The following is a 72,089-nucleotide window of genomic DNA, read 5'->3' as shown; positions in this document are numbered from 1 at the left end:
TTAAAAACAATTTGACAAGGTGCAACCTTCGATGCTTTGTAATAAATCTATGGTTAAACCATCGAGTGTAACAAAAAAGCCGAAGAAGCTCCAAAGTCATCCCTAAGGAGATGAAGAGCTATTATACCATCTAGTAAAGGTGAAGAAGCTCCAAAGTCGTTCCTAAGGGGATGCAGAGCTAAAATGCCACCTAGTAAAGGTGAAGATACTACAAAGTCGTTCCTAAGGGAATGCAGAGTCCTATTATAATATGTTTTACATCATCATTTTTACCCAAGCAATTTTTGCATCATATCATTGCATCATACCATCATACATCATTTTGCATCATCTATAAAATGCAAAGAAGGGGAATGGTTCCCTCGTATGCAGATGTGACTCAGCTACGAAGCTAAATTTGGGATTTTTTGAGAAATTATGGATTAAAAGTAGGCGGAGAAATAAAAGGAAAATATGCTATAATTATCGTCATCAACAACATGTAGAAAGGTAAAATGCCTTGGCTTCGACGAAATACATTTTACAACATTTCAAGACCTTCGAATAAGAAGGGGATTTTCTTTACGAAGAGTGAAAACAAGGGAAGGTGTTTTTTCGCCTTCGGCTCAAAAATGGTACGTACTATTATTTCATGCTACATAAAGAAATATTGTACACAATGCAACTAAACACAACATACAATTGTCTTTACATAAAACAAGATGCTTTAGAATGTATTTACATATTTTCCACATACAAAATTCGATGTCTTTACAATAGTTCAATTTCTTTCAAAACTTTTTCAGCAGCTTCGTTTAACAAAGTATTAACAACTTCGTCTATTGCTACGTTGACCACCTTGAATTCATCAAGGATTCCTCCTAGTGTTGGATTAGCGCCAGGATCGTATGGTTTCGGGGGAGGGGGGAGAGAGTTCCGCTACATAAAAACGTAGTTTTGTTAAATACGAAGCTAAAACATTTATGAAGCCAGAATGTAACAGAAACGTATACCTATACGCCTTTCTCGCTCTACAACTTTTTCAGCTCTCCTCGCCTCTTCTGAAGCACGATGGATCTCTTCTTCATTTTGTCTGATAGCTTCATCTGTTATCTCCCTTCCACCATTCATCCAGATTTCAGAGTAAAATTTCCCACCGAGGGCGATAGCTTCAACTGAAGGTTCCTCGATGTCATTCACAGAAACTGAAAATTCTGGCGAAATCACTCCCTTCGCGTGTTCACAGCCAGATTTTTTAAGCAACGACACGGCCCCTCGGGCACCCACACAGGCATAGAAATCCCCTATGCCAGTGAGGACTTCGTTAAAGGCTTCCACTTCACCTTCAATCCATTTAAGCACACCTTTAGGATCACTGTGAATAAAATTTTGTTCAGCTGAGAACGTGCCAACTTTAGTAAAAGTGCTTTTCAACTTATTGCAACATTGCATGCAAACATTAAAACATTCTTCCTTCGACTGACGAAGCTCATCAATATTTCTCTGAACTCTGATCCGCTCAGTATCAGATATTTCACGTTTCTCTTTTTCAACTTCAAAATTCTACTTAACTTCATCAAGCTTCTTTTCTAGTCCTAACACTTCAGACTTGTGGAGCTCCACTTGACAAGATAAGCCATATTCCAAGTCTGCTATACGTTTTGAGTCAATTAATTCCTCTCTTTCAAGTTTTGAATTTTTTGGTCCGCCTCAGAGAATGCAGCCAAATCAACCTGACTTTTCTTCAGCTTTTCAATTAAAGAAAGAAGAATTTTGTATTTCTCGACGGCTTGGTGCCGAAGGTCAATGACTTCGCATCGCAGATTACCGAAGGCTACCCGGGAGCTTTCATCTTCGGCATCTTTTTGTGCTTTTAAAGCCTTGCTAAGAATAAGACCCTAAAAATAATCACCATAAAATAAAAAATAATAATAAGTACTACAGTAAAGCATTCTACAAAATTTATAAGTCGAAAAGAAATAATAAAATTAAATATAAAAAATAAAATATGCAAACCTTCAAGCTGTTGTAATCGTGGCAATATGTGAGTTGATCATTCGGCATTGCAGATAAACCAAGTTCAAGCTTCGGATAACCCATCTTATCCATCATTTCCTCACAAACGTCTATCTCTTTGTTGTCCGGCAGGCAGTATAGGTAATCATCTTTGTCATTTCCTCCATAAACCAGAGATCCTCGAGGATACTTCAAATCCTTTACATAATATTGCATTTCAGCAATTTGTTGTTCGGATAATTGTTTCCCCGAAGCATGGCAAACAATGTAACCAAGATCGCCAAGAGACGCCGCTTCGGGTATTGGCAGTGCTATCCTCTCTGGTAGGCTCTGAAATTCTTGTTCTAATTGTTTAGATTCCGAAGGTCTAGGTTTAGCAAAAATAGCAGGAGCAGCTTCGTCAATAGTCATCTTCAACTCCTCAGCCTTGTCTTTGGGAATCTTTGAAGCAGCAGGCTTCGCAGAATATGTTTTTGGCCGATGAGTCAGAACCTTTACTTTCTTGTTCTTCAGCGTAGCAGAAGAAGTTTTTAATGCACTCTTTCTTTAGCCCCCTCTTCCAAGCAGGGAAGCAGTAATCAGGGTAAATAAACCCAATAGCATCAAAAACTCTATTTAATCTTCTCTTTCCTCGGGCACCAAAGGCAGAATTTATAGCTTCGTCTTCAGCTTTGTTGTAGGCCCCTAATAGTTAATCACTTGTTGCATCAAGGGCATCAAGCCAGTCATAGTCTGGCTCACCAAATTGATTTCTGGACCGATAAGAATACTTCAAATGAATTAAACTGCTTTTTCCAACATTCTGACTTGTATCAGCCCTAGCATCCTTCGGCATTTCCCATTCGGCAATCAGGGGCCACACCTTAAAAGTTATGTGCTCCTACACTAAGTCTCTAGTGTCGATGTAGCTGCACACAGTGTTGAACGCTGCTAGGCAGACTTAAGATTTTTTTGTATTCACGATATTTGGTCTCTTTAACACAAAGCCAGATCAAATGGGCCACTGGATCACATCCTTCACATCGTTCCTCTTCCAGAAAGTTGGCATAGGATATCAGACATCTCATCGGTACACGAAGGTGTAGCATCCAAAGTTGTTGTGATATTGTTCTTTTCTAGTGGCCTTCGTCTGATAGGACAATTCATGAATATTACAAAAGCAATCAGCATCTGGTTCTAGCCCTTGGCTCCTTATGGCCCAGATGAAAATTTCAATTCTTATCAAAGCTTCAGGCGTAAGCTAATGAAGAAAGATTTCAAACTTTTTCAAGACTTCAACCAACATCTTATGCAAAGGGAACCACAGCCCAGCTTTCATGAAGCTTTGAAATACCACCACCTCATCTTTCTCAGGGAGAGGTATAGTGTTTTCACCTCCGATCCTCACTATAGATACATCATGAAAATACTTGCCCTTCAAGGCCTTAACATGGCCTTTCTTCATAGTTGATTTCCCGAAGACCACGTGACTTGGCCACCACGATCGATCTTCGGCATCACCAACGCCGCTATCAACATTAAAATCCTCGTTGTCTTCCGAATCCTCAGACAGTCCAGCCAAGATCTCATTGGTTATTTTTTTCAACATTGGTCTTCTCCATGGCTTCGTAGAATCCAACCAGTATAGCGTCTTCACTCCTCTTATTTTTGGCCATCTCAAATTTGATTAAGCAATGAGCCGAAGCTTGACAGCAAATGCAATTGCAATAGCTCAGAAAAACAACTGTAAGTTGGTGGCGCGAACATTTTTTTGTCACAACCCTCATATATATACACAAAACACCACTGCAAAGTGGCCCCCATGGTTCAAAAGTTTTCGCTATTCTAGCGAAGGGAAAGTGTTTTTTCGGACCTTCGGCAAAAGACCTTCGTTCATTTTGCAGTATGTGTTTGCTACAAAGAAACAAACTAATACTACGAGGGGCTACTGTTGGGGGCCTTCATCTTCTGAAGGTCCTCAAAAACACGAACTAACCATTGGTCATCAGTATATTTGTCAATCATTGCAGGAGCTTCAGAATCAGACTACCTTCTGCAGTAGAACGATGGAAGAGTAACGAAGGTAGCTTTGTCATAATAACAATGGGTAGGTGGTGCAAGGAAAAGGTGTCATCACGAATACTGGAGGCAGAAGACAATGTTTACCCTGTACCATTTGTAAATCTTTTGTGTAATTCTTAATGGCATAAGTGTAATTTTGTATGAAGCTGTATGGTTCTCTATAAATAGATGAACAGTGCCCCACATAAAGTACCTTTTGGGCGAATCGGGCAATCATTGTGTAATTCTCTCTCTACAATACCTTCATTGTAATCCTCCCTGAAGAACCGAAGGTACAATTGTAAAGTTAATCTACAAAAGGGGGAATATGTTATTGATATATCTCAATTGAGCTATCATGTTTAAACTCTTATATACACCTTGCTTATTCATTTATTCATATTGGTAAATCATGATTTATTCACCTAACAATTAACCTTCATCTCTGAAGGAATGATTTCTTCGTGACGAAGGTCGTCTATCTTTTTAATATTGTGTTGCCTTGTTTTTTATTGTATATAGCAATCTAGAACAAGTGATCAACAACCACCACCGCCAGATCAGATGCATAGCTCTTGATCTTGCGAAAATAATCAGTAGTAGAAAGGTCCCGCTTCTTGATTGTAGCGAGATCCATCCGGATCTAGACAACACCACGCTGCGAGGTAGAAGAAAACATGTTGCTGAGAATATCCCAGGCTTCCTTAGAAGATGTCGCAGGCATTACTTCACCGAGAACATCTTCAGTCATTGAAGAAAGAAGTGCACTAAGGATCTGTTGATCCTAATTGAACCACCGATGATATGCGGGGTTTGGGATAGCGCTGGCATTTGGATCGATAGAAGATTCATTCTCCTGTGGCGGTGCTAGATTAGAACCATCCAAGAAACCACTGAGCATGGCAAAGAAGAAAGATTGTTTTGGTGAGACGAATGGTGACTGCTTGATGGACTGGGATATAAACAACAGCAGAGGATGAATTCGCCATAGTTGAGGAGGAGGTGGTGGAGAATAATTTGTGGGAGAAGGAGGTATGGTGGACACTAGAACCTTGGCTCTGTTACCATGTTGATTAGGCGTAATGTGCTACCTCTCAGGGTGCTATCATTCTCTTATATATACCGATTACGTGCATGCAGAATCGGCAAGCCAAATTACAAGGACACAACCCAACTGACTAAGGAAAGAATGCATGCAAGAATTCTATGTATAGGTGATTTACTTCTATATTTAACACTTCCTTGTCTTCCTCTTTGCAACTTCATCAACAGAAGCACTCGCATCTTCTTGTCATTGCCCTACCTTGGCCCAACCACCTCCCTAGCCCCTAATCCGCCATGATCGTCACTGCCCTTCCTCTTTCTGATGGCTAGTGTAGTTTGTTTCTCGAGCTATCTTCCACCACCAACACTTCGAGATACATCATCACTTACTACCATCAAGATTGGAAGATCAGTGTAGATGTTTGGGTGTGTAATTGTGGCTCTGATATCATATGATGGCCTATGAGATGCAAACATAGTGGGGAGTGGTGAACGTGAAAGCGATGATGGCTAGTTGTTCACTCAAGCTAAGGTGTTGTTTGGTTCACATATTTGTAACATGATGGGTAACTGTTAATATTAAACCATGTTTGTTTAAGTCCAACCGTAATCGGATACCATACTAGGATTTGATATCGACCTATTCAAACTTGTTACTTGTGTTGCTCGAGTGTGAATCATTACTATTGCTATTTACATTACATTTTCTGAACCAAACAACACTCAAGTGTGAGTGTGATATAACAAGTTTGATGTGGAGTCTTCTAGGAGAGAGAAGACGCATGGCATAGGTGGTCATGGCAAATGGAGAGGTTGCAAATTTCTTATTATGGAAATTTTTATTATTTTGCTGCATTACATGGGTAGTATAATTTTTTCAACAATTTTCTTGCCATTGGTATCCTTCACTCTCGCCTTCTCTTGGATATCCATGGAGCCAATAAGATTAGCAATGTTGAACTCATGTCTCTTACTGTTGGTCACTCGTTTTCAATTGCTATACACAATAAAAAAAGGCAACACAATATTAAAAAAGATAGTCAACCTTCGTCTTTAAGTAGTAATCCCTTAAGGATAACTCCTTCAAAGACGAAGACTAAAACTTAATTGAGTGAATTGCGTTTTATTATTATCAGTAAGTAAATAAACATACAAAAGATATTACATTAAAACATGACAACTTGTCTTACATATCAATAATATGTTTCTTCTCCTTCATACATAAAGTTTACAAACATACCTTCAGCTCTAGAAAATGTTTCAGAGCGAAAGTGAGAAGAAGGTTACACGCAGGTTGTTCAGCCCACCAAAAAGGTACTTTATGCAGGGCACTGTTCATCTATTTATAAAGAGTCGTACAACTTTGTATGATATTGCATATATGCCCTAAGAGATTACACATAGAGTAACACCCCCACTGATCCCACACAATGGATGTTACCAAATACCCTTCCCACTAAACTTATGCAACACAAGAAATGAAATAAAGAGAGAAAATATTGCAAAATCCGGCAGCACCTCCCTTGAAAGAAGCATAACAAGGGGGGAACATAGAGTTCATACAGGATATAAAAGACATATAACTCACGTAGTATAATCAAAATGCAAAAGTAGTAAAGCACATTCATGACCAATTAAAAAAATGGGTAACTCAGCCCACCCCAAAAAAATCAGCTCAACTACCATGAAAGGCTAGAACATAATAATTCCCTAGACTAAACCCTCCCTGATTAAAAACATTATTAAGCAGTGGTTCCTTTATTAAAGGTGTAGTGGTCGTGCTGCTACATCCCTTCTTTCCTAAAGCAGAAATCAGGTGCTTGCATCAGACAATGCAAGAGTGAGATGACACATCTCAGCAAGTAAACAGAGCAAACAACAATTGGATAATGTAAACCAACCGTGCTTAAACAACCACGTAGTTCAAAACTTCCTTCTTGAATAATAATTTGCAGCAAGTAAGCAAGTAACTGATTACTTAATGCCAAGATGAATCACAATGTAAAGATCCACACTATCCACATCCACATAACAGATTCCACACCTCTCCCATGAATGCACATGGCTACAGATGCAGTAATGACTTCTGCCTCCATATCTCTAAGGATATGAAGCTGCATCGTACCCCTTGTCGGGCAACATATGATGCTCATTGTACTGGTACGGTCGGACCATAAGATCGCGACAAAACTTCAATGCAATGGATGATGAATGCATTATGCAAGTCAACAACATGAGTTCTTCCCAAACAAAATGTGCTAGACATATACTTCCACCCATTCCACATAATAAACCACATGGGTAACATGATCAAACCACAAACTCAACATATGTAATCAATAAAACATGAATATCTTCCAACGATGGTACTCAATTAGAAACATGAATACGAACACAAATAGCACAAACATAATCAAGTATAAGACTCTTCATTCGACAGACGAAATAACCATCACTGTTTTACTTGCCTTCACCGGAAGTTTGGGCAAATCCCTAAGTACGATCCGGAAGTCCACCACCTGTTTTTGACACACAACTTAGTGCACCAATTTCACATAATAAGCCTCATAAACGATGCCGCACCGACGCACAATCTCAAACCCCGCCACGGGTAACAATTCTCCCCGCACCCACTAAACTGCAGTGGCGCTGCTTAATAATTTCATAACTTTAAAATTATGACAGCAGTGGTAACAACCAAAAACTCCAGATGCATCTACATCAAATTCCCCACAAGTTTTGTATACAATTTATAATAAAATTCCAACATCTAATTAGCCCAAAACAGTCCTCAAGATAAACCCTGTAATCTGTTTTTTTCTCTTTTGGACAGCGACATACCCGGATTCAAACAGCGATATCTTTTAAGATATAATTCCAAATCAAGCGCATAAGTACTCATTGGAAAGATAAGACAAAGCCCTACATGATTATCATACTGGTTATCACTAACTACCCACGACAAATTCTCAGAAACTGCTAATACTACTGTTGTTCACCCACTTGAAAAATCTGTTTTTTTGGACAGGAACATATCCGGATTCAAACAATGATATCTCCTAAATTATAACTCCGAATCGAGCGCATAAGTACTCATTGGAAAGGTATGACAAAGATCTACATGATTATCCCACTGATTCCCACTAATTAACCCACGAAAATTCTTAGAAATCCCTAGAACTACTGCTGTCCACCCACTCACAAAATTCCTGGACATCACCTCTACCGATTCGCAAAGATAAACGCATAATCCAATTGATTGCAGCACAAAAACAACAAAAGTTAAACATGAATTCACCTTGGGTTCTTCCCTTCCTCCTTCCTTCTTCCTCCCTCCAAACTCCAATTGAGATCGCAGCCACACGACGGAGAACACGCGGGAGGGCTGCACCTTGGAGGGGGGAAAGAGAAATGGGGGGTTGGCTAGGGTTTTGGGTGGTGAGGGCTGCAAAGGTTTGAGGAGAAAGAAGATGGAAGAGGGGGGAGGGGTGACGTCCAAGAGGAAGGGGAGGGGAAGGGGGCGGCTGCAAAAATCCCAAGGGGAAAGGGGGGGCGGCTAGGGTTAGGGGTGACTAATGGGCCGGATCAAGGTTCAAGGCCCAACTCGCCCATGTGATAGCTCCCGACCCCGTCGCAAACAACTAACCAAAGAAATTCTACTGTCTTACAGGTAAATATTTTCCACAAATTCCAAATTCCCAAAGCGCATCACCCGAATAAGGAAAAAGAACAAAAAGAATAACCTCCACTTCTCCTCTTTGCAAACCGGGTATCACACTCTACCTCCCTTAAAAGAATTCGACCTCGAATTCTGACGCTTCTATCGGAACAACAAAAGGGAAAAAAATTAATGAATCAACAACACTTACCCACAACAAATAGTTTCGGATATTTCTGCCGCATCAGCTCCTCAAGTTCCCACGTAGCCTCGCGCTCAGACTGATTAGTCCATAAGACCTTGACATACTTAATTGATCTCTTCCTCAAAACACGCTCCGAGGATTCCAAGATACGCTCCGGATGACACTCCAAGGTCAGATCCTGCTGCACCGCAATTGGTTCCATCTCAATCTGATGGTCTGGATCCCACAAGAACTTCCTCAGCATAGAGACATGAAAAACTGGGTGTACCCCTGCCATGGAATCCGGTAATTGCAAGCGATAAGCCAAGCTGCCCACCCGGGCCAAGATAGTGAATGGTCCAATATATCTCGGGCTAAGCTTTATGGAGACACCGAACCGAACAACTCCTTTAGTGGGCGATACCCTGAGAAGGACTTGGTCACCCACTGCAAATTCCAAATCCCGCCTCCTCACATCAGCATAACTCTTCTGATGGCTCTGAGCGGCCAAAACTTTCTGATGAATTTCCCGAACCTTTTCAGAAGTCTACTGTACCCAATCAGGACCAACCAGGGATCTCTCTCCCAAGGTCTCCTAGCACAGAGGGGAGACACACCGCCTGCCATACAAAGCCTCAAATGGTGCCATCTTGATGCTAGCCTGGTAGCTGTTGTTATAAGCAAACTCTGCCAATGCAAGATGATCTTCCCAGCTACCCTTCCAAGACATAACACAAGCGCGCAACATATCTTCCAAGGTTTGGATTGTTCGCTCCGACTGACCATCAGTCTGAGGATGAAAAGCGACACTAAGAGAGAGCTTGGTGCCCAATGCACTGTGAAGACTCTCACAGAATTTGGATACAAATTTGGGGTCTCGATCAGAAACAATGGACTTAGGTACCCCGTGAAGCCTGATTACTTCCTTCGTATACAAGGGGACCAAATCTGAAGCTGAATTTGTGGTCTTCATGGGAATAAAATGCGCAGACTTAGTCAAGCGATCCACTACCACCCATATAGCATCTCTGCCCCGAGGAGAACGAGGTAAACCCACCAAAAAATCCATGGTGATATGCTCCCATTTCCACTCCAGAATTTCCAATGGATTCAGTAAACCTGCAGGCCACTTATGCTCGGCGTTCACGCGCTGACATACTTCACAGGCGGCCACATACTTAGAAACGTCAACCTTCATCCGCTTCCACCAGAAGTTTTGCTTCAGTTCTCAGTACATCTTGGTTTCGCCAGGGTGAACGGTGTATGGTGTTTTATGAGTTTCTCTCAATATATCCATCTTCACCTCTGATTTCTGAGGCACACAAAGGAAACCCCTGAAACGAACCAAATCATTCTCATCGAGGGAGAACTCCCGGGGTTTGCCATCGCCAACCCTCTTTCGAGCTTCCTGCAATAAACGATCCTGCTGCTGAGCCTCACGCACTCTCTCCATGAGGGAAGATTGAATAAGCATACGAGTCTCCTCACTAGCGGTGCCGACATAGCACAAGGCGATCCCCAAACGATCCAGATTAGCAATCAACTGCAAGGCCACTGTTGGAACCCCGGACCTGCTAATGGCATCAGCCACCACATTTGCCTTCCCCGAGTGATAATGAATAGACAAATCATAATCTTTAATCAATTCGAGCCACCGACGCTGCCTCAAATTTAGCTCCTTCTGAGTAAAAATATACTTGAGACTTTTATGATCGGTGTAAATGTCACAAGCCTCGCCATAAAGATAATGCCTCCACGACTTTAGAGCAAAAATCACCGCGGCCAATTCAAGATCATGAGTTGGGTAATTCCCCTCATGCTTCCTCAACTGCCTTGAGCCATAAGCAATAACTCTGCCTTCCTGCATCAACACACAGCCAAGACCAATACGCAAAGCATCTGTATAAACTGTGAAACGCTTACCGCTCTCAGGCAAAGCTAGGATAGGGGCGTCCACCAACTTGCTCTTTAATGTCTGATAACTGACCTCGCAATCGCTGGACCAGATGAAGAGAACACCCTTCTCCAAGAGTCTAGTCAAGGGCTTAGCAATGCTGGAAAAATTTGGTATGAAACGCCGATAATATCCAGCGAGCCCCAAGAAACTTCGAATTTCAGAGACACTAGAGGGTCTCTTCCACTCCACCACAGCCGCAACATTCTTGGGATCAACCGCAATGCCCTGCTGATTAATCACATGCCCTAGGAAAGCCATTTCGGACAGCCAAAATGCACACTTCTTCAACTTGCCATAGAATTGATTCTCCCTTAGGGCACCCAGAATGAGACGGAAATGTTGCTCATGCTCAGCCTCGGTCTTAGAATAAATCAGAATGTCATCCAGGAACACGACCACAAAGTCGTCCAAGAACTCATGCAACATCCTATTCATTGCTTCCATAAAAGCAGCAGGGGCATTAGTTAAGCCAAAAGACATGACTATGAACTCATAATGCTCATACCTGGTGCAAAAAGCGGTCTTCTCAATATCCTCCTCATGAATCCTCAGTTGATGATAACCAGAGTTCAAATCAATTTTGGAGAACACCTGGGCACCCCTCAACTGTTCAAAGAGAACCTCAATACGAGGGAGTGGATATTTATTCTTGATAGTCACTTGATTCAAAGCACGATAATCCACACATAGCCGCTTGTTTTTATCCTTCTTCTCAACAAACAATACTGGGGAGGCCCATGGAGACCTGCTAGGCCTAATGAAACCCTTAGCTAGCAAATCATCCAATTGCCGCTTCAATTCAACCTGCTCCTTTGGGGCCATTCGATACGGAGCCTTATGAATGGGCTGCGTACCCGGAATCAGCTTAATCTCAAAAGCTGCATCGCGCTCCGGAGGAATGCCTGGAAGCTCTGCCGGAAACACGTCAGCAAAGTCACACACCACCCGGATGTCCTGCACCCGCAAGGCAGCCTCACCCTCCACCACCATGGAGAAAAAGATTCCCGACTTCCTGGACCGGCGATCCGGAAGCAATTGCGCCAACAAGGATAACGTGAACTTAGGGGAACCTCCCAAGAATATCACCTCCCTACCTAGCGGCACCTGCAATAACACTGTCTTGCAAAAACAGGATATAACTGCGCCATACTGGGATAACCAATCCATACCCAAGATAACATCGAATGCCCCAAGGAAATCACAACCAGATTGGCCGAAAAGACCTCATTAGCAAGAATGACGGAACACTCCTGACAAACTGAATAGCTACTAATGGAGCCATTAGCAGAACTATCCAAAATTGGGTGACCCAACCTCTGCACCGAAAGACCAGCCCGCGACACAAAATCCTTCGAAACAAACGAATAGCTAGCGCCAGAGTCAAAAAGAGCATGGGTCACAAACAAATCGACTGAAATCGTACCTGTCATCACGTCTCCTTGCTCTCTGCCATCCGCAGCGGGTAGCACATAAGCCTCGGAAATACCCACAGAAGAGGAAGCTCCCGGAGTGAAATTAACAGAAGAACCCCACTGAGCCGCCGGGTGAGGCAGACGCGGAGCTCCAAACTGAGACGGCATAGGAGTAGTCGGTGTAGGAGTAGGCGCAGCCAGATACTGAGGAAAACCCTGCATCGACACGAACTGAGAAGTCCCAGGCACATAAAACTACTGCGGAGGAAGTGGAACTGAAAACTGCTGCTCAACACTTGACATCATGTTGATAGTGCCCTGAGAAGAGGAGGAAGTCACCGGCTCCCATCTGAGCTTCCCATTAGGATTCCTCCTACACACCACATCCTTGTGGTCCTGACTGCAGATAGAACACCTGCCACTCCACTGGCACTATGCACGGTGATGCGCATCACCACAACGGAAACACACCAGCCCCAGCCTGGGCTTAGGAAAAGCCTAAAACCTCTGAGTACTTCCTCCCGAAGTACCCGAGTCAGAAGATTTGCCACGGTAAGGATGGTGGCGCTGATGCTGAGACTTGCCCCTCTTGTGGGCTGGACCTCCAGTGTTGCCCCTCCTCGCATCCTGGCCACGAGGCTGATCAACACCCGAAGACTTCTGCGACTCCATGGTATACTGATGCTGCATCTCAACACCCAGTGCCTGCTCCACTGTAGTACGGAAGTCCACCAACGGAAAGGCTCCCAAGGCATGCCTGATAGAAGGTTTCAGGCCCTGACGGAACTGGCTCGCCTTCTCCATCTCATTAAAAGCCACATGAGGGACAAAGCAGACCATCTTGTTGAAGCCCACTTCATACTCTGTGACAGACTTCTTCTCTTGCTTGAAAGACTACAAATCAATCTTCATTTTCTCCAGGAAGGTGACCGGGTAGAACCTCCTTTCAAACTGCCTGATGAAGACATCCCAAGTGAGGACTCCTGGTGAGGAGGAGTGCGCTGCCTGCACGCCTCTCCACCAAATTTGAGCCTCTCCCTTCAGCAGCTGTGTGCCAAAGCGAAACGATCACCATACACAATCTCAAAGACATTCGTCTTATCCTCCACGTAAGTTAGCCAATCTGCCGCCTCGACCAGAGTACCACTGCCATCAAAAGCATCCAACTTCATGCCCATCCACTGCATCAGAGAAAGACCACTGACTGGAAGAGGCACCTTAGCCTCGCCACCTGGAGCAGCACCCACAGGGACAGCGCCCCCGGGCACTCCTCCTCCACCAGCACCCTGAGCAACACCCGCAGGGGCAACAGGAATAGCTTGCCTTAGAATGGCCAACTCCTGCTGCATGGCCTGCATCGCGGCTAACATTGCCGCCGGACTCATCGAGTCCCCACTAGGAACTTACGGACTACCCCGAGCCCTACGAGGCGGCATAGCTGCTGCCACAGGGGTGAGAATAATAAGTAAATAAGATTGGCATAGCATCACTTTAGATAATGTCAAACTAGCACAGACAATAACATAACATATCAATAGTAAAGCAGAAAACCCATCCTACATGTGCAGTGTGTCAATTTATTGTTATTCCACTTGCTAGGACCTACAGCCTATTCCTTTGATACCAACTGTAACACCCCCAATGATCCCACACAATGGATGTTACCAAATACCCTTCCCACTAAACTTATGCAACACAAGAAATGAAATAAAGAGAGAAAATATTGCAAAATCCGGCAGCACCTCCCTTGAAAGAAGCATAACAAGGGGGGAACATAGAGTTCATACAGGATATAAAAGACATATAACTCACGTAGTATAATCAAAATGCAAAAGTAGTAAAGCACATTCATGACCAATTAAAAAAATGGGTAACTCAGCCCACCCCAAAAAAATCAGCTCAACTACCATGAAAGGCTAGAACATAATAATTCCCTAGACTAAACCCTCCCTGATTAAAAACATTATTAAGCAGTGGTTCCTTTATTAAAGGTGTAGTGGTCGTGCTGCTACATCCCTTCTTTCCTAAAGCAGAAATCAGGTGCTTGCATCAGACAATGCAAGAGTGAGATGACACATCTCAGCAAGTAAACAGAGCAAACAACAATTGGATAATGTAAACCAACCGTGCTTAAACAACCACGTAGTTCAAAACTTCCTTCTTGAATAATAATTTGCAGCAAGTAAGCAAGTAACTGATTACTTAATGCCAAGATGAATCACAATGTAAAGATCCACACTATCCACATCCACATAACAGATTCCACACCTCTCCCATGAATGCACATGGCTACAGATGCAGTAATGACTTCTGCCTCCATATCTCTAAGGATATGAAGCTGCATCGTACCCCTTGTCGGGCAACATATGATGCTCATTGTACTGGTACGGTCGGACCATAAGATCGCGACAAAACTTCAATGCAATGGATGATGAATGCATTATGCAAGTCAACAACATGAGTTCTTCCCAAACAAAATGTGCTAGACATATACTTCCACCCATTCCACATAATAAACCACATGGGTAACATGATCAAACCACAAACTCAACATATGTAATCAATAAAACATGAATATCTTCCAACGATGGTACTCAATTAGAAACATGAATACGAACACAAATAGCACAAACATAATCAAGTATAAGACTCTTCATTCGACAGACGAAATAACCATCATTGTTTTACTTGCCTTCACCGGAAGTTTGGGCAAATCCCTAAGTACGATCCGGAAGTCCACCACCTGTTTTTGACACACACCTTAGTGCACCAATTTCACATAATAAGCCTCATAAACGACGCCGCACCTAAGCACAATCTCAAACCCCGCCACGGGTAACAATTCTCCCCGCACCCACCAAACTGCAGTGGCACTGCTTAATAATTTCATAACTTTAAAATTATGACAGCAGTGGTGACAACCAAAAACTCCAGAGACATCTACATCAAATTCCCCACAAGTTTTGTATACAATTTATAATAAAATTCCAACATCTAATTAGCCCAAAACAGTCCTCAAGATAAACCCTGTAATCTGTTTTTTCTCTTTTGGACAGCGACATACCCGGATTCAAACAGCGATATCTTTTAAGATATAATTCCAAATCAAGAGAATAAGTACTCATTGGAAAGATAAGACAAAGCCCTACATGATTATCATACTGGTTATCACTAACTACCCACGAAAAATTCCTAGAAACTGCTAATACTACTGTTGTTCACCCACTTGAAAAATCTTTTTTTTTGGACAGCAACATATCCGGATTCAAACAATGATATCTCCTAAATTATAACTCTGAATCGAGCGCATAAGTACTCATTGGAAAGGTATGACAAAGATCTACATGATTATCCCACTGATTCCAGCTAATTAACCCACGAAAATTCTTAGAAATCCCTAGAACTACTGCTGTCCACCCACTCACAAAATTCCTGGACAGCACCTCTACCGATTCGCAAAGATAAACGCATAATCCAATTGATTGCAGCACAAAAACAACAAAAGTTAAACATGAATTCACCTTGGGTTCTTCCCTTCCTCCTTCCTTCTTCCTCCCTCCAAACTCCAATTGAGATCGCAGCCACACGACGGAGAACACGCGGGAGGGCTGCACCTTGGAAGGGGGGAAGAGAAATGGGGGGGTGGCTATGGTTTTGGGTGGTGAGGGCTGCAAAGGTTTGAGGAGAAAGAAGATGGAAGAGGGGGGGACGGGTGACGTCCAAGAGGAAGGGGAGGGGAAGGGGGCGGCTGCAAAAATCCCAAGGGGAAAGGGGGGCGGCTAGGGTTAGGGGTGACTAATGGGCCGGATCAAGGTTCAAGGCCCAACTCGCCCATGTGATAGCTCCCGACCCCGTCGCAAACAACTAACCAAAGAAATTATACTATCTTACAGGTAAATATTTTCCACAAATTCCAAATTCCCAAAGCGCATCACCCGAATGAGGAAAAAGAACAAAAAGAATAACCTCCACTTCTCCTCTTTGCAAACCGGGTATCACAGTTTACAAATAGCACAAGGACAACATTGTCTTTTGCCCTCAGCGAATTGGATAACACCTTCTCCTTGTATCATCCTCATGTGTTGTTACGACGAAGCTACCTTCATTTCCTTCCATCATTCCGAATCGAAGCTATTCTGGTTCCGAAGCTTCTGTAATACTTGGCAACATGCTGATAACAAATGGTTAGCCGTGTTTTTTAGGACTTTCGGAAGATGAAGGCCCGAACACTTACGTTTTATAGAGGTAGCAAAGTTTGTCCATGTATATGCGAGAAATGAAGTGCAACCCATCATAAAATTATCTGCCACACGACAAAAATTCTCAAACTCTTTCTTGAATGTTTGTACCTTATAATCTTGTTCTACTATTGAATGGTCATGGACCATTCTATAGTCAAGAAACTCCTTTATTACACGCAACTCACTACCAGTATCAAAAACTTCATATTTAGCTTCAAATGCATCTCATATTTTTTCTAGTAGGTAGCCATATGTATGCATCAACAATGGTGTCTTCATATTTAGAATTCATCTAACAGACACAATCTTCACGAAGTTGCTTTGCCTTCACACACCTTTTGCAATGACGCCACATACCACCTCTGATTCCCTATGGAACCACACCGCTAGGTTTTGAGGCCCAAGGCTAGCGAAACACGTGAACTATCATGCTCGGTGGTTTTTTGCTCAACCACTGGAACCCCCGCACATAGCGTACTCCATAAGCATGTCACACCCAGATTTAAGGGCAAACCCGGGCATGAATCAAATGTTTGCTAGGATCAAGTCTCACTCATACGATGACTCATGGTATAGAAATGAATGTCACATATTTATTACTTAATAGGAGTCCTATACAAAATAACTAAATAATTACATCATACGAAGACAATGATCCTCCGTAACCATAGTTGACTGGGAGACGACGACCTAGATCTCTCACGAACTCATCACGACATTCTTCATGCTCCTCTTCTTGGCGGTACCTATCCTTGAACTGGGGTGAGTACAACAAGGGTGAGCTCACATACGTTCATCGCTGAACAAGTTATGGGGAATAATATGCATGAGCTCACTTACGGTGGGGCTCATATGAAGTGTAAGGCTGTAACACTCCAAAATCACATTATGAATAAATTAGGAAACTCATTTCATGATTTAAATAAATGTGTTTTCAAATAATAGATTACCTAAAAGATTTTTATGTGAACTATCCTTTGTGTTAAAGATCTATTCTCTAAAAAATAATTAAGTTAAACTATCTCTTAATATAGAGTTTCCATAAAAAATTATATCCTTTTAAATAAATATGTGAGGATTATAGATTTCTTTTATTGTACTTCTAAAATGTGGCTATGTGTTTGAATTATTTTCTTTAATAATTATTATTGTAAAACATTTTACATAAATTATTGCTACTGATTTTTATTTGCTTAAATGGATAAATTAATTAATAAAAATAATTTGCATAAATCATGTTGAGCTTTTTGTTTGTTGCAGCTTGAAATAGAAAATTTTAATTTAGCTCTAAATTAGACTTGAATTTTAGATTTAAAATAGAAAGCAAAAAGTAGAAATATAAGTTAAAATAATGGATCGATATATGTTTGGTTGGTTTGTTTATCCACGTCGTCCTTTAGGTAAAGTTGATACAAATTAGTATATCGCAGTAAGATATTTAAGAAAATACTCCTTTCAGCTCGCGTATAACAACCAAAAAGTTAATTTAAAATTTAAATAAAAATATATTCTAAGATTTAATTAAATTGGAGGTCTAATATGATTAGTACAAATTAACAATAATATTATTGGAATAAAAGAGACAAGTTAGAGTTCCTAAGAGATAGGATAGATTTGTAACAATAAGTAACATATTATATCTGTCATGTAACCACCCACCTAGGATAGGATTGTAACAGATAAGTACTAGATTAGATATGTCATGTAACGGATTTGGTTTCGAGTTTGTTAGAATTCCTAACAAATATGATAGGATTGTAACAGATAAGTACCAGATTAGATGTGTCATGTAACCACTCATCTCCTAGACTAATACATGCCACCAGAACACCTCAAGGCATCAATCATAGATTCATCTCCACTATAGCCTCGCAGCAGCCCCGTCGTCATCCAAGCCACAGCAGCCCGCCGCCAGCTAAGTTCGCAGCTATAAGCCTACATGACCAGCTCGTCAAAGTTTGACTCCCGCCCAAACTCTAGCGACAACTCCGGCGAGTAATTTCTCTTTGTCCGCTCATCTTCTGGGGCAACCCAGAACATCACCGTGACCAGCTCGGCGAGAGCTTCGTCACTGCGCTTCTAGTTCGTCGATCGGATCTCCAGTTCATTATCAAAAACCGAGATGACCAACAGCAATGAGAGGTTGAAGGGTTTGATTGTAAGGTAAGTTAATGTTAGGTTAGAGGTCTTTCCCACAAAATAGGCTTAACGCTTCCTGCCTAATAGATAACCACCACCATATGTCCTTTTACATGTAAAACTGTCATGCAGCATGAATTTAATAGCAGGTACAATTATGGTAAGTTGACAACAACTAGGTCATACATTTGTAAACAAACCTTTCCTACCTTTAACGAACTTAATTAACCAATCAGGTTGCGTCATGTCACCTATTTCTGTAGAGCCCTATTAATTTATTAAAAATGTCATATCTTCTAGGTCAAATAATTTGTTTTAATCTATTCAAATTGTGTTACGTTCATATTAATTTATGCATACACAGTAATAACATTATTTTAATTATGCCACATGGTTTAATTAATTAATATCATTGTTTAATTAATGTTAATTAGCTAGATAATCTAGTTAATCTAATTTATAGTTCTAACCTACCCATTTTATAAATAATTGTTAATGATTAATATCAACTCAAATATTTTAATTTAATACATGCTTAGTTTAAAGGCAATATCTGTTAGATCCCATCTATTATATTTATTGAGCCTAAAAATATTGTTTTATCCATAACTTCTTCGTTTTAACTACGATTTTAATGGTTCTCGAACCTACGATCTCGTAGCGATGCGTAGAATATTCTTACACAGTTTGTTATTATGCTTTGGTGAATGTTACCATATCCATTTTTTGCTTGATTGTATGTATTGCTACGAATACAGGTGAGGTGACGAGGAACCCGGCGCCCAACTTTTAGTTCAGCATCTCGACAACAGGTTATCGCAAATATAAGGAAAGTTGTGCCCTTGATCACTCTTCTTTACCTAATAATGTTCCTGATAATCACTGTGACATGCTCAGGTTAACTTGATGGGACCTAATAGGTTACGCTAGTTTTGATTACCCCACACCTTGCAAACAAATGAACTATTGGGTAGATTGGCTATGCTCTACCTGGTTTTGGGATTAATGTTATATCTGAATTATGGTCATGTTCTATTGTTACTGTTGGTTTAATTATTGTTCATGATAACATTATTGTGTTAATTGGAACATGGAGCTTAACTTGAGATAATAGTGCTACCACAAGGGTGGAATGGGATGCCCTTGGCTGAATAATTAGGAAAGCTAGTGGAGGACTACCTTACCCGAAAAGGGCAAGGGCGATAGAAGAGTGGCTAGTATAGGGAGGTTCTCGGGTCGATCATGTTGCCATGGCTTTTCAGAAGAGGGATTCCTATATCGCTCTTCTCACAAAATTGTAGCGGGTTTTCTGAAGCTAGTGGACCTTTGTAAAGGCCTCATAGTAGATCCCTAGCCATTCACCTCGGAAGTGTCTAAGGGCCTTGCAAACCCTGGCTAGATGGGATACACGACTTGTTGGTAAAGGGCGCAACCTTTGCATAGTGTAAAACTGGTATATCAGCCATGCTCACGGTCAAGAGCGACTCAGGACTTTCGCATGATTAGTTTATGGAATTAAATTTATTATGTCATTTGCATTGCATTTTGGGATTTATTATTAATTTTGATCTCTTATTTAATTAGGTTGGTATCTACTTATATTTAGTAACTGCTAATAAAACTTTGACCAACTTTAAAAGCAATGCTCGGCTTTAACCATCTTGGTAAGCCTTACACTTCACATGGGCCTACACCGTAAGTGAGCTCATGCACATTATTCCCCACAACTTATTGAGCGATGAACATATGTGAGCTCACCCTTGCTATACTGACACCCCAAGGTCAAGGATAGGTACCGCCAAGATGAGGAGTATGAAGGATGTCGCTAGAGGTTTAGGCCGTCGTCTCCCAGTCAACTATGGTTGCGGAGGATCGTCGTCTACATATGATGTAATTATTTAGCTATTTTGTACAGACATCCTATTATATAGTAAAGATGTGACATTCGTTTCTGTATCATGAGTCATCATATGTGTGTGACTTGATCCTAGCACACATTTGATTCACGCCCGGGTTCGCCCTTAAATCAGGGTGTGACAAAGGCTTACCAAAGATAATGGTTAAGGCTGAGCGTTGCTTTTAACAAGTTGGTCAAAGTTTTATTAGCTGTTACTAAGTATAAGTAGATATCATCCCAATTAAATAAGAGATCATTAATAATCAACCCCACAGTGCAATGCAAATGACATATTAAGTTTAATTCCATGAGTTAATTATTTGAGTGTCCAAGCCGTGATACCCATCTGATACGAGGCCTTTACAAAGTTCCACTAGCTTTAGAAAACCTGCTACGATTTTTGAGAAGGGCGATATATGAATCCATCATCCAAAATATCACTGTTGCATGATCAACCCGAGAACCTCCTTATTCTGGTAGCTCCTCTACGCGCTTGCCCCTTTCGGCTAAGGTAGTCCTCTACTAGCTTTCCTAATTAGTCAGCCAAGGGCATCCCATACCACCCTTGTGGTTGCACTATTTTCCCAGGTGGTTCTCCATGTTCCAATTAACAAAATGATCTTATCGTGAACAATAATAGACAACCAACAATTATAATTTATAATGTAACATGGTTATGAATCATAAGTATCATTAATCCCAAAACCAGGTAGAGAAATAGCAAGACTACCCAATAGTTCATTTGTTTGCAAGGTGTATGGTGAACAAAACTAGGGTAACCTATTAGGTCCCATCAAATTAGCCTAAGCATATCACTGTGATTAATAGGAACATTATTAGGTAAAGAAGAGTGATCAAGGGCACAACTTGCCTTTTTGGTGCAACTCCTGGTACTTATCCAATTTGGGTTTCAGGTTCCTCGTGACCTCCCTTCTACTCGTAGCAATACATACAAACAACCAAATAATGGATATGATAACATTACACCAATACATGAGAACAAACTGTGTAAGAATACTCAACGCGTTGCAACGATATCATAGATTCGAGAATCACTAAATTATGAGTTATGGTTGAAGAGAGATGGTTTTCAGAAGATCTATGTGCTTAGATACGAAAATTATGTTCTATGCGGATTAACATAAAGTATGTGTTGGGGCCTTCGTCTTTTGAAGTCCTCAAAAACACAGATAACCATTATTTCCTGATACATCTTTAAGTGTTGGAGGTGCTTCGGCAGTATCCACCTTCAGAATAAATCAAGAAAAGGATGAAGGCTTTAGCTTCATCATAACAATACGGGAATACAAAGATAGAAGTCAAACAAGGCCAGAAGAAGGTGTTCACAAGATTCTGTTGTCAAGATGATGAAGATAGAAGATAATACTACCCTTGTGTTATTTGTAAATCGTATGTACAAGTTTTGTGGACATACTTGTAATTTCATGCGAAGTTGTACCTCTCCCCTATAAATAGATGAACAATATCATGCATAGATTCACCTTTTTCGGGGGGGAGGGAACACTCTCATTTATTCAGCTTCCGAAGTAACCTTCGTGCTCTCATTCATGCAAAGCCAAAGGTATGTTTGTAATTGTTTATCAAATCACCAGGAATAAAAGTTGAAATGAGTATGCATATAAGTTAGACGACTTGTTCTTTATTATTTGCATTTTCTAATTCTAGTTAGTTATATAAACATTCTTTACTTGCCACCCACTTCCTTCATATGACATTCGGAAAGAGGAAGAGACGGACATCGTATTAATTCATGTTAAACTATTTTTGACATCCTTAAGGATTCAAAAACAAGTGTCCATCATCACCTTTGTTCTTGGAACATTATCCCAAAGAGACAACGCCCCAATGACGAAGGTCCCTACCGTTTAACATTGTGTTGCCTTGTTTTTGGTTCTATACAGTTATCAAAAACAAGTGACCAACATTGGCGCCCACCTCTAGTGAACTCATTTACGACCACGAGTTGTTTTCGTCATGGCACCAAGAAAGACGACGGTACCCGGTCCCATCCTCACTCCCCTCGAATCCTAACCAAGAGCAAGTTGTGTGACAGAACCTCCCAAGTCATTAGGCCCACCTACAGTTGTCCTTGTCCAACGGACCTTGGACAACCCTGTAGATGCACATAATCACTCGACAAGTTCGGTATATGTATTCTTTTCCTCGCCCAAGAGCGTTTCACCCGTCACGCAGATATTACAACACATCGGAGGAACGAATAAGCGGAAGCGAATTACAATAACTTAATTTACATTCGTTAAATTATATAAAGAGTATTATTATTACATCACTAGGTCATAAGAGTGCATAAGTATTATTATTACAAACTTGGGAGGCAAAAACCCCTCCCGCATAAAAGTATATTGTTTTTCAAAAGGGAGGCCAAGGTCCTCCCGCAACCACGTTACTGTTGAGGTTCATCCTTGGGCACCACGTCCTTGGGCACCACCTTAGTGCAAAAACAGCAGAAGTCTGCTATTTCCTCACCTACAACAACATGGGTTCGAAAACCCTGAGTACGAAGTGTACTTTCGCAAGTCTTACCCGTCAAAATAAAAGACTCTAAAGGATATGCTGACTGAAGGGAGTCAAGGTAAGGATTAATCAAGAATCAAGACTTTGTTTGCAAAAATGCTTACTAGTAGTGGATCCTTATAAATCCAGTTTTATTAGCAAGTTAAAAGTCATTACCTGTCACTAGAGTTCTTTCTACCCTAGTTCAAGCACTTGGCCTATACTAGCCATCCTTTTATCAACCCCTTTTTGTTCACTGGAATGCTACGTGTAAGTTAGTGACCAAGTCTTCATGTCCGAGAAGTAACGGCGATCTGAATCGATTAATACTCAGCTGAGGATCTCCAATCACACGATATATGTAGCACTTAACCCTTGCATATGTCAACTCGCCGTCGGGTTTCTTAAGACCAGACCGGGTTCACGCCAACCGAGAGCACAGATACACCACCGTCCAGCCTCTTGCCACAGAGGGTACACGCTACTCTCGCCATATCTCCACTCCCATTGCATGTTGGCCTTTCTGGTATTAGTCTGCCCGAGGCAAAGCTTACCCATGATGAGGCATGTGACCAGTTAAAGTGTCCTCGGTCAGCAGGCCCACATCGAGACGGTCCTTAATTGACTCAGACGGAGACACTACACCGAGACTCTCTTCTCGTGCAAGTCACCCGCCCGGTCTCAGCTTTATCATTTCAAACCCAAAGTTTGGTACATGGCAGAGGTACATCTTTTCCGATGTTGAACCCATCATGGCCATGATGGATCCACCATCAAGTTTTATTTTTGAAAACATCCCATCCACTGTGAAGCATCATCTTTTGTTTAAAAACAAAACATTTGTTTTTCTAAAGTAGGACTAAGCATCAGAAAAAACCTTTTTAATAAAATAGGTAATCAAGGAATGGTAAATAGTTCCAAGGAAGGAAATGTAGCAATTGGTTTAACACACAACTCCTATCACCTAATGCATCATATTAGGTGATAAAGATTTAAAAACAGCAAGGAGGTGGCAAATGCACCGGGGCTTGCCTTGTGTTGTAGGAGAGTCGGGCTCTGTTCCATAAATATCAAAATAGAAACAGTTCCCGGCAGGTGGATTTTCTGTCGATTGAGTAGTCTCTTCCTCTTCAACAGTTATTTCTTCCTCGTTCTCTATACATAAACATTTATAACTATGAATGCTCATGAAATTCTTATGAAAGTGCAATAATAGAAAAGATATATCAAGTTGTATCTTGAATACAACTTTCCTTCATGGTGCATGAGGGAAACTATGGGTTTTCTAGGTTAGTACCTTAGTAGGGTTAGACATTTTTACCCTAAGGAGCTAGGGTTTTGAGTTTGAGACTCAATCAATGTCCAAAGCATATCAAACTTTACCCATGGGTTCTAAGTACCAAAATAAGTTCACCCAAAAAGTTTTATGATTTTCGGAACTATCTAGTAATTTATAAAATTCAAAAAGACTAAGTTTAGGCCTTCTTAAATACTACATAATTCCTGGTTTGGACTAAAAATCTTGGAACTATTTTTATTAGATGCTGGAGAAATTTAGGAGTCCAACAAAATTGGTCTCATATATTTACCATTTTTCTATAATTTTCTATGGATTTCCTAAGTCTGGCAGAAAAAGAAAAAGGAAAAGGGTGAACAGTGGTGGGCTGAAAACTGGCCCGAATCGGCCCACGTATAGGCGGAAGCGCGCCCTCGGTGTTCATTTTGCACAGAGGTCCCTGGTTGTTTGAAAAACCTGTAAAGAGTCCTCTCCACTGTTTCCCTGTCTCACTGACATCTGCACAAAGGTCCCTCCCCTTTCTATGTCTTCACAACCCGAGATCCCCGACTGTGGACGGCGGAGCAGCGACTCCGGCGAGCCCATACCGACCGGAAAGCGCAACGGCTAAGCTTCTCCGTTGCACCACACCTAATTCTACCCTGAACGACCATTTCCCCTCACTCAATTGCAAGGTTCTGGCTCACAATCACTCTGTCCACGGTGATGGCACAAACCGAGGACAATCCAGAGTGTTCCCGGTGATCTACTCAGGTTAAGTGCAATTGGTTGGGCCGATGAACATCAAGAGCATACAGGAATGCTAAAACAAGAACGAGGAGGACATGATCGGACCTGTGGAGAGCTGGCCACGGCGAGCTCACACACGCGGTGTTCTTGACAGATTTGGGGAAAATCCCAAATTAGAGCTCATTGGTGGACAATCCGAGACACGAGTGGGTGCGCTGGATGCGTGACTACCTAGCGGAGCTAATGGCACGCTCAATTTATAGGGTCCGAGGGCGGTGGCTCGTGAATTTGGAATGGCGTGCTTGCGGCCGGAGAGAGGGGAGAGCACTAGCGCAAGAGATGTGTGGCTTTCACCGTGGCAAGGTTACCGGCGATGAACGGACACGCCAAGGCAAGTTACTGCGACGTGGTAGAGCACCTAGGCACATGGCAACCGATCGACATGCGGCCAACTCTGGTGAGCTTATCTGAACCGGCCGTGAGTCAGGCGGACACGACGGTCGGGGCGGAACAGTGGCCTAAGTTCATCCTCAACGCGATATTTCTTACCCCGAGCAGTTATCTGCACTCCACCGAGCACGAATCGCGGCGCCGACACGAATCCGAGCGCGGGGTCGCCGACGGCGAGGGGGACTGAACCTGAAGATCTTTTGCGCACTGTACCATTAGATTCTTATTCAGTCAGCCTGACAGAGCAATTTGCAGGGCGATTTGCTCCAAAATTCATGTAGTGACATAACCATCTCTCTCTATCAAAGTTGTAGTTCTATAAACCAGCTACAAATCGACTATAGAGACCTGGTTCATTTACTTATCCTTCGAGCTTGAATTGAGTCCAAAGTTTAGCAGATCTCACTGTCAGATCAATATTAGTCTCTGAGTTGACTGACAGTCAGACTTTACGGCTAGTTATCTCCAAATTTTGTATGACACCAAGGTTTAATTACTTAAGCAAATTTATGCTCCTATAGTAGCTCTACAAATTTGATGTATTGACCCTGAGTAAATTCCTTGTATTTTTAGAAATACAGAGCTCCAAAGTTAGCCCTATTCAACTGAATTTAGACTTAAACTTATGGAGTTCATGTGTACTTTTTGCAGATAGGTCCAAATTCAACTATTCCACTTGTAAACCCTCCAATTTGAAAAACACATAATTTGTGAGGTGCTATTACTTTGGTATTTGCATTTTGATCCAAAAGTGCACAAATTTTTCATCTACCCCCTAGGGTTTTAATTAGGGTTTTCCAAGGGTCTTTTCAGGGTTTTTAGCACTTTAGGGTTTTGGTGTCACTAAAGTCCATCAAAGATGATATCTTATGATCATGTCTTATGTCTTTTGAGGTTTTCACATATTTGGGCTTCACTTCCATAAGCCATGATCTAGGGTTAAGTACTTTACCCTAGGGTTAACCACACATCAAGTCATATCAGTACAACTTATTTGAAATTTTTACCTAGTGAATGCACTCTAGGTGTAACAAACACATGATATGCCAATGCTCATGATGTGATGCTCAAGTTTTAGTGAAAGTAACACCAGGGGTATTACAAGTTGGAACTCTCCTGAGAGATGCATGAAGCTAGAAAAGGAAGGCCACTAGTCCAACACCACAAGATGATGCATTGGACCATGAGATCAGTAATCTCAAAGCTATCCATCAGCAAGTTAAAAAGCAAAAAGAACATGCTTTGGCTTTCTGAACTCCATAAGAAGATTGATGATGTGACTGAAGAGATGCAAAACATTTCACACGATACTGATGAAAGGGAAATGTGCCCTTGGGCCATTTCTAAGTGTTTTGGTGATTAAGTGACCAACACATCACCTTGAACTAACATGCAACTGTGAGCTTAGAGTCAAAGAGAAGCAAATTGAGAGTTGTACAAACAAATTGCAAACCCTACAATATTGGAGAAACAAAGGTATGATTCTAGCACTTACTAAATTGTTTTTGGTACTAACTATGTTCTACTAAGTGCTAGGGAACTTCTCAAATTGAGAGAAATTCAAATGGATAAGTTTGGCTAAGTCTAGCCAAACTTGCACCAGACTGTTCGGTGTGCACCAGAAAGTGTCCGGTGCCAGGATGGCGCACCCGGTGAACAGGCTGCTCTTGGGAAAACAGAAGGGCATCGTGGCTATAATTCACCGGACTGTCCGGTGTGCCATCCGCCAGTGGCGTAGCTAGGTTTTTAACGATAGGTGGTCCAGTTTATCTTTTTAAACAATTTAAATACAACACATCATGTAAATAAAAATTTACTAAATATAATATAATTAAATAAATAGGTCTTACATTCATCTAACATCTTAATAAAAGTACAAAAATTATATCTTACATACTAATAATGCTAGTTTACGAAGAATATAATGTTACTTTTTTTTGTCGGTCCTACGCCTTTTAATAGCTATGAAAGTATTGGTAATATCATCCTCATCCACTTGTAAGAAAATATCTCGCTCAACAAAAGTGACAAGACAATCGTCCAAATGATTGTCTCCCATCTTACTTCTCAATTTATTCTAAAGAAAGGTCATTGCAGAAAATACTCTTTCAACACTTGTTGTTGCCACCGGTAAAAGCAATACTAGTTTGATAAGCATGTACAGCGAATGATATACTTTGTCCCTCTTTGTTTCAACAAGTTTAATAGAAATGTCAACAAGATTGTTTAGGCCTTTGAACATATCATCTTTTCTCATATAATCAATATAGTTACCAAGTTGCAATTCAAGTCTTAGCAAGTCAGAACCTTTAAATTCATTAGGGTAAAACTCAGCAAGTCTGCATACGTTATTTGCATCAAAAGAAGCAAATCAATCAACTAGACTTAAGGCAGCCATACATGAAAGCAACTCCATATTTACCTCATCAAAACGTTTATTTAGCTCAAGGCTAATTTGATCAATGACTCCAACATATACTTCTCTTCTGAAGTGATCGTCATTTGTTTGGTTTTGAGCAAAACATGTTGATCTTCCATAAGGTACATAATTATCTTGCATTGTCGGAACTTGGATGCCATATTTATTGCAAAATAGTGTGACCTTTTGAAGGAATGGAACCCATCCATCAGACCTCAATTCTTAAAATTTGCACTTTGCCACACTAACAAGTGACATTGCATTAAGAATATCTTGGTCCCTTCTTTGTAAACACTCTAACAAATCATTAGTGTATCTAAGAATCACAAGCATCAAATGAGCACTGAAAATAAAGTCAAATGACTCAAGGACTCCAACCATGGTATGTATTTTGGCCATTCACCCCTTTGTGAGGTATTTTCTCCAAGAGCTATGAGTACATTACGAATTGTAGGATACATAGCAATCATGTTGACCACAATTTTGTAATGAGAGCCCCATCGAGTTTCACCAGGCTTGGGCAACCCCATCTCTTGATTCAACCCACTTCCAGATTCTAGTTCACCACTTTCAAGTGCTTTCATGATATTATCAAATTGGTGATGACGAAGCATGCCATGCCGCTTACAAGAAACTCCAACAATATTTAGCAAGAGTGATACTTGGTCAAAAAACCACACACAATCATCATTTTCCTTTGCAACAACAACAAGAACTAGTTGGAGTTGATGTGCAAAATAATGAATATAATAAGCAGAAGGTGACTCTTTCATGATCAAAGTTTTCAACCCTTTAATCTCTCCTTTCATGTTGCTAGCCCCATCATAACCTTGACCACAAATTTGAGTAATAGTCAACCCATGACTAACATGTAAAGATTGAATTGCTTCCTTAAGTGAGATAGCAGTAGTATCATCTACATGAACAACTCCAAGAAAACACTCACATGGCCTTCCCAAACTATTAACATAGCGCAAGCAAAGTGCTAGTTGTTCCTTATGAGAGACATCACTAGACTCATCAGCTAGAATTGTATAATACTCATCCCCGATTTCTTGAACGATATGTTTTCTAGTTTCCATAGCACAACGTTGATAATATCCTTTTGTATGTCTGGACTAGTCAATGTGCAATTGCCTAGAGCATTCTTCAAAACATACTTGTGGACCTCCACATTATTTGTTGCAAACCACTTCAAAAGTTCAATAAAATTCCCTCTATCACTAGATTCTTCACTTTCATTATGCCCATGAAATTACAATCCTTGTTGCAAAAGAAACTTCAAGCATCTAATTGAATAAGTCAACTTGATCTTATATAAACGGCGGTCCTCATTATCCACCTTCACAATTTGTTCATCAATTGCCTTTTGAGGATTCACAAATAAGTTATATCTTTCTTGTGTTGCATTGTGAGCACTTTTAACACCACCCATATGCAAATCAAGTGCATCATATCTATTCCAATTATTCCAACCACCATTGAGAAATGCTGATTTCTTAATCTTTTCCCTTGCAAATAAGTAGCAAACAAAGCAAAATGCTAATTCTAGTTTGATACTATATTCAATCCAAGGATAATTATAAAACCATATAGGGCTGAATTGTCGATCCATGTTTCCAATTCTTCTACTTTCAAAATCATGTGCATAAGGTTTGAATGGACCTCTAATAATATAGGCTTTTCGAATTGTATCTTGATCATTAACGGGATAACTTGCAATGGGTTGCCTATCCCCTGGATCAAGCGGAAGCCGACTAATATCATAAACAGGTGTTGGTGTCGGTGTTGGTGTCACAATACCTTTAGGTGCAAGTGGAGGTGGGCAAGATGGCATTGTATTAACATTTTCTTCAACCATTTGCTCCTTTTCTGGTGCATCTTCTTGTTCTTGAATTTTCTCCTCTGGAACATCCCCAATAGATGTAGAAGCCTTTTTCTTGGATGCATATTTCTGAAAAAGAGATGCAATATCTCCACTTCTCTTCATGCTTCAACAAACCGACGATATAGTTATGTAAAATTTAAAATTAATATTACAAGGACCAAAATTTAATAAGTGTAACTCAAAATCAAATGCATAACTCAAGAACTTCAGCTTGAATGCAAGAATATTGCTTTCATTCTTTATTTGCTTATTATTTAGTTCCTTCAAATAAATGCTTCTAGATGTAATATTAGTGAAAGAAACATTTGCTAAATTAAATAGGAAACTCCCTATTATTTATTTTTCTGAGATTTGAAATTATAATCTAAATTTTATAAGTCAAATTTAAATCTAAGTCATTAAACCTTAATATTATTTTTATTTGTTTAATCATTTGGAAGGATAAATCATATACTAGAGTCAATCCCATTATTACTCCTCAAAGAGAACAAAATTACTTCCTGCTTTCTCAAAATGTATTTTAGGGTTTACAAAAGGAAGTGATCAAGGGCACAACTTGCCTTCAACGAGCTCCTGCTCAGCAGTCTCCACCTTCTGAACCCCTGGATCCTCTGTAGCTGGCTCGTCTACTCGCATCAATACAAACAAACATGGTATAGTAGAAATTAACATCACACCAAACAGCAAAACAAAATGCATGATAATATTCTACGCGTCGTAACGAGACCGTAGGAACAAGAATCACTAAATTCGGAGTTAAGGTTATTTAGTTATGAATTTCTAAAGTTATTTGGTACTTGGAATAGAACAATTCAAGTGCATAATTTTAATTCAAGTTTCATGATTAAAAAGAGCTACTATTTGATAGACAATGTTATTACAAAATTAATGCCACTGGAATGGATAAATTTGGAGTTAAAATAAATTAAATATGAATTATACAAGTTTCTAGAATTATTTTTGTATTGAAAATAAATTTCTAAATTTAATTATCTGATTTTCTCTGTTATCTGGACTGTGCGGCATTTACTATGAAACTCGAGGTTTAATTCGCAAAATCTACCAGACTCAGAGCCACGCTCGTAGTGGACTGTGGGTTGTTTCTCCAATACTACGAGGGCCCTTTTATAAATTTGCAGAGGCCGACGGTTATGGAGTGTCCCCAACCATCCGATACCACTCCGAGCGTCCAGATTAGATTCGCTCAGATCCAAACTGGTATGCACTACCATCCCTCAAATCTCGATCCAACGGTCCGTGTTTTATGAAAACCAGCCCAGATCCGAACCACACGATTACGATCCAACCGTCCGAATTCCATGGGACGAAGGGGTACGCCAAATCCCATCTACTCCATCCGTTTATAATCCAACGGACCAGATTGCTGTTGCGAGAGTCTACGCCAGAGACATATTCTCACCCGCCGATGCACAATCCTACGGCCGCTGGTTCTCTTCCCCACTGCGATGCGGAACAGGTCCACGAGAGGTCATGTCCGCCCCCGCAGTGGCGCCATCGCCGGAATCCGCCAACACCTGACCCCACACCTAAAGCTTTGATCCGAACCGGGACACGCGTAGCGAAGACAAAGATCGGCAAGTGAGGTAGTTACCCGTTGACGATTGATGGCACGAAGGTAATTGTCCACGCGACGCGGCGGAAGAAGAACGCCGGCGAGCGATTCCAAGGCGGCACACGAATCGCCTCCACCAAGTTGCTAAACACACACGCAAGGACTTGGCGAATCCAAATGAACGCACGTCAGGAGTCCCATCGCGTTGAGCTCGAGACTCTCGTGCGGCGCCGATCTACGGAGTCGACGAGCTCTTCCCCTCAATTCTCTCTTGGCCGGCACTAGCGTGTGGAGGGGGTAAAAGGATAGGCGAATAGTCCCGAGGCTCGATTTATGGTCGTCAGAGAGGTGGGTGGAGGCGCCAGCAACGGATTCCACGTCCATGGCGCACCTCCGCCATGCACGGCGATCTGTTGGGAGGGAGAGAGGATCTAGCTGACCGCCATGGCCCACCGCATAGCGTCTCCCGCGGTACGCGCGAGCCGGAGGTCTGACAAGCCAGCTCCGCTTGTCGGCGAATTTGCTCCAGAGCTAGGTGCAAGGTCAGTCTGCCCGCGGGCCCGCGATGTCTGCGACAAGTCGCGCTAGAGAGATGGGATTTGGGCCGCGCGGTAGGGAGTAAGGTGGGCCGACCACCTGAATTTCGGCCCACATGGCTGAACGTGATCTGATTTATTCTTTCCTATTTCCTTTTCCCATTTCATTTTCTTTTTACCTTTTTGATTCCAAATTTGAGTTCAAATTTTTGTAGTGAATTTTATACTCATATTAAAGTTAGACTTTAATCATACGAGTATGGTTGGGTTTACATTTTTATAAATTTTGTTTTGTATTTTATAGTATTTCTCTTTTTCTTTTCTATTTTCTAATCCAATTTCCCATTTGGTGTTCAATCCACATCTCAAGTCATTATTTTATTTATACTAATATTATTTGTTATTATTATTTAAATACACAAGCAAACAAAACTCCAGCATGATGCACCTTTTATTGATGTATAATTTATTTTAGACATGTCTCCTAATGATTCTTATGAATGAGAAGGCATTACACATAATTTTATTTCTCTCTCTTATATACTAAAGTTGGGTATTACAATAATGGGTCAAAGGACACTTGCCTTCACCAGGTTGCTGCTCAGGGAAGTCTCCGACAGCACACTCAGTAACCACAAACTGCTCATTGTCTACGCAAAGCAATCATGCATTCAACACATTTGGGAAATGATAAATGAACAGTACACCAAACATATGCAATCAAGTGAACACAAGTTCAACAGAAAAGTACAAACAACAGAGTGAAATCTAGATTCTAGGGTAGACAAATAAACTTAGAGGTTTGTGGTTCTCTAAGTACTTCTTATCTTAGTGGATTACATAACTTACTATAGTCATCTTAATGGTGTATTAAAATTATACCAGGGGTGGGTTCATACATCACATGATATTAACTGCGCAAAGTTAATCACTTAATTATCATTAGTGTTTCCCTTTTTATTTCTTTTTAAATGATAAACCATTACTTTAAATGCACCTATAGCCTACATATAAAATTAGGACATGCAGATAGTGAAAGATACTAACTTAAACAGATAGAGAATAATTTTATGAACATTTTGCAATTTGAACCACCCATTTTGGAGTTCATATGCAACATATATGAAATAAACAAGTTTTGGAACTCAAAATACAAAATTAAACCTATTTCTGCGATTAAATAAAAGGCCGAGGTTCTCTTTGCAAGATTTCAGGGGCTCGACTGCAAAAACCAGGATGGTGGGTTCTATTACTCGGAAGCCGAGGGTCTCTTTAACAAAAGGACCACACGAAGTGGTATGTGGTCTCTTCAGCCTTCCGATCATAGATCGACAGCCGAGATAAGTCCTGAGCGCGAGCGCGGGCTGATAAGCGGGCCTAGGGCATCGTCAGCGCTGGGGCGGGGCTGGATGACTGGTCGGGCCTAGCTGCAGGGACGAGGGCGAGGCACAGACGGGTCGGCGGGCTCGGGCGAGGCGCAGATAGGTCGGCGGTCTCGGGCGAGGCGCCAATGGGTCGGCGGGCTCAGGCGAGGGTTCGGTGCGGATTCAGGGTGACATGGCGAACGCGGTCGTGGGCACGACATCGGTGCAGAGGCACCGGAGGGTGGCAGTCTACGGCGAAGTGGCCTGGCGGCAGCGCAAGCCTACTCATGCGAGCAATTGCGCGAGCACCATGGTAGGGAATGGGAAATCAGGGGCATGGGGAGGTGGGTTACCTCGAGAGATGGCTTTGGGGAGCTTGAGCGATGGCGAGAACATAGCGGAGCCTTGGGTCAACGGTGGTGGCGACATGGCTGTACGGTGGAGAGTCCAGTGAGCGCGAGCAGAGAGGAATAGAGGGGGAAATGGTAAACCGAGGGGTGTCTTGAGTTGCTGGAGTGGAGGCGGAGATCACCGGGGCAACAGAGTCACACCCGGGTTCTAGGGTTCCAAAACCCAGGCGCGAAATAATCACCAAGTGTGCTAGGACCAAGTCTCACACATATGATGACTCATGGTACAGAAACGAATGACAAATCTTTACTATATAATTGGAGTTCTGTACAAAATAGTTAATCAATTACATCATGCGAGGACAACGATCCAGCAACACAAAGTTGACTGGGAGGCAACAGCCTAGACCACTCACAAACTCATCACATCATCCTTCATGCGCCTCATCCAGTGGTACCTGTTCTTGACCTGGGGGGATGCGAGTACAACAAGGGTGAGCTCACATACGTTCATCGCTCAACAAGTTGTGGGGAATAATATGCATGAACTCACCAAAAGTGGTAGCTCATGTGAAGTGTAAGGCTTACCAAATGAGATGGTTAAAGCTGAGCATTGCTTCTAAAGTTGGTCAAAATTTTATTAGCAGTTACTAAGTATAAGTAGATATCAACCCAATTAAGTAACAAATCAAAATGGATAATAACACCCGCGATGCAATGCATATGCCAGATTAAATTTAGTTCTATAAATTAATCATGCGAGAGTCCTGAGCTGCTCATGACCGCGAGCACGGCTGATATACCAATTTTATACTCTGAAGAGGTTGCGCCCTTTACCCACAAGTCGTGTATCCCGTCTAGCCAGGGTTAGCCAGACCCTTAGGCACTTCCGAGGTGAATGACTAGGGATCCACTATGAGGCCTTTACAAAGTTCTACTAGCAATATAGGAATCCCCCGTCCAAAAAGCCATCGCAGCATGATCGACATAAGAACCTCCCTATACCGACAACTCCCCTACTTCCCTTGCCCCTTTCGAGTAACGTAGTCCTCCACTAGCTTTCCTAATTAGTCAGCCAAGGGTGTCATATTCTACCCTTGTGGTAGCACATGTTTCTCAAGTTAAGCTCCATGTTCCAATTAACACAATGATCTTGTCATGAACAATAATTAAAACAATAGTATAACTGAAACATGATCATAATGTAGTATTAATCCTAAAACTAGGTAGAGCAATAGCAAAACTACCCTAAAAGTTCAGTGGTCAACAAGGTGTGGGATAAACAAGTCTAGGGAAACCTATTAGGTCCCATCAGATTAACTTGAGCACATCAAAGTGATTAACAGGAACATTATTGGGTAAAGAAAAGTGATCAAGGACACAACTTGCCTTAGACTCGAGATTCCCAGGTACCAACTTGGTCTTCAGATTCTCGTAACCTCGTTGGTACTCATAACAATACATACAAACAGACAAGGAGTACATAAAAATAACATTACACCAAACATGAGAACAAACCACGTAAGAATATTCTACGCGTTGCTATGAGGTCGTAGGTTCAAAAATTAATAGAATCAGGGTTACAGTTATAAAGATACAATTTTCAGAAGATCTTTGTGATTCATTAATAGTAACTATATTCTATGGTGATTAGCGTAAATCATATGAGAAAATATTTTAAAGAAATAATTAATTCAACTTTAATCTAGGTTATAACTTGGTTAGAGATCTATTTTAGTTAGATTATAATTCTAGAGAGGTTGACTGACTAGATTGATTAATCAACTAACATAAGCTAAAAAAAATATCCCATTATAAAAGTATGCGGAATGATAAAAATAATGTCCTTAATGTGTAGCAATTTTATTACGAAGTTAATGCAATTTGAAAAGAGTGACACGGAGTTAAAACGAATTAGTTATGCATTTTCTAAGGTTTTTAGAATTAATTTTTCATAAAAAATCATTTTCGAATAAATTTTGTCGATGAACAGAATTTCATGGACCGAAGCCACCATTTCATAAAAGACCAGGGTTTACTCTGCAAATTACAGGACCTTGTTGAAAGGGTTTCTGACCTGGGCTGGACCGCGGGTTTATTTGTAAAAAGTGTAGGGGCTCTTATGCAACTATGTTCGGCCGAAGTTCGGCCGAAGGGGTATGTTTTCACTTGCACCGTTGGATCAAAAACCAGTGGCTCGGATTATATCGACCTTTTGTGAACTGATATGTAAAGCTAGACGTCGATCCTGTGATCGACGGTTTTGATTTAATGATCGAAGCCGTTCTCGCATTCTAATACCCGTCATCCGATGTCGATCGCTCGACCACCGCCTATCTAGGCCAAAACAATATCATAGTCGTTATAAATCCGATCGACGGTGGATACACATCTCTTCTTCTATGGTGTTTCAAGCGCGTGGAGCCAAGCTCGCACGGCGGCGTACATGCCGGGGAGGAGCGGTGCCGCACCGCCGCGCGCCAAAGCCCATCGCATACCGGAAGAGGCATGTAGGGTAGATGAGGTCTCACCATTGACCATGTCGTAGAGACTTCCACCCACGGTGGACTGCGAACGATGGCGATTCCCAGTCGCTGATGAGGAATCTTGCTCGCCATGATCATCCCTTACGCCCAATCGTGCTGCAAAAGCTTCTGGTGCCCACCGGCGAACCTCCCCGACCAGACCCGACAGCGCAGCGATGTTGAATTGGAGTATTCGCATGCACCAAAGATCCTGTTCTCTCCCTTCGCAACGGTGGTGGCTCGGTGCCCACGACGAGGATATGTGGCGGTCGGCCGATAGATGAGAAGGGCACGATAGGGGCTAGCTTTATACCTGCGCAAGGAGAGGTCAAATCGCAACCAACTCCAACTGCGCATACGAGTTTGTTACGGTGCGACGTGGTGGTGGTGGATATAGACGGAGGGGAAGAAGCTTATGGCAATCTGGGACCACCAGGCAGCGGAACAAAGCAATAGAGGCGGACGGAATCTCGATCTGATGCGAAGGTCCCACCATTCATTGAAGGGCTTCGGGCTGTGCGTGTTCCAAGATCTGGGCAGAGGCAAGCGGCCCCACATGTCGGTGTTTGAAGGAGGTCTTCAGTGCGCGGACCCGGAGACTACCCGGTGGGGCCCACGCGCAGGCGCCGATCTCAGCGTGTATGGAGTGCTGGGCCGTGCGACTATTGGTTGGGCCGACCACAGGGTGAGGTGAACTGGGCCAGTGGGTAGATTCCGCCCAGGGTGCAGGTGAGTGAGGCTTTTTCCTTCTTATTTACTATTTTTATTTTCTTTTCAATTGTAAGTCCCAAATCAACTTTGAATCAGTTTGAAAAACACATGTTAAATTAGCACAGATCAAAACCCGAGCTTGAGGTTCAAGTTATATATATATATATATTCCTTGTTTATCAATACTCATTTAAATAAATGCTTATAGTGTATCCTTTAATGAAATTAATAATCATTTAGTTGAATAGAAAACCTTTCTATTACTTCTTTTTTAAATTAATTCTTAGTTTCGAAATTCAGTCTTCAAAATTCAATGCTCATGTCTAATTTGAGATATCTGAATTTACTATTTTATTTCTTTATTTGTTATTTTCATAATGTAATGCCATTAGTTGAGTATGCAAAGAAAACTAAAAAGCAAATCAAGGAATTCCCAAAACACCCACTTATAAATTTATTTATTTATTATTTTTGTATTTTTCCCTTATACCAATTTTGCGCTTTACAAACGGACACGGCGGAGGCTCGACGGCGACCGCGGAACGGACTCGATATCACGGTGGACGGTGGTGGAGTTCCCTAGGTGCGCACGCAGAGTGAGGCGAGTGCTGGGGTGATGCGGGTGCGCGAGTGAGGGGAGGAGGGAGAGCGAGTGGGGTACTGGGCAGCTAGAAAAGGTCGGGGTGGGGGCGGGCACGACCTCAACGTGCGTCGTGGGCGAGGAGTCCATGGCGACAAGCGGGAGATTCGGGAGGGACGGGTCCGACATGCGGGGCCCACGGACCAGCGAGAGTGGGCGAGGGAACGGCGGTCAGCGCTGACGGGCGGGGCCCGCAGGACAGAGAGAGAGAACAAGCGCGTGGGCGAGGGTAACTGGCGCCGACAGGGCGGGCCCACCCGGCAGAGAGAGCGGGGAGGGGGGAATAGCGTGCGCCATGCGGGCTTGATGGGCTGGAAGGGTCGAGGAGAGAGAGGTTCCAGGCTTCTTTCCTTTTTTCTTTTATTATGAAATTCCTAATTCCTTTTGTTTTTTCTCTTTTGGATTCAAATTCAAACATGTTCCAAATTCAAATTCAAATAATTCAAACATATGCATTAGACAAAAGAATAATTTAGTCTCAGCATGATGCAACATTTCATGACTCCCATATGTTTTGATATAGTAAACAAAATAATTAGTCTCCCACCTGGTAGACATAATTATAATAAAAAGAAGAGAGAGAAGACTAGAGAGTGAAACAAGAGGTAACACCTGAATTTGGTAGATAATGAAGAAGAAATTTTATACCCCCAAATTCAGGGTGTGTCACACCCAGATTTAGGGGTCAAACTCGGGCGCGACCCACATGTGTGCTAGGATCAAGTCTCATACATATGATGACTCATGGTACAGAAACGAATGTCACACCATTAATATATAATAGAGTTCTGTACAAAATAGATAAATAATTACATCATACGAAGACAACGATCCGGCAACCATAGTTGTCTAGGAGACGACGGCCTAGACCTCTCACGAACTCATCTCGACATCCTTCATGCACCTCATCATGTGGTACCTGCTCTTGACCTGGGGGATGTGAGTACAACAAGAGTGAGCTCACATACGTTTATCGCTCAACAAGTTATGGGGAATAATGTGCATGAACTCACCAAAGGTGGGAGCTCATGTGAAGTTTAAGGCTTACCAAAGGAGATGGTTAAAGCTAAGCATTGCTTTTAAAGTTGGTCAAAATTTTATTAGCTGTTACTAAGTATAAGTAGATACCAGCCCAAATAAATAAGAGATCAAGATTAATAATAACACCCACAATGCAATGCATATGATAGATTAAGTTTAGTTCCATAATTTACACATGTGAGGTTCTGAGCTGCTCATGACCGTGAGCATGGCTAATATACCAGTTTTACATTCTGCAGAGGTTGCACATCTTTACCCACAAGTCGTGTATCCCGTCTAACTAGGGTTTGCAAGGCGTTAAAATAAATTACTATGAGTTTAATGCAACTGGAATGGATCAAAAAGGAGTTAAAATAAATTCCTGGATTACACACATAAATTCCGGAAAGCCTGGAGTTGAATTCATATAATCCAGGACCAAACTGTTATTGTCTTTTCACTTGTGTGGATGGCGGGTTAATTAATATAGAGCACATGGTCTCTTTTGCAAAAGTAAGCGACCGTAGGGGTATTCTGGGTTTTCGGTCGCCCGATCACTAACGATCGCCCCAGATTACATCTCCCATAACCTGAATCGGTATACAACAGGATCTGCCCGATCATAGATCTACGACCCAAAATCGATCGCGCGAAGGGGTATGTGTCATCTAATCTTGGCTGTCTGCGCGGGGATCAACGGCTAGCACCGGTCGGTCCCAACTTCTAATCGTAGCCGTTCAAATCGGATCCCACGGCACATGCTAGCTCCACCCCACACTAGCAGGACACCAGCGGCGGCGTTCACAGGGGGCGCGGTGGCGCCATGACCAGTGAGCCCACCAACCCAAACCAGTTACCCGAACGCAAATTTGGGAGACGTTGAAGGTCGAGGGGACCAAAGGGAACACAATAGAGAGTGACTTACATGGGATTTCATGGCGTAGCACCCTCCTCCACGGCACCAAGGAGCACCGTGGCGGAGCCCCAACGTCAGCGAGCAATTACCATTGCTCCGATTGTTTCCCCCGCTAGATAATGCTAAGGTCACGTCCACTAGGACAGGCGAATACCACTGGCTACACAATGGATGCCGATCGATGGCAGGGGCGTGTTATGGTGATGGCGACTCGAAAAATCCACCTCGACGTTTGTTCGCTGGGTATGGTGAGGGAGAGCACAACCCTAGGTTTTATACCCGTTGAGTACCCGCATGGCCCGGGAGGTAGTTGGATTCGTAGTTGAGGATCCTAATAAACCCTGAACTAAACAAAGCACGGATCTATCGTGCGTGCACCCGATGGAGAAGATGACCCTGACGCGGGTGCCCCACTGGCCAGGGAGACGCACCACGCGTGAGCGCGGGCAGCCACGAGGATGAGCTGCTGACCCCTCCTGCCAGCGTGCGAGGAGTTTCGAGCGTAGCGCACGGTGAGACTGGGTGGTTGAGCCCACCCGACATCCTCCCCCGTGCCAGTGGGGGCGCGAGTGCAAGCGGGCCAGGATCGCAGGCAGCCCACCCGAGTAATCGACGTCACGTTGTTTATTTATTAATTTTCACGTATCGTGTCGCCCGCGCACCGTACGCGTGCTATAATGCTGTTTCGCGCGTGTCGTCGTGTGTCATTCGCACATGTTGTCGCGCGCTGTTCACATGAGTTATCGTACGCCGTTTGCGTGTGTAACACGTTATCCGATTAAGATTAAATCGTTCCCTTATAATCACTGATGTCAGTTAATTAGTTATTTATTTAATTATCCACAATTAAAACAGTAAGTTAGTCAAAACCAAGTAGTTTAAATTTATATTTCATAAATGTCAATTAATATAATTACGTCGAATCAAAGGTTTTAACTAATACTTGTTTAGCGTAAACGCGATAACTTCTCGACCGTAGCTCCGATTGTCGCGTTTCTTTTCGTCGCGTGACCATAGTAGCAAGCTCTATTTTTGCATGCTTTATTGTCTTTCTTTTAATAGTGTAATGTTCTTATGCATATATATATATATGATTGTTTGCTTATGCCTGTTCGTCTTCGCTTCACGTTGCGATTAGATCGCGATTCGTTTTCGGGCTTCGGGGAATCGAAGAGAAGGTGTTGGCTACCAAGTGATCAAGTTATTTGAGTTCTACGAGGTTGAAGACCCTGAGCATCTGTTTGGTGAAGGCAAGTACCCTCTGACCCATTCTGTCCTATTTACTTTATAATTCACTATTCGGCAATACCATGATCAGCCTAAGGATTGACTAGCTTTCTATTTACCTTGTCCTTGACTAACTTTTGGGTTATTATGGTTAGCTTCATGCTATTTCTCTACTTTAATCAACGAACATGATAGGAATATTTATGATACGATGATGCTATTTTGATTATGATGATGAACTTGTGATACTTTAGGGGACTCATGTTGTTTCTTGAGTACCTATCTGTAAGGACCTGTTCGTTGAGAGACCACCTGGGATAACAGTACAACCATGAGGGTGGAATGGGACGCCCTTAGCTGATTAATTAGATGAACTTGGGGTGTAGTTGGCTTTGCCGGAGGACTGTCAATGGGGGCTGGGGCATAGTGCTTGCTCTGCTAAGGGTGGGTGCCGAGGTTCATTCGATTTGGTTTTGTTAGTCACCCACCTTAGGGAGGAGTACTATGTTTGTACGACTGGTGAAACATAATGAGCAACTACACACTAGGGGGATTTTGTAAAGGCTACGTAGTGACACCCTGCAAGGCCACCTAGGTAGTGGTCAATGGGGAGTAGCGCTCTCCGGGCAGAAAGGGAATCACGGCTCATGGGTAAAGTGTGCAACCTCTGTAGAGTGTTAGAAACTGGTACATCAGCCATGCTCACGGTTATTGGCGACCTTGGGATCCTCTTTGATTAGAGATGCAGATGGTTCGAGATGCAATGATTCTATTGATGGTTTTTGGTTCGATGATAATAATTATGTTCCTCGCTGAGTAAATGGTTCACAGGTTGGTTATTGCTAAAACTTGGCTTCTACTAATAATAAATACCTAACGAACAAAAAGCAACTGCTTTGACCCTAACCCCACATAAAGCTAGTCCACTTTAGCTAAACGAGACATTTGCTGAGTACGTTGATGTGTACTCACCCTTGCTTTCACAAAACACTAGGTTGCCTTTGGTGCAACCTATGCTCAGGTAAAGAAGAAGAAGGTGTTGAGGCGGTTCTCAAGGAGTTCCAGGATTCGACAAGTTCGAGGATTAGGCTAGCGCCCTCCCCCCAGTCAGATGCATGTGGTGGGTTTGTTTATGTCACACCCGGTTTTAGAAGGCAAACCGAATGCGAACCATGTACGTGCCAGGATCAGCAATTCACGTACACATCAGTTACATAACTGGACATCATCACACAGTGCTCAAATACTAACATAAAAGGGTAATAATAGTCGATTACATCATATGTCTGAGACATCCACATAGTCTTTACAATAATCAAAGTGCGGAAAAGAAACGTAGATACACGCGGCCTTCACAGACAGCCTACTCGGGGTCGCCGCTAACCCGCGCCTAGAACTCGTCGTGATTTTGGAACTCCTGCAGGTCTCCTTCCATGGCTTCATCCTCTCCTGAGTAGGGGTTGCAATGCTGACAACCTGGGGATGGGGGGGTTTGGTGTGTAGAGCAAGGGTGAGTACACATCAACATACTCAACAAGTGTCATGTTTGGCTGTAGTGGACTAGCTTTATGTGGGGGTAAATCAAGCAGTTGCTTTTAGTTGGTCAGATTATTATTACTAGTAGAGAAAGCCAAGTTTTAGAATTAACCCACGTTATTAACCCAAACGTACTCCTTTCCAAATGGAAAGAGTACCACTTACCATTACCAGAGTCAATACAAAAAACCATCAATCTCATTGCCACCTGTAATCCGAACATCTCGGATCAAGTACCACTAATCAATGGAGCTCCCTTGGCCGCTCATAACCGCGAGCACGGCTGATATATCAGTTTTCATAACACTCTGCAGAGGTTGCACACTTTACCCACAAGCTGTGATTCCCTTTCTGCCCGGAGAGAGCTACTCCCCATTGACCACTACCTAGGTGGCCTAGCAGGGTATCACTACGTAGCCTTTACAAAGATTCCCCGTGGCTGTAGTCGCCCGTTAGGTTTCCTAAATGCACCACACTCCTCCCCAAGGGGCGAACCAAACTTGGCAGAGCGAGCCACATACACCAAGCCCCATTAACGGCACGACGGCTAAGCGAACTACACCCCGATTCCTCTAATTATTCAGCTAAGGGCGTCCCACACCACCCTTAGCGTATCATTGATAAATCTCATCATGTTCATTAATTAGAGTTGAGCAATAACATAAAGCTAAACAATAATAATCCAACCCAAATAGGTAAACAAGGACATGGATAACAAAAGCTAGTCAATCCTTAGGTATAACTGTGTAAATGCGGGAGGTGAATTATAGAATGTATAGGACAGAGATAGGTCAAGGGGCACTTGCCTCCACCAACCAGCTGCTGCTCAGGGGCTTCTCCTACGAGTTCCTCGGGCTCCTCAACCAGATCGTTCTCTATACGAGCGCAAACATACATACATCCATCCATTCGAATTAGGAAATAAACAGTACACCATACAAGAGAGCAGATAAGTCAAATATGCATAAGATATGACATACGATATTGCATTCGCCATGGCTAGAAAGAGAAGAAGGAAGGTCTCGCAGTGGTTAAAGCTATACTCGAAGCGTATTACGAGTAGATGCATAACTAATCATTACGTGATCTAGTTCCACCTAGTTACACTAACAGGTATTAATCACATGCACTAATAGAATTATAACTATTTTCAATTGATCAACATTAAACAATGTCAATGATTAACTACATGAAATAACTAACGTAACCAATTTCTAAATTGAGTTTCCATTTATTGATATAAATAACGCGATCACTACGCATGGAATACACGGGGGGTAGACGGGCACGTCTAGGGGTAGACGAGCGCGCTGAGGGCACGGCGAGCAGCATCAAAGCACCGTGCGCACCACGCGAGCACGTGTGCGCGCAAAGCCGCGCTAACGTGCCGCGAACGAGCCACGCACACGTCGGGGCCGAGCTGCGCATGCGTCGCGCTGCGCGCCGCGAGCGGCAACGGGACCACGCCGGGGCCGAACGCGCGGGGCCGCGCGCTGGCCGAGCTCAAGGCCGTGCGTCATAGGCACGCCGGGCCGAGCTCAAGGCCGCGCTAGGGCCGACACGACGCGTGCAGGGCACGCCGAGGCGGGCGGGTCGCGGGGGCCACGCGCCGGGGCGGGGCTGCGCAGGGCACCACGGCGGGCGCGCGCGAGGGCAGGGGGGCGAACGCCGTGGCCGGGGATGGGGACGCCGCGCCGCACCGGGCGGGCGAGCACGCCGGAGGCGGGCGCGTGCAGGGCACCGCGCCACCACGCCGGCCGCGGGGAGGGGGCGGGGAAACGCGCCGGGGCGGGCACGCCGGGACGGCCACGGCGAGGTCGCGCGCCGCGTGGGGAGGGGGCTCAGCGGAGCCGCACCGGGATGAGGGGCAGGGCGAGCGCGCGCGGCGTGGTCGGCCACGCCGGGCCGAGCGGCGCCATGGTCGTGGCAGGCGCGAGGGAGAGGGAGGTGTAGGATCTAGGACACCGGCTAGAGGGGGGGTGAATAGACGGTTTTGACTAAAAACAACAATACTAAGTAAATTTAATCAATACAACAAGGGGAATAAATTTACTAGTGTCAATAAGTAAACAATGTATGAAAGACAACTACGGAGATTGAATACTTTGAAGAACAATAAGCAAAACACTAATCAATTGCAAGGCAATAAGTAATGCTAGAAGGAATAGACACCGAAATTTATCCCGTGGTATCGGTGATTTGCCGATCACCCCTAATCCACGTTGAGGTGGACTTCAAGCTCTCACTTGCTCCTCTATCAAGACACGACTTGATCTTTGAGCCAAGTGGACAAGAAATCACTCAATACCTCGATTCCACTAATGTCACCTTTGCCGCTCCGGCGAGGTAGGCGCGAACCCCTCACAATCAACACCGCGACTTCTCCACAATCTTCTTGGAGAGCTCGACGGAGACAATCACCCGAGCCGTCTAGGAGGCGGCAACCTCCAAGAGTAACAAGCCAACGACGCTTGCTCGGTGTACCACCTAGTGCCTCAAGGATCACCAAATGATGCAAATGCACTAGGAACCCTCAATCTCTCACTAGAATGCAATCTCAAGCAAAGAGTGTGAGAGAGTGAGTTGGAGGATCACAAATGAGCTCAATGTGTTCAAGGAATGGCCAAGAGAGCTCTCACACACGAGCTACCCTTCTATTTATAGCCCCCCATCTAAATCCAACCGTTATGTGCAAAGGGGGGCAATTCTGCGCACACGCGGACCGTCCGCGCCCTAGGGCCGGACGGTCCGCCGTACAACATAACGGCTATAATGACCGTTGAAACATGTCAGAGCTGTCTCAAAAGGTGTGTCCGGACTGTCCGCCCTTCAAGCCCGGACCGTCCGCGACCTGGCAGATTCAAACACCCGAGCCTCGGGTCAAACGGAGTTAACACGTGCGGACCGTCCGGCTATAATTCCCGGACGGTCCGCGACCTGAGGCAGTACTGTCCGGACTTGTCACCCGGACAGTCCGTAGTACAAATCGATAAAAACACACAGTCCCTGTTCAAAAACGAGTTAGACACATGCGGACCGTCCGCGCCTCACAGGCGGACCGTCCGCCTATAATTCAGGGACAGACCCGAAGCTACCTTTCTCTGGTCAGGACTGCGGACGGTCCGGCCCTAAGGCCCGGACGGTCCGCAGTGCAATAGAACACAGTGCCAACACAAATGGTCAGACTTCGGACCCTCTGGAGGATCGCGGACGGTCCGCCCCCAAGGGCCGGACAGTCCGCGCGACCAAGACTTCTCAAATTTCAAACATGCTCTTGAATGAACTTTTAACTCACGAAATGAGAAGCGCTGTTAGTCCTCATGCAAATGCAACTACTTGATGCTCTATGAGGCACTAAGTTTTACACAGATCTAAGTCATTGACCCCTCTTAATAGTACGGCTATCTAGCCTACTAATCCGGTCAGGTATCTTCTCTAAACTCCTCAAGACCGGCAAAAGTAAAACCTATATTATACCTTTGCCTTCATCTGATCCACAACCAATGCGTATGACTCTTCAACATTTCCTGTTCTATGTGGTCCAACCCTGCATTCTTATTTCTCCAAGAATCGTTAGTCCACAAGTAGTTGTCATTAATTACCAAAACATTACTAGAGGGGCCTAGATGATTCACAATCTCCCCCTTTTTGGTAATTGATGACAACACCACATAGTATATTAAAGAGAAGTTTAGTTTCTCCAAATCTCTCTCATACCTAAGGTATAAAATAGATTTTGGAGATGAGTTTCATAGGACTTATCTTGAATTGAAGTTCTGTCCAAAAGATAGATAAATCCCAATAGAAACTCAGTATGCAAGAAGGGCTCCCCCTAAGTGTGTGCAGGATTATTTGAAGTTGAAGATATAACACACATAATATATTAGAGCTTGATGGAGACTTTCCTACAAACATGGTTATCGAGACATACAAGCGATGATTCGTAGAGTGAGCGCAGCAATTATAATCACATCTCGATTAACCACACACAGAGTAATTTGAACTAAAACATAGTTCATCCCACAGAATATTACAGATAATAATCCACAGACATACGACATAGAGTTAATAGATCGAACCAAGTTCCAAATGCATAAGACATAAACTAAAACGGCACAAAAAAGATAAAATGCATATGCATGGTCTTAGTGTCCACATAGAACCACCAACTCCCCCTGAAGGAGACGCCTGACAACTTCTCATCACTTCTCTCCCCCTTTGGCATCAATTGCCACAAAGGAGAGGCCTTACTGATCACTCGGCGGAGGATGCATGTGGTAATAATGAGTGCGGAAGGTGTCAAACAGGGAGGAGAACTGGTCAAAGTCCTGCTGGAGCTGCTGCTGCCTCTGACTGATATCATGCATGTTGTCAGTTGTAGAAAGATTATCAAACTGACTGGAGAGAGCACCCATGTTATCTTGAAAGCTTTGTTGCATATTATTCAGCCTTGACATGATGGGATCAGTGACATTAGTGTGAATGTGATCACGAAGGTCAGAAAATTCAGAGTTGAGCACATCCCAGTTGTCGTCAAAGCGAGACCGCATGTCATCGAGGCGGTGATCCACATGTGACATCAACCCCTCAAATCGAGTATCAATATGAGCCTCCAGCCCTTGCTGCATGTTGTGAAAATAAGGATCAAAATATCCTGGAGCAGGCTCCCAATAGTGCTGAGGCTGAGGAGGAGGTGGAGGAGGAGGCATCTGCTGTTCCTCAACATTAGGCGCTGCTCCACCCTCATAGCCAGGGTCTTCCTCATCATCTGGGAATGGAGTGAGTGGCCTGGTGAGAAACCCTATCTCATTCTTAAAAGGCCTGAATGGAGTGTGGACAATCTCACATGGGCCCTCAAATCTTGTCTTGGATTTGATAAGAGCCATAATGTATGGAGCATATGCCAAGTTTTGATTCTTGTCCATCTTTAAATCATTAAGCTGCCTCATCATGAAAAGAACAATGTTCATGACTTCTCCATTCATAATGTGATGAATTATGTTCCAGAACTTCTCCCTGATTTTACTCTTATCACCACTCTTGGGAAGGATGGTGACTCTGGCAATCTTGTTGATGACAGCAGGATGATGTCTGAGTCCTGCTGTCTCACCAAATCTCCTGGGTATACCAAGTCTGGCTGGCTCATAAAACTGCACAAAATCCTCAAAATTGTCTTCAGTATAAAGATCCACTCCAGCAGAAATGGTGCCATAGTTCAGACTGTTGGCAGCTGCAAAGTCAGCAAAAGAAGCAGAGTAGCGCTTGAAGCCAGTCATCCAGGTGATGGATTCTTCTGCAATATCAATCTCTGAGGTAGCCAAGAATTGCTTAACAGCCATTTCATTAAAATCTGTGCGCTGCCCCATAAACTGATATAGTCCGCATGCCTCAAACTTAGGGATCAAACCCTCCATGACTGATTGACTGAGCAGGAATGACCAATCAATCACCTGATGCTTATGGAAATTAGTATCCACCAGGGTGCCCCAGAAAACATCAAACTGCAGCTGCGTGTGGAAAAACTGGATGTTGGTATCTGATGGCAGAGCATACTGATTCACAGTCCGTCGAGAGCAGTACTCAGTCATAGAAAATCTCCGCTTTGGGAAAGTCCATCCTTGGATATCAATGGGATAATCAGGATGAACATGAGGAAAATCTTCCGCATCCATGGATTCAGTGCCCCCAGCTGAGGATTGGGCTTCTGAATCAGTGGTTGGTACATAATCATCATCATTTCCTCGAGGGCGCTTGGATTTAAAGCGACCTGCAAGTTTCTTGCGTAGACCACCAAGACCACTGCAACAATGTGACAAACATCCATAGATGAATAATTGAAACCAATCACCATTTATAAAAGGAATGGAACTGTAATGCTCTGCCAGGGTCCGGACTGTCCGCGCTAGGGGGCCGGACGGTCCGCGCCAGAGGCCCGGACGGTCCGCGTCCACCAGGCGGACGGTCCGCGACCGACCAGGGGCGACTCCAAGAACCCTAGCCGCCACAAGTGTTCAATTTGATGGTTTTGCAGATAATACCCAGCCAAATAAGTTGAAAATTTTGCATAGCATTGATATTGAGAAGAACTAACAATCCCACCAATCAGATTTTGAAACCCACTGCTCAATTTCAGATCAGAGAAGAAACCCAAATAATCTCAAAGTTGATGAAATTTGATTAAATCCACAAGATTTGAAGATACCGTGATGAAGACATGTTGAGGGAATGGTGCAGCAAGCTGTCGGACTGTCCGCACGCAACTTCACTTCACGGTCCGCGCACACTCGACACAAGAGAGGATATAGCGAGTGGAGAGCAAGAGAGAACAACCGAATAGGCACAACTGGCAAGTCTGCGGGCTCTGGTCCTTTTTCTGCCCTGTCGCGGACGGTCCGCGCGGGGGCGGCGGACGGTCCGCGTCCTGATGACCTCAGACAGTCTGCGAGGCTGCTCGGACTGTCCATTGCTTGATGCTGCGGACGGTCCGCGGTCCATGGGCGGACGGTCCGCGGCCTGATACTCATTTTTCCAATTTCTGTCCACTTTCTGATTTTGAATTCCGAATCCGAATTGGTGCTCATATATGGACATTTTGACCAATCCAAAAGTTGGTATGCATGCATATACTTATGATGTATTTGAGAAATGCAAGATTTTTGAATTAAACTATCTAGAGTAATTAGAAATGAAAAATGCACAAATAATACCAAATAAATAGCACAAAAAAAACATACTTAGACCCAAGATGCAAGGCGACACATGTGTGATCAACTTCAAGTCACATTAGAGATATCGATCACATTCATTTCACTTCTTAGAGAACAAAATCTTGTTTCATCCAAAGGTTTTGTAAAAATGTCTGCTAATTGATCATCGGTGCCAATGGAATAAATAGAGATATCTCCCTTGCCAACATGATCTCTTAAGAAGTGATGCCGTATATCAATATGCTTGGTTCTTGAATGTTGGACCGGATTGGTAGCCAATTTCACCGCACTCTCATTATCACACATGAGAGGCACATTCTTGAAAATAATTCCATAGTCCAATAAGGTTTGTTTCATCCATAATAGTTGAGCACAACAATTTCCGGCCGATATATATTCCGCCTCGGCGGTAGATAGAGCAACCGAATTTTGTTTCTTAGAAGACCATGAAACAAGAGATCTACCAAGAAATTGACAACAACCGGAGGTGCTTTTTCTATCAACTTTGCACCCCGCATAGTCCGAATCCGAATATCCAATTAATTCAAATTGAGCACCTTTGGGATACCATAGACCAATATTGGGAGTATACTTCAAATATCTTAGAATCCTTTTAGCGGCCTTCAAGTGAATCTCTCTAGGAGAAGCTTGAAATCGAGCACACATGCATACACTAAACATAACATCGGGCCTAGATGCGGTAATATAAAGCAAACTACCAATTATTGAACGATAAAGTTTTTGATCAACTATTGTACCTCCTTCATCTAAGTCTAGATGACCATTTGTTGCCATTGGAGTCTTGATAGGCTTAGCATTTTCTAAACCAAACTTCTTGAGCATGTCCCTCAAATATTTTGATTGACTTATAAAAATTCCATCTTTCAATTGTTTGATTTGAAGGCCAAGAAAGAAGCTCAATTCTCCTATCATAGACATTTCAAATTCCTTTGACATCATTTTTCCGAACTCCTCACAAAATAATTCATTAGTAGATCCAAAAATAATATCATCAACGTAGATTTGACAAACAAATAAATCTTTACCAATTCTTTTAGTGAATAGAGTAGTGTCAACCTTCCCAATTTTGAAGTCTTTGGAAAGCAAGAAATCCCTAAGCCTTTCATACCAAGCGCGTGGAGCTTGCTTAAGCCCATAGAGAGCTTTAGAGAGCTTGAACACATGGTTAGGTCTTTTGGGGTCCTCAAAACCGGGAGGTTGTTCAACATACACTAGTTCACTAATCTTACCATTTAGAAAGGCACTCTTTACATCCATTTGGTAGAGCTTGATATTGTGTGCACAAGCATAAGCAAGTAGAATCCGGATTGCTTCTAATCTTGCTACGGGAGCAAATGTCTCCCCAAAATCCAATCCTTCAATTTGAGTATATCCTTGTGCAACTAATCTTGCCTTGTTTCTTACTACCACACCATCTTCATTGTGCTTGTTGCGGAACACCCATTTTGTACCAATAACATTGTGGTTCTTTGGTCTCTCAACAAGCTCCCAAACTTCATTTCGAGTGAAGTTATTTAATTCTTCATGCATTGCGTTCACCCAATCAACATCAAGTAGAGCTTCATCTACACGGTTAGGTTCCATACAAGATACAAAAGAGAAATGTTCACAAAATGAAGCTATGCGAGAGCGAGTTTGAACACCCTTACTAATATCACCCACAATTTGATCAACCGGGTGATCCTTCACAATGGAATGATGAATTCTTGATACCGTTTGATAGTTGCTTGATGAAGCATTAGGAGAAACCGTAGGTCTTGAAGTACCTTGATCATGAGTATCCATGGTTTCATCGAGTGGTTTGCTTTGGTGATCTTCCTCATTTATAGTTGAGGATGAAGGAATAACAACCACACTATCTTCATCATCATCTTCCTTAGGTTTTATTTCACCAATGGCCATTGTTTTCATTGCATTTATCAATTGAGTTCCCCCAACATCATCGAGATTATCACTCTCATCTTGAGACCCATTTGTTTCATCAAATTCAACATCATATGCTTCCTCAATAATACCATGAGTTTTGTTGAAGACTCTATAAGCCTTACTATTTGATGAATATCCAAGAAGAAAACCCTCATCACATTTCTTCTCAAATTTAGAAAGCCGGCTTCCCTTTCTCAAAATATAACATTTGCAACCAAATACCCTAAAATATGAGATATTTGGCTTTCTACCAATGAGCAATTCATATGGAGTTTTCTTCAAGAGTTTGTGACAATATAGTCTATTTGATGAATGACAAGCGGTATTTATTGCCTCGGCCCAATAAGAATCCGATATATTATATTCCGCTAACATAGACCTTGCCATATCAATAAGAGTTCTATTCTTTCTTTCAACAATACCGTTTTGTTCCGGGGTATATTTGGAAGAGAATTCATGTTTGATACCCTTGTCATCACAATATTGATCAATTCTTGCATTTTTGAATTCCGACCCATTATCACTTCTAACCTTTTTGATGTCGAAATCAAATTGATTTTGAGCCAATATAGCAAATGACTTGAATGTTTCAAACACATTGGATTTGTCTCGTAGAAAATAAACCCAAGTAAATCTTGAATAGTCATCCACAATCACAAGACAATAAGAATTACCACCAATACTTACAAAAGATGTGGGCCCAAATAAATCCATGTGAAGTAATTCCAAAGGTCGATGAGTGGACATTTGACTTTTATTTGGATGAGTATTTGCCACTTGCTTACCGGCTTGACAAGAGCTACACAATTTGTTCTTTTCAAACTTCACATCTTTCAAGCCTCGAACTAAGTCATGCTTGGTTAACCGATTGAGTTGCTTCATCCCAACATGACCAAGTCTTCTATGCCATAACCAACCTAGTGAAGCTTTTGAAAATAAGCAAGTTGTGAGCTTTGCCTCATTAGATGAGAAATCAACAAGATAAAGATTTTCATGTCTAAAACCTTTAAATTTAAGATTGCTACCGTCAACACTAGAGATAATAACATCTTCAACTGTGAAATTGCAACAAAATCCTAAATCACATAATTGAGCTACGGAAAGTAAATTAAAGTTCAAAGACTCAACCAATAGCACATTTGATATAGAATGATCATTTGAAATAGCAATTTTACCCAAACCTTTAACCTTTCCTTTACGATTATCTCCAAATGTGATACTATCATAATTTGAGCAATCTTCCTCACTCATTTGGGTAAACATCTTCATATCCCCGGTCATGTGTTGAGTACATCCACTATCCAACACCCAATGATTCCCTCCCGCCTTGTAGTTTACCTACAAAAGGAAATCAATCTCTTTTAGGTACCCAAACTTGCTTGGGTCCTTGGATGTTAGTGACCAAGGTCTTTGGCACCCAAATAGCTTTCTTTTTGTTTCCAACAATTGAAGTACCAACAAATTTAGCATGAACACCTTTTGCATTATGAGAAAGAACATAACAATGCTCAAAACAAGTGGAGGATACATGTTTGAACTTGGGACAATTTTTCTTAACATGTCCCTTTTTGTGACACTTGTGACACACTTTGTCACATTCTTTCACAAACAATGTCTTTTGCTTTACAAAAGCATTCTTTCCTTTCTTGGGAACATATCCAAGACCTTCACGGTTGAGAGAACATCGTTGACTTCCCAATATGAAATCCAACTTCTTCTTACCACCATATGCCTTTTCTAGGTCATGAGTTAGAGTATTTATTCTATCCACTAACACTTCATTCTCAACAATAATTTTTGATTCATCAAGAGCAATATTATCATTGAGAGAAATTTTGCATTTATCACAAATAGAGTTAGTAGGTAGTGGTTCACTTGTAAGACTATCAAGTAAGTCACAAGTGACTCCAACATCCTTAGTGACCACCTCAACTTCATGCACAATAGATGATTTTTGAGCATCCGCAAGCTTCTCACAATTTTCTTTGAGATCATTGTGAGAGGTCTTGAGCTCCTCAAAAGACACTTGGAGGTTTTTATACAATTCCTTCAAGGCCTTAAATTTTTCTTTTTCTTTGTGCATGTAGTCATCGGCCTCACCTAACATTCTAACAAGATCATCATATGAATAGCCATCATCATCAACATCATCGATATCATCATCATCATTTATATCATTTAAATCGGTGATGATTTTTACCTTAGCATCTCCCTTTGCCATGAGACAATGGGGGGATGAGAAGAGTGAGGGAGCTTCCTTGATGGCAATTCCGGCATTAAGCTTGGATGAGGTGTCATCATCATCATCATCCGAGCTATCATCCGAGTCCCATTCAACTAAGTAGGCTTTGCCATCTTTCTTCTTGTTATAGTATTTCTTTTTCTTCTTGTCACTTTCATCTTTGCCCTTCTTCTTCTTGCTTGGACAATTCATGGCAATGTGACCGGGTTCCCCACACTCAAAACATTTTCTATCATTGAAAGCATTTCTTCTAGATGTTTGACCTCTTCTAGGTTGACCTCTTTTCATCTTCATGAATTTATTGAATTTCCTTACAAATAAAGCCATGTCACAATCACTCTCACTTTCATTTTCTTCATCATTGCTATCTTCCTTTTCAATTGCCTTTGAGGCCTTGGCTTTGAGAGCAATAGATTCATTTTTCACCTTCTTTGCCAAACTTAAAGCATCGGCTTGTGACTTCTTAAATATATCTTGAGTGAGAATTTCTCCCAATACTTCGGTTGGAGAGGTTGTAGATAGATCACTCCTTACTAGCATTGTCACAATAGTCTCATATTTCTCCGGAAGTGATCTAAGGAACTTGTGTGTGAAATCCACATCCGGTACATTAAAACCAAGTCCTTTGAGTTCATTTACAATCTCATTCAATCGATTGAACATATCGGATACACTCTCATCTTCTTTCATAATAAATTGCTCAAACTTCCCTTTGCACACATATAGTTTGGCACTCTTCACAATTGTAGTTCCTTCATGAATTTCCATTAGTTTTACCCAAATCTCATGAGCGGTTGTGAGATTCTTGATACGATTGAACTCATTTATATCAAGAGCATCATAAAAGACATTCATGGCTTGATCATTTGTGAGGATATTCTCATTATCACTAACTGATGGTTCATCTTCCTTCAATACAACAAATCCATCTCTAACAATTTGCCAAATTTTTCCACCCATTGCTCTAAGATGCATTGACATTCTTATTTTCCAATAATCATAATTGTTTCCATCAAAGTGCGGTGGCTTCCCAATGTGCACATTGTTGTTACTAGCCATATTGTCCCACTCCGGGATGATTAGATCCACAAACAATGGAGTCCTCGCCTCTGATACCACTTGTAGGATCTAGGACACCGGCTAGAGGGGGGGTGAATAGACGGTTTTGACTAAAAACAACAATACTAAGTAAATTTAATCAATACAACAAGGGGAATAAATTTACTAGTGTCAATAAGTAAACAATGTATGAAAGACAACTACGGAGATTGAATACTTTGAAGAACAATAAGCAAAACACTAATCAATTGCAAGGCAATAAGTAATGCTAGAAGGAATAGACACCGAAATTTATCCCGTGGTATCGGTGATTTGCCGATCACCCCTAATCCACGTTGAGGTGGACTTCAAGCTCTCACTTGCTCCTCTATCAAGACACGACTTGATCTTTGAGCCAAGTGGACAAGAAATCACTCAATACCTCGATTCCACTAATGTCACCTTTGCCGCTCCGGCGAGGTAGGCGCGAACCCCTCACAATCAACACCGCGACTTCTCCACAATCTTCTTGGAGAGCTCGACGGAGACAATCACCCGAGCCGTCTAGGAGGCGGCAACCTCCAAGAGTAACAAGCCAACGACGCTTGCTCGGTGTACCACCTAGTGCCTCAAGGATCACCAAATGATGCAAATGCACTAGGAACCCTCAATCTCTCACTAGAATGCAATCTCAAGCAAAGAGTGTGAGAGAGTGAGTTGGAGGATCACAAATGAGCTCAATGTGTTCAAGGAATGGCCAAGAGAGCTCTCACACACGAGCTACCCTTCTATTTATAGCCCCCCATCTAAATCCAACCGTTATGTGCAAAGGGGGGCAATTCTGCGCACACGCGGACCGTCCGCGCCCTAGGGCCGGACGGTCCGCCGTACAACATAACGGCTATAATGACCGTTGAAACATGTCAGAGCTGTCTCAAAAGGTGTGTCCGGACTGTCCGCCCTTCAAGCCCGGACCGTCCGCGACCTGGCAGATTCAAACACCCGAGCCTCGGGTCAAACGGAGTTAACACGTGCGGACCGTCCGGCTATAATTCCCGGACGGTCCGCGACCTGAGGCAGTACTGTCCGGACTTGTCACCCGGACAGTCCGTAGTACAAATCGATAAAAACACACAGTCCCTGTTCAAAAACGAGTTAGACACATGCGGACCGTCCGCGCCTCACAGGCGGACCGTCCGCCTATAATTCAGGGACAGACCCGAAGCTACCTTTCTCTGGTCAGGACTGCGGACGGTCCGGCCCTAAGGCCCGGACGGTCCGCAGTGCAATAGAACACAGTGCCAACACAAATGGTCAGACTTCGGACCCTCTGGAGGATCGCGGACGGTCCGCCCCCAAGGGCCGGACAGTCCGCGCGACCAAGACTTCTCAAATTTCAAACATGCTCTTGAATGAACTTTTAACTCACGAAATGAGAAGCGCTGTTAGTCCTCATGCAAATGCAACTACTTGATGCTCTATGAGGCACTAAGTTTTACACAGATCTAAGTCATTGACCCCTCTTAATAGTACGGCTATCTAGCCTACTAATCCGGTCAGGTATCTTCTCTAAACTCCTCAAGACCGGCAAAAGTAAAACCTATATTATACCTTTGCCTTCATCTGATCCACAACCAATGCGTATGACTCTTCAACATTTCCTGTTCTATGTGGTCCAACCCTGCATTCTTATTTCTCCAAGAATCGTTAGTCCACAAGTAGTTGTCATTAATTACCAAAACATTACTAGAGGGGCCTAGATGATTCACAGGAGGGATGAAGCGCCCCAATCCTCTGGGACTCAAATGTGATACAATTACTAGTCCCAGGAGGCTAGTAAACACATTTATACATCAGATGATTCGAAATCTGCTTAAACGAGACAAACCTATAAATGTGGCGATCAACTTTAAGAGTTGGTCCACAACTCGGGACATATCATCAGAGTGGGGCTGAAGCAGCCCAATATACGCAGCGAAGCAAATCAGCGGTCCAACAACCACGGGTAAGGTTGGGAACAGTCGTAACTCTTACCCGATCTCCTTTTTCTGAAAAACAACAAATAAGCAAGGGTGAGTACAAATGCACTCAGCAGCCCACCTTCACCCGCGGAATGGGGAAATCAGATATAATGCATGGAATATGTGGAGCTCATGATATTTTGCAGAAATAGCAATATTTTATGCAGAGTTGTTTTGAAAACATTTTGTATTTTTGCAAAGCGCATCCTCTCCAAAAGGAGCAGGAAGTTTTTCAGTATTATAACAAAATCCCCTGGACTAAACCATCCAGATATCTCAGCAGTTTCCCACTGATTTTCCTTTTCAAAAACAGCTACTGGACTTCGCGTCCACCATAGCTCATGGCTCAACCGCCGAACCTTTTAAAAACCACTTTTCTCAAACGCACCCTTTTTTTGGAAACAAAACACTAATTGACATACCACACCAGACTCGTCCATTCCAGTGGACACAGACTATTCGAATAGGTTTGAACTCTGCGCAGAGGTGTACACTTTACCCACTAGTCCGGCTCTGCGATCTCATAGCTAGTGAGACCCGAATCCGAATCTCTTTCTTTCCCCGCACGTCCTAACCTTAACGGTTATCCGGAAGGAGTCAGGCCACCACCATGTCCAAACCGGACAAAACTTTCCCCCTCCTTATCCTCCCGGTGCTCCCAGCCTTCATAACCCTGGGGTCGGACCGCACGAGTTCAGATTGAGTGACTGCCCACATAGTCTCGAGTGGTTGTACTATTAAAGAGTACAGGTAGTGAAGATGACAAACCGGTCCTTATATGAGGGGACAATCCTTCTGCTCACGCCTAAACCAGCTGAGCCAACACCTTAGGCCCTCCCCTAAACCAGGGAGTCCCTGATTATCCCACTCACAAGGTGATAAGGGTGAAAACCCTTCATCATACACATTTTGAAAAGCATTTTCTTTTGAAAACTCACACCTTTTCTCAAATCATTTGGAACATATATATCAGGGATTGATTGCGGCAAGCGGCTGGGTGGCCATAATAACTTGTCTCAAAATCATATCATGCATAAAATAACAGGATGAGGGTTGTGGTTGAAAAATCATAGGTAATTTATGCATCAAAGGGATCCAGTGAGCTTGCCGTGCTTATCCGGCGAAGGGGGAAGGAGAGCTCGCGGAACTGGCTTCTGGCTCCACCGCCTGGCATAGACTTGCAGATCTAGCCTCCACGAGACGGCACGAACGCTCCGATAACTATGCAACATGAACAAGCAAACATACAAACCAACAAGTATAGCAACAAATATTTAGTATAGTGGTCAGAACAACGATATATGGATGGGTAGAGTCTTGAGTAGAATTTGTGTCATGTGGTGTTGAGATACTACTAGTGGTGGAGCGGAGGTGCTTACCAGTAGGGTGGACTGGAGGCAAAGCGACACTATGCGTGTAGCTGGCAGAGCGGAGTAACTGAGTGGGTGGGGTGTTTGCCTTGGCTGAGGGTGTTGAGTGTGTGTGGAGAGGGAGAGGGTAGCTGGGTGTATTTATAGCTGAGTGTAGGTGGTGTAGCACAGTGAAGTTCACCGTTGGTGAGAATAGTGACGAATGAATCGTCTGACTTAGTATGAACAGGAGAGTTATAGGCAGAATATGGGACAAGAGTATTTTGGGAGTTTTCTGGAATATGGACCATGCTTAAGGGATGACATGGTTGGATAGGGAATATTTTGATAAGAATTTAGAAACGAGAATTATTGGAATCTAAGTTTGGGAGCCTGGTTCGAAGGAATCTCAAAGTTAAGTGTGCTCAACTTGGAGAAACCTGGGATGGGTGACCAGATGGGAAGTTCCCACTGGAAGGGAAATCACAGTCACCGGAGTTCGTATGACTGGAATATGGGTCTGGCTGGTCTTAGGTGGACTGGACAACATGATGTATGAGTAGTTGAAATTTGGGGTGATCGGCTAATCGATGAATAGTAACGATGAATAGTGACGACAAAAAGAGTTACATAGATATCATCGATGAGTAGTAACGATGATGAATAGTAATGATGATGAATAGTAACACTGAATAGTAACGATGGTGAATAGTGTCAGTGAATAGTAATGATGAATAATAACGATGAATAGTGATGGTGAATAGTGATGGTGAATAGTTCGTATGAACGAACGATGACCGATGAATAGGAACTATGAATGAACGATGAACGATGAATAGGAACTATGAACGAACGAACGAACGATCGGAATTTCGGCAGCATAACGGCAGGACAAAGATTATCTGGAAGAACGATGAATAGGGACTATGAACGAACGATGAACGATGAATAGGAACTATGAAAGAACGATGAACGATCGAATGATCGAACGAACGAACGATCGGAATTTTGGCAGCATAACGGCAGGAAAAAGATTATTTGGATGAACGAACGGACGAACGATCGAATGATCGGACGAACGAACGATCGGAATTTCGGTAGCATAACGGCAGGACAAAGATTATCTGGAAGAACGATGAATAGAGACTATGAACGAACGATGAACGATGAATAGGAACTATGAACGAACGATGAACGATCGAATGATCGAATGAACGAACGATCGGAATTTTGGCAGCATAATGGTAGGAAAAAGATTATTTGGACGAACGAATGAACGAACGATCGAACGATCGGACGAACGGACGAACGAACCAAGAACAGGGGACGAACGATCGAAGAACGATCGAACGATCCTTGTGCTAGTGTGTGCTTGTGTGGAACATGGAGTGGGTGTGTGGGGGGGGGGAAGAGAGTTGCCATGAAATGGCTTGGGGTGGGATGAGAGGAGGCCCTTGCCCCTCTATTTATAGCCATGGTGGGGTGATTAGGGGGAGGGATGAGAGGATTAGTGGGAGGATGAGAGGATTAGTGGGAGGTTAGCATGTATTTGTCTTGTATAAGTGAGATTAGCTTGTAAAGCTGACCGTATGACACTGGAGGCATACGTATACGTATGAGCATGAGGAAAGTTATGAAGAAAATATTTATAGGGACTTGAAAAATGATTCTGAAGGTATTTCTTAGGAAGAAAATACTTGGAGATACATCGGTGGAATATTTGGACAGTATTTCTGGAAAGAACTTGAAGGGTATCACTCGGGAAATATCTGGGCTGTATTTCTGGAAGAATTTGAGGGGGATCACTGGAGAAATATTTGTAGGATATTTTGAGGAGGATTTTGGAGAGAATATAGACCACTATATTTTATTTGCTGATATCAACTCGCAAACAAACATTTTGAAATGAAATTTGAAATTCATTTTGAATTTAGAGTGAGTTTGAGAAAATTTCAGGATTTGAATTTTTGGGATGCTACAAGGGAGGGGGTCACGCCGTGGACCGAGGAGGAGGGGGAGGGGCGCCGAGCCAGGGCGAGCGCGCCGGGACGACCACGCCGAGGCCGCGCGCCGAGCGTGGGCGGGACACTGGGGCCGCGGCCGCGCGGGGAGGGGCGGGGGCGGGGGCGGGGGCGCGCCGAGGGCGAGCCACCATCGCCGGACCGCGCCCAAGCCGGGGAGGGGAGGGGGAAGGCGGGGAAGAGAGGGGGAGGGGGCTCACTGCGCGGGGAGGGGGCGAGGGCGGCGCCGAATGGGGCAGGGGAGCTGCGTGGGCGGGGGTGGGGATCATGCGCGCGCGAGAGAGAGAGGGAGAGATTTTAGGGAGGGGAGAGGGATGACAGGCGGGGCCCACGGGGGAAGGCGACGGCGGCCTAACCGCCGCGCATTCCACGCGCGTGGGGAGCGGGGGAAGCTGGGCCGCGCGAGGGGAGGGGCGGCTGGGCCGCGCGGGGGAGGGGCCGAGCTGGGCCCGCGGCTGGGCCGCACGAGAGGAGGGGGTGGCTGGGCCCGCGGCTGGGCCACGCGAGAGGAGGGGGCGGCTGGACCGCCGAGCCAGCTGGCCCAAGGGGGAAGAGGGGAGGAGGGGGGGCTGGGCCGCGCCAGATAGCCGGCCCAAGAGAGAAGGGGGGGTTCCTTTCTATTTTCCATTTCCTATTTAGCTATAATCTTCTACTAAGTGCATTCTTTATGGAAACCAAGCAAATACTCACAAGGAAAAGATGTGTGGTTCAGCATGATGCAACAACCAAAGAAAATATTTCTAGGGTTTACTTACACCAGTTGTCGAGCTAATTCTCGCTATAACTTTGGAAAAGATCAAGGCTTAGCGAGGAGAAAAAGAAAAAGGAAAGGGTAACACCCGAATTTGGCGAGTGAAGAAAAGAAAAAATTCAACTCCAAAATTCGGGGCGTTACAAACCTATCCCCCTTAAAAGAATCTCGCCCTCGAGATTCAGGGTTGGCTAGCAAAGAGCTCAGGGTATTTAGCCACCAGATCATCTTCACGCTCCCAGGTTGCTTCTTCTTCGGAGTGATGATTCCATCTGACTTTGCACATTCTGATAGTCTTCCTTCGGGTGACTCTGTCTGCAGTCTCAAGGATTTGCGTTGGCTTCTCAATGTAGGTCAAGTCCTCTTGGACTTCAAGACCCTCCACTGGCAACTGCTCTTCTGGCACACGCAGACATTTCTTCACAAATTTTCTGGCAGACTGAGCCGATAGGCCACTTCTCCACGCCTTGCGAGAATCTGATACAGACCAATGTAGCGGGGTGCTAGCTTGCCTTTGACTCCGAATCTTCTGACTCCTCTGATCGGTGACACTTTCAGATAGACAAAATCTCCAACTTCGAAACTCAGTTCTCTTCTTCTTGTGTCTGCATAGCTTCGTTGCCTTGATCCGTCGACAACTATCACACATAGCCACATGCTCTGCGATTTCCCTCTTCATTCCGTACCACCAGAATTTCTTCTTCAGATCTTGATACATCTTCTCACTTCCAGGGTGTATCGAATACACTGTCTCATGAGCTTCCTTGAGGATCAATTCCCGAATAGACTGGACATTGGGAACACACAAGCGGTCTTTGAACCATATCACACCTTCTGCATCTTCCCGAAAATCTTTACCTCTGCCATCTAGAATCAGTCGCCAGATTTCACTCATCTTCTCATCATCCTTCTATGTTTCTTTGATTTCCCGCTCCAAGGTGGGTTCTAACTCAACGGTTACTCCTCGCGTATTGTTCAGAAATCCGAGGCTCAACCTTTCGAACTCTTTGGCCAACTCATAAGGCATCGGATGAGCGACCATCATATTGACCTGACTCTTCCTGCTCAAAGCATCTGCCACTACATTTGCTTTGCCTAGATGGTAATGGATCTCCAATTCATAGTCCTTGATCAACTCTAACCATCTTCGTTGCTTCATATTCAACTCTGACTGAGTGAATATGTACTTCAGACTCTTGTGGTCTGTGTAAACATCACATTTCTGCCCATACAAATAGTGCCTCCATGTCTTCAGTGCGTGAACCACTGCTACCAACTCTAGGTCATGGATTGGATAATTCTTCTCATGAACCTTCAGCTGTCGGGACGAGTAAGCCACAACTCTTCCCTCTTGCATCAACAAACATCCCAAACCAGTGTAACAAGCATCGCAATACACTGAGAAGGGCTTGTGCACATCAGGTAAGACTAAGACAAGTGTTGTAGTCAACTTCTCTTTCAGCGCTTCAAAGGCTTCTTGGCATTTCTGGGTCCACTTGAACTCAACCTTGTTGCCTAGCAAAGCTGTCATTGATTTCGCAATCTTCGAAAACCCTTCAATGAATCACCAATAATATCCGGCCATTCCAATAAAGCTCTTGATTCCTCGAGCATCTATTGGCGCTTTCCAGTTCAGAATGTCTGCCACTTTCTTCGGATCCATAGCAAATCCTTCTTTGTTGATTATGTGACCCAGGAACAGGACTTCATCAATCTAGAACTCGCACTTGCTCAACTTTGCATACAGCTGGTGCTCTCGCAATCTCTGCAAAACCATCCTCAAATGATCTGCATGCTCTTCTTCGCTTTGAGAATATATCAAAATATCATCAATGAATACCACCACAAACTTGTCAAGATAATCCATGAATACACTGTTCATCAGATTCATGAAGAAGGCTGGTGCATTTGTTAGACCGAAAGACATCACAGTGAACTCATACAACCCATACTTGGTAATGAATGTCGTCTTCAGAATGTCTGAAGGTCGAATTCCGAGCTGGTGATAACCTGACCTCAGATGAATCTTTGAGAACACACTGGCTCCTCTCAACTGGTCGAACAGATCTTCTATTCTGGGCAAGGGGTACTTGTTCTTGATTGTGACCTCATTCAGAGCTCGATAGTCGATGCACATCCTTCTGGTGCCATCTTTCTTCTCCACAAATAGGACAGGGGCGGCCCAAGGCGAGGTGCTAGGCCGGATGTATCCTTTCTATGACAACTCATCAATCTGCTTCTTGAGCTCAACCAACTCTGGTCCAGATACTCTGTAAGCTCTCTTAAAGATGGGGGCGGTTCTAGGAAGAAGCTCTATGGCAAACTCAACTTTTCGCTCAGGTGGCATACCTGGTAGGTCCTTTGGGAACACATCTGGGAACTCAGACACAACCTTGATAATCTCAAGTGGGTCTGCTTCACTGCTATCAATAGCCATCTGATAACAACTTCCTTTCTTCGGCTCAGGCGGGACTAACTCAGTCACCACTTCCTCTCCTAGTGGAGACATCAATTTGATTGTCCTCTTATCACAACTGATAACTGCCTGATACTTATCTAGCCAATTCATCCCTAGGATGACATCTATTCCCTGAGTACCCATTACTATGAGATTAGCGGGAAACGTTATCCCCCTTATTTCCACACTTACATTCAAGCAAATGCTATCGGCTCGAATTCTACCACCGACTGAGTCAATTTGAATGGGGGTTGACATGGTAGTTATTGCAAGATTATGTGCTTCTACCCATGATGCGGTAATGAATGAATGCGTTGCTCCAGTATCAAATAACACTTCTGCAATATGGGAGTCGACTGGAAATATACATACTATCATGCCGGGGGTCTCCTGAACTGCTTTAGCCTCCAAGTGGTTCAGTCTCCTATGACTATAGCGTGGCTGAGAGCGGTTGCCTGCTCCGGGCTTAGACACATTCTGCTTTGCTGGGGCATTGGGGCCTGACTGCTGCTGGGCTGCCTTCTTCGGACATTGCATCACCCAATGGCCTTGCTCTCCACAGTGAAAACATGCTCTATTTCCACCCTGAACTGGTGCTGCTTGACTATTCTACTGGTTCGCTGGGGCAGGAAGACGAGGTGCCTGCTGATTCTGCCTCTCGAACTGACCTCCTCCTGACTGATTGTTCTGGCGATTCTGATGCTGGTGCTGAGGATACTGCCTTTGGAACTGCTGCTGCTGAGGTGGATGCTGGTTCTGCCTGAACTGCTGAGGTGGATTGCCCGAGAAATGAGGGCGATTGCTGCTTCCAAGCTGAGGTCCACTGATCTTACGCTTGCGATCCTCCATTTCTTTGTGCTTTCTCTCTGTCATGATTGCTCTATCAATCAGGTGCTGAAATGTCGGGAAGGTATGATTCATCAGCTGATACTGCAGAGGGTCGACCAAGCCTCTCAAGAAATGATACTGTCGCTTGGCGTCGGTGTTGACATCTTCAGGAGCATAGCGGGACAATTGCAGACACCTGTCCCGGTACTCACTGACAGACAATGACCCTTGCTTTAGGGCCAGGAACTCCTTCTTCACTGTCATCAGACCTGCGGGAACATGTTACTGACGGAAGCTACCTCTAAATTCTTCCCAGGTGATGGTGTCGAGGTTGGCATGGGTGGCGAGGTAAGACTCCCACCAAGACTGAGCTGCTCCTCTCAACAGACGGGGACCATACAGAACTTTCTCCCTGTCATCACACTGAGCGGTATGCAACTCCCGCTCCACTATGCGCAGCCAATCTTCAGCATCCATAGGGTCAGAAGAGTGAGCAAACACTGGGAGATGAATTACATTCATGCCCTTGACATTTACTCGTGATTGTAATACAAATTATCACAAACTAAGTACTCTTTTCCCCTTTTAAGTCGGTGTCGTCCTTGGCCTTCGTCACCATATCAAGCCGAAGCTCTGTGGCAATAGCTTCGACGCTTACTACTATCACCTTCGGGTAGCTCTTTTACACCGCATATACTTTCGCCATTAGAGAAGGTCTTTTATCCGAGAGCTGAAACCTCCTATAATAATCTATATCGTACTTAAAACATATGGTTAGTCACATTTTTGAGGACCTTCGGAAGAGGAAGCCCCCCAACACCCCTCATTCATCTCTCTAAAGTTCCCTTGCTCCTATTGATTTGAGTTTGCTCCCAAACGTTATCCGCATTGATTGAGCAACTCTAAGCAAGGAGAACTATCTTTCGAGCTCCTATTTAATTCTAACACTAACCCCAGCCTTAGTGTGTGTTTGAAGTTTGTAAATTTTAGGTTCTGCCTATTCATCCCCCTCTAGACGACTTTCAATTGGTATCGGAGTCAGTGCTTCATTAAGAGTCTAACAAACTCGAAGTGATGTCTACAGATCATGCCAAGTAGGAGATTGTCACCGGCGACAAAGCCATAGGCTCGGGAAGGACTCTATCAAGGGAGTCCGGCAACAAATACAAGGAGGAATCCTCTTCCTCCATCAAGTCACATATGAAGGGTGATAAGAAGAAAAAGAAAATGAAGAAGGTGGTATACTACGAGACCGACTCTTCATCACCTTCCACGTCTGGCGCCAAGTCTACAACTTCGAAGTGCCACGAGCGTAAGAAGTATAGTAAGATGCCTCTTCGCTATCCTTGCATTCCTAAATGCGCTCCTCTACTTTCGGTACCCCTAGGCAAACCACCATATTTTGATGGTGCAGATTATTGTATGTGGAGTGATAAAATGAGGCACGATCTAACCTCACTCCACGAAAGCATATGGGATATTGTTGAGTTTGGAGCGCAGGCACCACAGGTGGGTGACGAAGACTATGACTCGGATGAGGTCACCCAAATTAGGCATTTTAACTCCCAAGAAACTTCTATACTCCTCGCATCCTTGTCTCGAGAGGAGTATAATAAGGTGCAAGGGATGAAAAATGCCAAAGAGATTTGGGACGTCCTCAAAACGACGCACGAAGGGGACGAGGTGACCAAGATCACCAAGCGCGAGACGATCGAGGGAGAACTCGGTCGATTCGTCCTCAACAAAGGAGAAGAGTCGCAAGCGATGTACAACCGGCTCAAGACTATGGTCAATTAAGTGCGCAACCTCAGGAGCACCAAGTGGGATGACCATGAGATGGTCAAGGTTATTCTTAGATCTCTTGTTTTTCGTAATCCCACTCAAGTGCAACTAATCCGTGGAGACCCTAGATATAAACAGATGTCTCCTGAGGAAGTGCTTGGCAAGTTTGTGAGCTTTGAACTCGTTATCAAAGACTCCAAACACATTGTCAACATGGAGCAACGCGCCACCTCCACACCTGAGGTGCAACCCGTTGCATTCAAGGCAACATAAGAAGAGAAGAAAGAGTCTACACCAAGTAGACTTCCAATTGAGGCCTCCAAGTTTGACAACAAGGAGATGGCTCTTATCATTAAGAGCTTTCGGCAAATCCTCAAACAAGGAAGGGGAAGGACTACAAGCCCCGTTCCAAGAGGGTGTGCTATAGGTGTGGTAAGTCTGGTCACTTTATAGCAAAATGTCCATATACAAGTGACAGTGACAGGGACGACGACAAGAAGGGAAAGAAAAAGATGGAGAAGAAAAGATACTACAAGAAGAAAGGTGGTGAGGCACACATGGGAGGGGAATGGGACTCGGACGAGAGCTCCACCGACTCCTCCTCGGATGAGGACGCCGCCAACATCACCATCAACAAGGGACTCCTCTTCCCCAACGTTAGCCACAAGTTCCTAATGGCTAAGGACAATAAGAAGAAGAAGGTACACTCTAGAGATACCCCAAAATATACTACATCCGATGATGAGGGTAGCTCTAGTGATAATGAAGATAATTTAACTTCTCTTTTTGCACCTTACTAAGGATCAAAAGAAGAAAATAAATGAATTAATAGAATCCATTAATGAGAAGGATGATCTCTTGGAATGCCAAGAGGACTTGCTCGTTAAGGAAAATAAAATGTTTGTTAAATTGAAAAATGCTTATGCTCTAGAGGTAGAAAAATATGAAAATTTATCTAAAGAGCTTAATGTGTGCAATGATTCAATTTCTTATCTTAGAATTGAGAATGACAATTTAATTGCTAAGATTGAAGAATTGAATGCTTGCAAACCCTCTACATCTACTGTTGAGCATGTCACTATTTGTACTAGATGTAGAGATATTAATATTGAAGATATTTATGGTCACCTTGACATGATTAAAGAACAAAATGATCACATAGCTAAATCAAATGCTAAAATTGCCGAGCATGAGCTAGAAAATGAAAAGTTTAAATTTGCTCGAAGTATGCTTTATAATGGGAGACGCCCTGACATTAAGGATGGTATTGGCTTCCAACAAGGGAGCCAAAGCAACACCAAACTTAATACCCCAAGAAATTATCTAATTTTGTTAAGGGTAAGGCTCGCATTGTTCAGGATAGAGAAGGTTATTTTATATCCTAAGAACTATACTAAGCACAAAATTAGGAAAATCCATGCTAGAAAACCTCATACTATTTCTCATCATGCTTATTTGTATAGTAATGAGGCATCTAGCTCTAGGCATTCCACTCATCAAAATGCCTAAGAAAAAATTCCTAATGCATCAAATGAGCATAACATTTCATTTAAAACTTTTGATGCATCTTATGTGCTAACTAACAAATCAGACAAAGTAGTTGTCAAATATGTTGGGGGCAAACATAAGAGTCCAAAGACTTGTGTTTGGTTACCCAAGGTGCTTGTTTTTAATGTCAAAGGACCCAAGACCGTTTGGGTACCTAAGAACAAGACCTAAACTTGTTTTGTAGGTTTATGCATCCGGCGGGTCAAGTTGGATAATCAATAGCGAGTGCACAAACCACATGACAGGGGAGAAAAGGATGTTCTCCTCATATGAGAAAAATGAAGATCACAAAAGAGCTATCACATTCGGGGATGGAAATCAAGGTTTGGTCAAAGGTTTGGGTAAAATTGCTATATCTCCTGACCATTCCATTTCCAATGTTTTTCTTGTAGATTCTCTAGACTACAATTTGCTTTCTATCTCTCAATTATGTAAAATGGATTACAACTGTCTTTTTACTGATGTTGGTGTTATGGTCTTTAGAAGAAGTGATGATTCAATAGCATTAAAGAGAGTGTTAGATGGTCAGCTATATTTAGTTGATTTTAATGATAACAAGGCTGAACAAGACACTTGCTTAATTGCTAAGACTAATATGGGCTGGCTCTGGCATCGCTGACTAGCCCATGTTGGGATGAAGAATCTTCACAAACTTCTAAAGAGAGTAAGTACTGTCTCGTTATTGTGGATGATTATTCTCGCTTCACTTGGGTGTTCTTTTTGCAGGAAAAATCTCAAACCCAAGAAACCTTAAAGAGTTTCTTAAGACTGGCTCAAAACGAGTTCGGATTGAGAATCAAGAAGATTATAAGCGACAATGGAACAGAGTTCAAGAATTTACAAATTGAAGTATTTCTTGAGTAGGAGGGCATCAAACATGAGTTCTCTTCTCCCTACACACCTCAACAAAATGGTGTAGTGGAGAGGAAGAATAGAACTCTACTAGATATGGCAAGAACCATGCTTGATGAGTACAAGACACCGGGCCGATTTTGGGCGAAGGCAATTAACACCGCCTGCTACTCCATCAACCAGTTACATCTTCACTGAATCCTCAAGAAAACATCATATGAACTCCTCACCGGTAAAAAGCCCAATGTTTCTTATTTTAGAGTTTTTGGGAGCAAATGCTTTATTCTCATTAAAAGAGGTAGAAATTCTAAATTTTCTCCTAAAGCAGTAGAAGGCTTTATACTTGGTTATGACTCAAACACAAGGGCATATAGAGTCTTCAACAAGTCCACTGGATTAGTTGAAGTTTCTTGTGACATTGTGTTTGATGAGACAAATGGCTCCCAAGTGGAGCAAGTTGATCTTGATGAACTAGATGATGAAGAGGCTCCATGCGTCGCGCTAAAGAACATACCCATTGGGGATGTGTGTCCAAAAGAATCCGAAAGGCCTTCACAAGCACAAGATCAACCATCATCTTGCATACAAGCATCTCCACCAACTCAAGATGAGGAATTGGATCAAGAGGACGAGGATCAAGATCAAGACGATGAGCCACCTCAAGAGGAGGACATTGATCAAGGGGGAGATGATGATAATGAAGACAAGGAAGATGATCAAGAGATTCAGGATCAAAGACCGCCACACTCAAGAGTCCACCAAGCAATTCAAAGAGATCACCCCGTCAACTCCATACTTGGTGACATTCATAAGGGGGTAACCACTAGATCTCGAGTTGCTCATTTTTGTGAACATTACTCATTTGTGTCCTCTATCGAGCCATACATGATAGAGGATGCACTAAGAGATCCAGATTAGATGGTGGCAATGCTAGAGGAGCTCAACAACTTCACAAGAAATGAGTTATGGCATTTAGTTCCACGTCCTAACCAAAATATTGTAGGTACCAAGTGGGTGTTCCGCAACAAACAGGATGAGCATGGTGTGGTGACAAGGAACAAAGCCCGACTTGTTGCAAAAGATTATTCAGAAGTCGAAAGTTTGAATTTTGATGAAACCTATGCACCCGTAGCTAGGCTTGAGTCAATTCGTATATTACTTGCATATGCTACTTACCATGGCTTTAAGTTGTATCAAATGGATGTGAAGAGTGCCTTCCTCAATGGCCCTATCAAGGAAGAGGTTTATGTTGAGCAACCTCCCGGTTTTGAAGATAGTGAGTATCCTAACCATGTTTATAAGCTCTCAAAGGCGCTTTATGGGCTCAAGCAAGCCCCAAGAGCATGGTATGAGAGACTTTCTTATCACTAATGGCTTCAAAGTTAGAAAAGCTGACCCTACACTCTTCACTAAAACAATTACTAATGCCAAATTTATGTTGATGATATTATATTTGGGTCTACTAACAAGTCATCTTGTGAAGAGTTTAGTAGGATAATGATACAGAAATTTGAGATGTTAATGATGGGGGAGTTGAAGTATTTCCTTGGATTTCAAATCAAGCAACTCCAAGAGGGCACCTTCATCAGCCAAACTAAGTACATTCAAGACATACTTAAGAAGTTTGGAATGAAGAATGCCAAACCCATCAAGACACCCATGGGAACAAATGGGCATCTCAACCTCGACACGGGAGGTAAATCCGTAGATCAAAAGGTATACCAGTCGATGATATGATCTTTACTCTATTTATGTGCTTCATGACCAGATATAATGCTTTCTGTATGCATGTGTGCAAGGTTCCAGCAAATCCTAAGGAAGTTCGTCTTATGGCCGTGAAAAGAATCATGAGATATTTAGTTTACACTCCTAAGTTTGGGCTTTGGTACCCCCAAGGGATCTGCCTTTGATTTAGTTGGATATTCGGATGCCGATTATGCTGGATGTAAGATTGACAGGTAGAGCACATCTGGGACTTGTCAGTTTCTGGGGAGATCCCTAGTGTCTTGGGCTTCAAAGAAACAAAACTCAGTAGCTTTATCCATCACCGAAGTCGAGTACATTGCTACTGACCATTGCTGTGCACAATTACTTTGGATGAGGCAAACCATAAGGGACTATGGCTAGAAATTGAGCAAAGTCCCTCTCCTATGTGATAATGAGAGTGCAATCCGCATGGCGGATAATCCTGTTGAACATAGCCGCACTAAGCACATAGACATCCGGTATCACTTTCTGAGAGATCACCAACAAAAGGGGGATATCAAAATTGCTTATGTTAATACCCACAACCAATTAGCCGATGTCTTTGCCAAGCCACTAGATGAAAAGACTTTTAGCAAACTTAGGAATGAGCTAAATATACATGATTCTCGGAACTTTGATTGAAACATTGCACACATTGCTCTTTTATATACCTTTGATCATATCTCTTTCATATGGTAAAGATGCATATTTCTTATTCTTCTTGTGCCAAGGCTAAGACTAATGTGCTTTCAAGTATATTTCTTGATTAGTCTTAGATTGAAAGGGAAATGGAGTATTCGGCAAAGACAAGGCTTCCACTCCAACTCTTACGGTATCATTTATCCTTTGTCGTTACTCAGGAAACTCTCACTTGGTACAAACCTTCATTCATATTTCTTTTACCAAAAGGGGTGACTTCTAAAAAGGGCTCTCAAGTTCTCTATTTTTGCGATTCATGCCAAAGGGGGAGAAAGTATTAAGCCCAAAGCAAAAGGACCGCACCACCATTTTAAAATTTTCAAAAACTAAAAGAAGAAATTATTTCAATTGGTATTTCAGTTAGTCTCAAAATTTTCAATTGATATCCCATTTGGTTTCGAAATTTCACCTAGTATATTAATTTCAATTGGTATAATTTCATTTGGTATCTATTCCAAAAAGGGAAAATCATTTCAAAAACCCTCTTGAAAACTAAAGGGAGAATTTCTTCAGGGGGAGCTTTTATTTAGTCAAAGGAAAAGCATTTGAAACAGGAGGAGGAATTTTAAATCCTAAAGATGCCTCTAGAAATCATATTCCTATACCTTTGGCTATTTGCAAAAGATTTTGAAAAGATTTTTCCAAAAGATTTGCAAAAACAAGCAAGTGGTGCAAATATGGTTCAAAATGTTAAATGGAAGAAAGCAATCACGTTTATTCTTAGACATATGTATAAAGTCTTTCAATTGGTTTAAATCTAAGTAACCTATGCACATCTATCACAATTGCAAACTAGTTACATTTTTACACTTTATATTTGCTTTGGTTTGTGTTGTCATCAATCACCAAAAAGGGGGAGATTGAAAGGGAAATGGGCTTAATCATTTCCTATAATCGATTTTGGTGGTTGACGTCCATCACAAACCACGTGGACTAATTAGTTTGCCAAGATATCTTTTATCACAGGTGCATAAGGTTCAACATAAACCAAGAAATAAATTAAGTTGGGGATTCAACAAAAGTTTGGAGCAATGACTTGAGAGTGTGCTGCCAGTGGCGCACCGGACAGTGTCCGATGCCCCAGGCCGAGCTCCACTCGAACTAGCCATTCTCGGGATTTACTAGGGCGCGCTCCGCTATAATTCACCGGACTGTCCGGTGTGCACCGGACATGTCCGGTGAGCCAACGGAGCAATGGTAACCTGCGCCAACGGTCGACTGCAAAAGTGTGCAGTGTAAAGTCAGAACTTGCCGGACATGTCCGGTGTGCCACCGGACTGAGCGGTGCAACTACAGGACAAAAGGACTCCAACGGGCGTACTGACGTGGCACGCACCAGACAGTGAACAATACCTGTCCGGTGCACCACTGGACTGTCCAGTGTGCCCATCGACAGCAAAAACAACCAACGACTAGGAACTGGTTGGAGGCTATAAATACCCCCTACCACCTCCTTCAATGGCACCCAAGTGTTCTGAACTCCACATTCATTACAAGAGCAAAAGACTACACTCCAAGACACATTCCAAAGATCAAATCCTCTCCAAGCCTCCAAATCAACTCAATTCATTAATGACTTAAGAGAGGTTGTTTTTGTGTTCTTTTGTTGCTCTTGTTGCTTGGATTGTTTTCTCATTCTCTATTGTTATTCTCATAAGTGCTTTGTAAAGCTAGCAAGAGACACCTAAGTGTGTGGTGATCCTTGCGGGGTCTTAGTGACCCAAGTGATTAAGGAGAAGCCTCGACCGGTCTGTGTGACCGATTGAAAGGGTTGGAATAGACTCGGCCTTTGTGGCCTCCTCAACGGAGACTAGGTT

The 72,089-nt window shown here is 43.0% G+C and overlaps 1 protein-coding gene across 1 annotated transcript; it reads right to left on the bottom strand.

Moving 5' to 3' along the window:
- Positions 1–46,148: 46,148 nt before the first annotated feature.
- LOC118476685 (uncharacterized) lies at positions 46,149–49,075 on the bottom strand. Its single transcript, XM_035966267.1, has 2 exons — positions 48,486–49,075; positions 46,149–48,082 (listed from the first exon to the last, which is right to left on the bottom strand). The coding sequence occupies exons 1-2, from the start codon at positions 48,497–48,499 to the stop codon at positions 46,531–46,533; spliced, it is 1,566 nt and encodes a 521-aa protein (XP_035822160.1). The 5' UTR covers positions 48,500–49,075; the 3' UTR covers positions 46,149–46,530.
- Between the last annotated feature and the right edge of the window lie 23,014 nt (positions 49,076–72,089).

The sequence above is a fragment of the Zea mays genome, chromosome 3 (genome assembly GCF_902167145.1).
Source record: "Zea mays cultivar B73 chromosome 3, Zm-B73-REFERENCE-NAM-5.0, whole genome shotgun sequence".
Lineage (NCBI taxonomy): Eukaryota > Viridiplantae > Streptophyta > Magnoliopsida > Poales > Poaceae > Zea > Zea mays.
The sequence above is the reverse complement of the archived record's forward strand: the minus strand, read 5'-3'. Positions and strand labels throughout refer to the sequence as shown.